This window comes from Arachis hypogaea, chromosome 13 (genome assembly GCF_003086295.3).
Source record: "Arachis hypogaea cultivar Tifrunner chromosome 13, arahy.Tifrunner.gnm2.J5K5, whole genome shotgun sequence".
Classification (NCBI taxonomy): Eukaryota; Viridiplantae; Streptophyta; class Magnoliopsida; order Fabales; family Fabaceae; genus Arachis; species Arachis hypogaea.
Genome location: NC_092048.1, coordinates 23,290,698 through 23,351,645, shown reverse-complemented (window position 1 = coordinate 23,351,645; position 60,948 = coordinate 23,290,698). Strand labels below are relative to the sequence as shown.

Genomic DNA, 60,948 nt, shown 5'->3' with positions numbered 1-60,948 from the left:
GACCCTCATTCAGCCTTGTTCTATCACCAAAAGGTTGTTGCTCCTCATTCCCCCCAACCTCAAGATGCTCCTGACACCCCATAGAAGACATGACATTGGGCCTAAATGCACAACTACCTTCACCTATCTCTTGGAGCTTGTCATAACCTTTCCTGATGTCAGTTCTAGTGTTTGCAAACTTGTTCCCATTTCTCAGAGCTTCCCCTGCTTCACCATGCATCCTAAATCTGTGGCTTTCCTTTCCCAACGTCGTCTGATGAACAGAATTTGCATCAAGAGTTCGCAGAGGCTCTGTTTGTAATCCCCTGCCTGTACAACTCTCTTCAGTCAAATGCTCCTTCATATGCTCCATTTTGGCGCACTCCCCCTTACAGACTTGTTTAGCCTCAGTCCATTCCCTGTTCATCTCCTTCTCATCCTGCTCTTTCCCCTTGGCTGAGATGGCCCTGGCACGATTAACTCCCAAACCCAGCCCATACCTAGGTTGCATATGGTCCCAGCTAGCCACTGCCATTGGGCTACTACATTTCTTCTTGGTATGACCTAGGACTCCACAATTCAGACAATAACTATCCTGTATCCTCTCATACTTGAAATCCACCCAAAGAGTTTGATGATTCTGTGTTGCTAGCCAAAAACCCGTTGGCAAAGGCCTGGTGATGTTCATAGTTACCCTCACCCTCAAAAACGTTCTCTGTAGTGTATCATTTAATCTGGGATTTTCTGTTTCCATCACAGTTCCTAATTTCTTACCAATAATCTCTGCTGTTTTCCTTGTTATATAGTTGAGTGGAAGTCCATGTATTTGTACCCATAATTCCATATACATGTGATCCACATCATAGAGTGACTCACGTCCGTTCCATATCTGCAGATTAAGAAGATGTCCACGGATGCTCCAGGGCCCTCCGTTCCTTATTTGGATCCCTTTCCGCACATCCTTAAAGCTGATAAGTAATTTGTTTCTACCAACATCAGAAATGGCAACTCTTTCCGGATGGCCGCAGATACCCAGAAGAGCTGCTCTACAGGTATTGAAACTAACTTCTCTGTCTGATAGAATCTTTCCTACCAAGTTAAGATTTTCTGCAGCAAAACTGTCATCCTCAACAGGGTTAATGGAAACAACTTTGCCTTCGATAGATTGCTCCTCTTGGCAGGCCATATGTACTATTGTGCAAAAGAAGAAGAAGCTAAAAAGAAAAATATGCACAAAGAGGTGAGAAGTATGCGCAAAGAGGTGAATAACAAACAGGTAAGCACGAAGCTGTTAATCCAAGAAAACACTCCATATGAGAGAGGCGTTCTCCATGAGAGAGAGAAGGCGGTTCTTTTTGAAAAAGCTTAGTTTTTCCAAGCAGGATTTCATTTGTCTAAAAAAATGTGAAAGAACTCGACTTCGTTTTCTTCTAACGTTAGGTCTCTACTTTTTGTCAAAAAAATAATGAACCAGCCTTTCATTTTATCATTATTGGACATGCTCTTATGATTTGACAGAGGCGAATTTAGAGGGGGATTGGTAGGGTCATAGTCCCTTCTCAAAAAATTTTAAAACTTTTATATATTATATGATGATGTATTTAATTTTAAAATTGAGTTGTTAGTCTAGTAGTTAATTAAAATATTTTTTTTTACGTACTCCGTACTCAGAGAGAATGAGAGAAGGAGAGAGTGGGAACAAGTGTTTGAGGGTGAAACACAGTGAGGATGGCGGTCATGCTGTCGGAAGAGATAAGGGGGAGAGTGTGGGTGGGGTGCATCCGGTGCCAAGGAGGGTTTTTCACGAGAGGATTTTTCAAATCCTACAAAGATCTCCTTTAGAGATAAAGTCATTGGTCCAGAGAAATCGAAGGCATTTGCACTTGCAGGATCTCTATCTGGGGATAGTATAGCCACGGTGGTGGGCAAGCAGGGCGATTCCCAACCTCCATGTGTAAACTTCACTGAAGAAGTCAAGCTTTGTTTGGCAGAGCCTTATCGAGAAGCTTTAGTGATCAAGGTTCTTGATAAAAATTATAGTTACACAGCTCTTTCACACAAGCTTCGGATGGTTTGGCGCATCAAAGGTGGCTTTGATATGCTTGATGTGGGGTTTGGGTACTTCATGGTAAAATTCGATGCATGTGAAGATCGTGAGAAGGTCATGCTTGGTGGCCCGTGGTTGATTGATGGGCACTATGTTGCTGTAAAACCGTGGGATATAGATTTTTGGCCATGTGAGCAATCCTTCGGGTCTATGCTTGTATGGGTTCGAATTTCGGGGCTCCCAATCTGGTGCTATCAGGAACAGGCCATGATGCGTATTGCTTCTGCAATAGGAGTTCCCATCAAAGTGGACTTAGCCACTAAGTTGGCTGAGAGAGGACGATATGCCCGAGTATGTGTTCAAATAAATTTAGGACTGCCAGTGATCAAGCATATCATTGTGGAAGGCGTAACTCATGTAGTGGAGTATAAAAGTTTAAATTTAATTTGTAACTCTTGTGCACGTTATGGTCACGATATGGCACAGTGCTTGGGTAGAGACTCTAGGGAAGGAAAGAGTGCTGATTCCGATGCCACAAAGCCACGGGACGGTACAAAGGCAGTGCCACATCCTGAGACCAAAATTTACAATTCAAATAAAGTAGAACCTAATGTGGTAGGTGGCGTTACTGGCGAGAATCCTGCATCGAATTTGCAAGAGGATTTGGAGGCTAATAATTTGGAAGGAAATAATGTTGAGGAGGCTTGCATGCATGATGAACCAGGCTGGGAGCAAGTTGTGAGAAATGGTAAAACCAAGCTGGGTCAGAAGCAATCTAACAAGGTCCAAAAAGGCATTCAATCCAGAACCGATTCGGGTAGAGTAATCAGGCCCACCATTCACTTCTCTCACACGAATGGATCTAGTTCCTATCGCGCTAGGGTCAGGTCACGAGTCAAGGTCGGACACAACGCTTCCCGTGTTGGTGAGACGTCGATCTCCTCAACCCGACACACCCCAGTACTTTGCGGGTCCTCTCTCCGGAAACGACCAAGGCCGGAGTCCCTACAGAGCTCGCCAGTTGAGAAGAATGGAGGCACGGTGGTGGAAGCATCATCATGTCTTCCTGCAACCGTGAAGGAGGATGTTACCGTGGCGGTTCCATTGGAGAAGGAAGGCGCATTGCCGGCTATTACTGCGTCGGTAGGCGGGATTAAGGAGATATTCCATGGAGATCCGGCAAACCTGAAGGTCACGGGAGTCACTTCCGCTGGGCAAGCCTCGGTTTGAGGTTGGTGAAGCAATTTGATTTCCTTGTTTTATATTTTTATATTTTATATTATGGATAGTTTAAATATAATAGCTTGGAATATTAGGGGTGCTTCTAATAAGTTAGCCCGGGTGAATTGTAAAGAGCTGGTTAGGAAATTTAAACCTGTAATTTTTATTGTGGTTGAAACTCACTGTCCTTTTCAATACTTGAAACTGTTCTGGGAAAGACTTGGTTATCACCCTATTAGTATAGTGGAGGCGTCAGGACATAAGGGGGTATCTGGTTCCTTTCTGCAATACAGGGTGTTCACTGCAAATGGGTTGATGCTTTCGATCAGTGTGTTACAGTTGAGGTTCAGGTAAATAATGTGATTTGGAGGTGCAGTGGTATCTATGGTAGTCCTCAATTTAATATCAGAGTTCTGCTATGGGATTATCTTGTTACTCAGTCTTCGTCTTTCTGCGGGCTATGGATTGTTCTTGGTGATTTTAATGAAGTACTATTCTCTCATGAATCTAAGAGTTGCCTCTTCTCGAGTCGTCATGCAGATCGGCTTGCTGCCTCTCTAGGGGATAGTAATCTGTTTGACTTGAAGACTATTGGAAGACATTTTTCTTGGTACAGAAGGGTTAAAAATGGTGTTGAGGTGGCGAAAAAACTTGACCGGGTTTGTATCAATAGTGGCTGGCTATCTCTCTTTCCAGAGGCTTACGCAGAAATTTTAAATAGGCTTCAGTCTGATCATTGTCCTATCCTAGTACGCTGTACAGGTCGTCCCCAACCGAAAAAGAATAGACCTTTTCGGTTTATTGCAGCTTGGGCAACTTATCCGGGGTACAGAGATATTGTGAACCAGTCATGGCAGGCTGGCTACAGAGAGATGCATGGCAAGCTTTCAGAAGTGCAGAAGAACTCTTTGGAGTTTAATTCTAAAGTGTTCGGCAACATTTTCGTTAGGAAATGCAAATTGGAGAGACAGATTAATTTCCTTCAGAAGCGACTTGAAGTAATGGAAGATTTGTCTATGCGGCAAAAAGAAAAACAGCTGATTGATAAATTTAATAACACGCTTGTGCAGGAGGAACTTCTATGGTTTCAAAAATCCAGAGAGCAGTGGGTAAAATTTGGAGATAGAAATACCAAGTTCTTTCATGTCCATACTCTTGTGCGGAGAAAGCATAATAAGATTCATGGTCTCTTTCTTTAAGATGGGGTGTGGGAACGGACCCGGATGTCCTTAGAAGGGAAGCTGAATCCTTCTATAAACGCCTATTATGCCAGTCGGAGGATGTAGACTTAGGTTGTCTTGGTGATGTGCCGCTGCCTTCCCTAAATGATGAAGCCTGTTGTAGCCTCACAGCGCCAGTTACTCTGGAAGAAGTTAAGTCGGCTGTTTTCAGTATGCATTCTTTTAAGGCACCGGGCCCTGATGGGTTTCAGGCTTTCTTCTTTAAAGAATACTGGAAGATTGTTGGTTTTGATGTTTGGACTATGGTTCGTCATGCGTTCTCTGGTTTGGATATGGATCCAAGGATGATGGAAACTCTTGTGGTTCTTATTCCGAAGGTAGAAAACCCCGTTTCCATGAAGGATTTCCGACCAATTAGTCTCTGTAATGTGGTTTACAAAGTTATAACGAAAGTCCTGGTCAATAGACTTCGTCCCCATCTCAAAGAGATTATTGGGCCCCTTCAAGGAGGGTTTATCCCGGGGAGAGGAACCCCAGACATCATCATTGTAGCACAAGAGGTTCTCCATTTCATGAAGAAGACAAACTCAAAGAAAGGTACCCTGGCCTTTAAGATTGATTTAGAGAAAGCGTACGATAGAGTGGATTGGGGATTTCTGAAACAAACCCTGGTGAGTTTTGGCTTTCCTCCTCCGACAGTTAATCTGATTATGCGTTGTGTCACTGCTTCCTCACTGTCTATCCTCTGGAATGGGGATAGATTAAATAGCTTTACTCCAAGCAGGGGTCTTAGGCAAGGAGATCCTATATCACCGTATCTGTTTGTGTTGTGTATGGAGAGATTGTCCTGTTCTATTAATCAGCAAGTTGATAAGGGCTTGTGGAAGCCGGTTGCGGTTTCTAGAGGGGGTCCAAGAATTTCTCATTTGATGTTTGCCGATGATTTGCTTCTTTTCTGTAAAGATGAAAAACAGCAAGTTCAAACTGTAATGGTAGCTTTGGAAAATTTCTGCAGAGCCTCTGGGATGAAGGTTAATATGGAAAAATCTAAAGCGCTATGCTCCAGGAATGTTTCAGCGACAAGAAAAGAGATTTTCACTAGAGTCTCCTCCATCAGATTCGTCCAGAACATGGGCAAGTATTTAGGGGTGAACCTTAATCACTCTCGGGTGACACGCACAACTTTCAACGATATTTTGGACAAGATTCGGGGAAGGCTAGCCAGCTGGAAAGGGAGATTGCTTAATAAGACAGGCAGACTCTGTTTGCTCAACTCGGTAGTGACTGCGATTCCTACTTATCGCATGCAAGTATCTATCTTCCCTAAAGGGCTAACTAATAAGATAGAATCCATGATGCGAAACTTTCTATGGAAGGGTCAAGCTGATGGTAGAGGCCTGAATCTAGTTAATTGGAAAGTGTTGGTCACTCCTAAGAAGTTTAGAGGTCTGGGAATTAGAGATCCTTTTTGTGTCAATATTGCTCTTCTTGGAAAACTAGTTTGGCAACTTTTTCACCATCCCGACAAGCTATGGGTTCAACTGTTGACGGAGAAATACCATTCTTCTAAGGATGATTGTTTTAGTCAGTCTCGAGGAAGGGGATCTTATGTTTGGAAGAGTATATGTCGAGCTTGGGATATCCTGAAGGAAGGTTTTAGTTGGTGTATTGGGGATCTGGAACAGAACTTTTGGTTTTCTAAATGGAGAAGAGAGGGGCGACTGTGTCAGGAGATGGATTATGTTCACATTTCTGATTCGGATCTCAGGATCTTGGACCTTTGGTCATCTGGACAGTGGAACCTTGAGAATATCTATTTTCCTCTGAATCAGTCTCTGCAGAGCAACATTAACTCTTACAACCCAGATGTTCAAGCTGGTTCAGAGGTCGGTTGGTGTTGGACTGGTGCGGCCTCAAAGTTTTATGATGCTCATAGTGGTTATTTATGGCTCAGTAAGAAGATGTTTAGTTGGGAGGATAGGGGTAATTGGCTTTGGCTTTGGCGTCAACATGTTCTGAAAAAGCACAAATTTTTGGCCTGGCTATGTCTTCGGGAGGCTCTTCCTACTGCTGCATTTCATTTTAGGAGGGACATTTCGCACATGGATAGCTGCCCACGATGTTTCTCAGGTCAGGAATCGGTTTTACGTTGTATTCGGGATTGTCCAAAAGCCCAACTTTTTTGGCAAGCTTTAGGGATCTCCGATCAACCAGTGGATTTGATGAGTTGGTTCTTACATAATAGCAAATAGTGCCCCTTTAGATTCTTTTCTGGTCTCTGGTGGATTTGGTGTTCGAGAAATAACGAGATCTTTCATCCTCACGAGCATTGGACCACAGACAAGGTGATTGGTATGGCTTTGTCCTTAGAAAAGGAGCTCCGAAATATTTTTGAGTTGCAACGACTATCTATCCCCTCAACCATTAGTGGCTCTTGGATTCCCCCTCAGTGGGTACCTTTAAGATTGATTGTGATGCTAGCTATCCTGGCAGTGGTGCTCGAGTTAGTTTTGCTTGTGTTAGCAGAGATTGGAAGGGAAGGTGGCAACGAGACTATCTGGGAACAATTGAGAGTCGTAGCATTTTACAAGGAGAGTTGTTTGCTATTTGGAGAGGCTTTCTTTTAGCATGGGACTCGGGACAAAGAGACATTATATGTGAGACAGACTGTGTGGAGGCTTTTACTATTATCAATAATTTACAAGATTGCTCTGGGTTTATTGATCCTTTGGTGTTAAAAATTCGAGATATCATGTATTGGAAATGGCGTGCTGATCTTCAGTTGATCTTGAGAGATGCAAATACAGTAGCTGACATCATGGCAAAGACTGTAATGAGGACTATTTCTCCCCAAGTGAAGCTTCCATTGCCTTGGAAGGAGTTTGAGAGTAGTATTCAGCGGGACTGCCTTTCTTAAGCAGTTTCTTGTTTTTTTTTTCTTAGTTTTTGTTTATTTTCTTTTAAGTCACAAAAAAAAATTAAAATATTTTTTATTCTATGACCTGAGTTTAAAGTTTAATTGTTATATTATAAACATTAAAATATATTATATTTTTTAGGCCAACCATTTTGATCAATAAATTTTTATTAATTGTTCCTTCTATTTTTTATTTTAATTTTTTTATTAACTATCTATTTTGGTGAATTCTTTTTTTTATTATTTTATATCTTTTTAATTTTTTTAATTTTTAAATTTATTATCATATAAAAAATATTTTAATTTTTATAACAAATTTTAATTAAATAATAAAAAATATATAAAAATTAAATTATTTAAACATTTATTTATTTTTTCATAATAATAACATATTAAAGAAATTATATATTAGTATGAATATTTTACATATTTTATTTACTAATTTACTTTAAATAAATATATATAATATTAAAACAGTTAATCTATATTTTTCATGTTAAATTCTTTATAATAATAAAGAATAAAAATTAAAGTTTTAAAAATTAAAGTTTTAATTATTATGAATAAAAGATTTTTGAATCCCTATTATGGAAATGCATTCATGGGTTATTGAAACTTCATCATCTTTTCATTTTTTTTTCTTTTTGCATGTAAATCGTTTCATGGTCCCACAATTTATGTCTTTTTTTTTCTGTATGTAAGTTGCTTCACGCTCTAACAATTTATGTATTATTTTTGTAATTCGCTAAAACTTCTAACGAATTATATAAAAATAAAATAGGAGCAAAATATAATATTTCATAAAAAAGTATAAAATAAATAATATTTGATTTCATTTAATTTATTTACGTAATTTGTCCAAAAACATATAATAGTGAGTATTGAAATTTTTGCAATGCGAATGTGGAATGCATTAAGACCCATTTGATATGGAGTGAGAGTACGTACTCTTTAAAAATGTTCTGCTAGGGTTTTTTGTGCTTTGGTAGGGTTCTGTGATTCTGGTAGAGTTTTTTGTGATTCTTAAATTTTTCTTCAATCAATAAGTCATAAGTACAAATCATTGTGAGGATCTTCTTTCCTTTGACTCTTCTATCTTCTTCTACACAAATTCTACATGGCAGCAAGAGAGGTACGTGGAACTCAAAATCCTAATTCTCCAAGAGAAGAAGTGGAAGAGATCGTGAACCTTGAAGTGGAAGATGTGAGGGAAGGGATTGAAACTTGTGCAAAAAATTTGATAGGGAGATTAATGGCGGATAAGGAATTTAGTAGTGGTACAATGGAGGGTGCTTTTACTGTAATTTGGAATTATCCAGAGGGATTTCAAGTTAAATCACACGGAGAGAATATTTTTCAATTTTTCTTTAATAAAGAAGCTGATGTTATCCGGGTGGAAAGGGGGTCTCCATGGTTGTTCAGACAATTTATGATACATTTAAAACGGTGGAGTCCTAATATGAAGGTGGAAGAAGAGGACTATACAAGAATTCCAGTATGGATTCAAATGTGGGGAATGCCAGAATTTTGCAAAACCAGAACAGCAGCGATGAGGATAGGACAGAGATTGGGGGAGGTAGTGGAGGTGGATTCCTTCTTGATGAGAGGGAAGGAGGATAGGATTATGAAAGTGAGAGTCAACTTAGATGCAACCAGAACTCTTCGATAGTCAATTAAGGTATCAAGCCCTGACAAAATTATGTTTGAAATCATGCTGAAGTACGAGAAAATTGGGATTTACCGTGGCTTCTGTGGACACATTGGACATGAAACTAGAAACTGTGCTAATTATTTGGAGATCTCAGAAATAAACTAGGAAGTGGAAGAAAGATGGAATAAGGAGTTAAGGGCAGATCAACTTGGCTGGAGAATTGATGAAACTAAGGAGAATGCCTACCCTAATCATAGAAGAATGGAAGTCAGGTCAATTCACCCAGATAGTAAGCCTACACCAGTGAGCCTATTGAAGAGTTTTTCTCAACTATCACTATCCAACCCAAAATATACTCCTTTCTCTCACAATAACATAGCCCCAAAAGAACACACAAATCCACCACCTATACACAATTCCTATAATACCACAAAGCAAAATCATAACATGGAAAACCTACCACTGCTATCTGGTACTGAAGCTAACCAGAGCCTAGGAAGAATTGGGGGAGAGCTGAATATAGGAGGAATAGGAGGCTTTCAACTGGGAACCAGTGATGAAAGTTCAGAAAGGTGCAAGAAGAAACAGAAAATCAAATAGCTAGCAAGAAGGACGGAGGTGAGAGATTCTATTGAACCAATCATTGGAGTAAAAAGGAGCTCTGAGCAAAGAGAAAAGGAGACAGACCATGAAGGAACTGGTTATGCAATTGAGGTTTCTGAAGGGCTACAGGGTGCCATCCCAAAAGCGGCACCCCAAGGGCCATGAAAATGCTCATGTGGAATTATCGGGGTTTGGAAAAACCCCTGACAGTTCACAACATCAAAGGGATTAAGAATTTTCATTCTCCAGAGGTGTTGTTTTTGTGTAAAACTAAACAACAACCCTCTTATGTTGAAAGGCAGTTGAGAAATTGTGGTTATCAGGAAATCTTCACTGTGAATCCTAATGGAACGGCTGGTGGACTAGCGCTTGCATAGAAAGAGAGTGTAAAGGTGGAAGTGATAAAAGCTGAGGAGTTTTTCATCCTTTTTTCCATAGAGGATCAAGAAAGACAGCTGATTTGGGAAGTCTTTGCAGTACATTTACATAGCTCTGATCACATTCGCAATAACCAATATGAGGTGATGCTAAATCTTATGGAGAATAGGGGAGAACGACACTTAATAATTGGTGATTTCAATGCAATTTTGTCTAATCAAGAAAAATAGGGAGGAAGGGAAAAATCAACTCAATCAATCCAATCTTTCCAAGACTTTATCAACAGAGGATAATTGATAGATATGTGTTTTAATGGTGATAAGTTTACCTGGTAGAACCGAAGTTGCCAAGATAGTGATATTCGAGAAAGACTAGACCGAGGATTCATATCTCCTAAACTAAGAGAGGAGTATCCTTGGGCCAATGTTACTCACTTAGAAGACACAGGATCAGACCACAGACCGCTCTTGATGTGCACTAACCAGACAACACATAAGGGCAAGAGGCACTTCAGATTTCAAGAGAGATGGTGTGAAATGGCAGAGGTTGATAAAATTGTATCTGAGGCATGACTGACTTCTTTTTCAGGTTCATCAATGTACCAACTGTTTCAGAAATTAAAGAAGTGCAGACATGAACTGGTTAAATGGCAATCAGCTGGAACAAGTAACTCTAAAAAGAAGATAGATGAGCTGAAAGCACTATTATCAATGGCCAAGGTAGACCCAACAACAGCAGACAAAGAACAGATTCTATTATTAGAAGATGAACTAGCTGCCGCCCACATTAGTGAGGAACGCTACTGGAAAGAAAAATCAAGAGTGAGCTGGCTAAAATGGGGAGATCAAAATACCAAGTTTTTTTATGCAAAAAACCAGTCCAGAAACAGAAGAAAGAAGATATGGAAATTAGAGGATGAAGAGGGGAATTGGTGCACCCACCCGAGGCAATTGGCGACAGGGCACAGAGGTTTTTTGTTGATCTATTTGAAAGCAATAATCCAGAAGATCCCTCTCAAATTTTCACCGAACTTAGAGTCAAAGTTTCTTCTGAAATGAATAGGAGTCTAACTAAACCAGACTCAGATGATGAAATTAAAAGGGCTGCATTTTCCATTAATGCAGAAGCCGCCCCAGGAGACGACGGATTCACCGCAAAATTTTATCAGTTCTATTGGGGCAGGATTAGAGGGGATGTATGCAAGGCTGTGAGAAGTTTTTTTAGTGGCAGCAGTATTCTAAAGGGATTTAACCACACCCAAATTTGTTTGATACCTAAAGTGACTCAAGCTACTTCTATGAATCAAATTCGACCAATCAGTCTCTGCACAGTCTTCTACAAAATTATCTCGAAAGTTCTAGTTCATCGACTTCAACCTTTTATGAGTATATTAATAAGCGACAATTAGAGTGCTTTTATTCGGGGAAGACTCATTAGCGACAACATTCGTGTGGCTCATGAATGCATGCATTTTCTAAAGAATAAAACCCATGGAAAAACAACATGGCGATAAAGGTTGATATGAGTAAGGCATATGATAGGGTGGAATGGAGTTTTGTGTGGTTTATTATGAAGAAGTTGGGTTTTTGCTCAAAGTGGATTGAATGGATGAAGGCTTGTGTCTCTACTATATCCTATTCTGTTATTATGGATGGTACACCAACTGGTTTTTTCAAACCAAGTAGGGATCTCAGACAAGGAGACCCCCTCTCACCATATCTATTTCTTTTCTGCGCAGAGGGTCTATCCTATCTGCTCCACAAAGGAGAACAGAATAACCTCTTTCAAGGACTGCGATTGAACAGTAGATGTCTGACTATTCATCATCTCCTATTTGCCGATGATTCACTCTTATTTTGTAAAGCTACCCAATACAACTGCTCTAATCTATCCCAAATTCTCCAACTATATGGCAGACTAAGTGGACAACAAATTAATTTCTCCAAGTCTGCTGTGTTTTTCAGCAAAAACACCCCTTTACCCATCAGAACTGAACTAGCGGCATCTTTGGATGTCCCAAATATTAGGACGCAGGATAAATATTTGGGGCTACCCTCCATAGTACACAGATCCAAAAAAGAAACATTTGCTTTTATAAAAGAGAAGGTGGCGAAGAAGCTCCCGCATTGGAAGAAATCATTTATATCTGCTAGTGGAAGGGAGGTGTTGATCAAAGCAGTGGTTTCAGCTATACCAATTTATACTCTGGGCTGTTTCAAACTCCCAGATACCCTCTTGGATGAACTGCACCAAATAATGATGCAATTTTGGTGGGGAAAGAAACAGAATGAAAAGAAGATGCAATGGATCAGTTGGAACACTATGACCAGAGAAAAGAATTTCGGGGGTATGGAGTTTAAGGACCTAAAGGTATTCAATTTAGCCATGTTAGCTAAACAAGGATGGAGGCTGATGACTAAACCACATTCTCTTTTCTACAAAATCTTCAAGAATAAGTACTTCAGATACAGATCCTATCCAGAAGCCAAACCAGGAAATCGACCATCCTGGGCTTGGCAGAGTCTTTTGGAAGGAAGGAAAATTTTGGAGAAAGGAGTTAAGTGCAAAGTTTCAAATCAGGGACCTGTTAGAATCAGATAAGACCCATGGTTTGGGGACCAACCACCATTTTGCATTGTAGTTAATGAATGCAGAGATGAATCGCTTACCTGGGTTAGACAGCTAATCACAGCCGAGGGAGAATGGAATCAACAACTCCTTATGGAAGCCTTCCCACTAGACATAGCTCAGCAAATTCAACAAATTCCTATCACAGAAGAGGAAGACTCGATTATATGGTGCAATAACAACTCAGGAGAGTACTCGGTAAAATATGGGTATAGTATAGCATACCAATTTTTTCACTCTCCAGTGAATTCACTCCATCCCCGATATGCAGACTCAGAAATATGGAAGACCTTATGGAAAATGAGAGTAACACCAAAGGTCAAATTATTTGCTTGGAGATTAGCCCATGAAAGCATTGCAGTTAAAACAAAATTGAATGAGAAATTACCATATGTTAGCAACCTTTGTCCCCGCTGTCAATCGGCAGCGCCGGAGACACCGATGCATGTCATTGTCTTCTGCCCAGAAGTTCTTCAAATTTTGAACAGCTTCCCAGTAGCTAGCACTGTTCCCCGCGACCCTAACCTAAAAGCTTGGGATTGGTGGAGTCAATTCATGGAAGCTGAGAAATCCAAACCCAATTTCAGAATCAAAAGTGCTCAGGTGGCTTACCTTCTATGGCAGATTTAGTTAGCGCGGAACGCTTTAATCTTCGAGGACCAACGCCAGGAACTGGGAAAATTCTGTCTCAGGCGATATTGTTGGAGGAGGAATACCGGCGACATCATTTTCTCATACCACCTTCTCTATGAACAGTAGTAATTAGCACTTTGGAACTTCTTTCTTTCTTAATTGTTTTCTTTCTCTCCTTTACCCATTAGATAATTTTTATTTAACATCTCGATTGGAAAATTCTTTTGTCTTGACATAATGTACTACAGGTATAAAGTTCTTTTATGCAATAAAAAATATATCTTTGAAAAAAAATTGTGGAATGCATTTTTATTACAGGGCAAACCAGTGGTGGAATTTGAAACAAAATTTTGGGAGGGCCATATTTAACATAAAAATTTAATAATAATATTATATCAAAATAAAATTTATAAATATAATTATTCTTTAAATTTGTTATTAATAAGATAATAAATAAATAATTCTATAGATAAAAATATAAAATAGTTTATAATGATATTTTTCGAGTCTTTAGTGACTTGAATAGAGAGTTGCGAATAGAGAAGTAAAATAACATATTTTTTTAAAGAAGGTGCTTTAAGTCACTACAACAATATAGATTATTTTTGAAGGTTATATGTGTAAAAAAAGAATTAAAATTCGTCAAAAAAATAAATTTTGACACTATTGTAACTATGAAAATATGTTAATAAAAGTTTTGTCAAAAATAGTATTTTTAACATATAAGTAATTGTGAAAAAAGCTTGAATCTTATTTTGATAAATATTGGCTATCAAAAATAATTTGTTAGAAAAATTTGAGAATATATTTTCTATGATACTTATTAACCGTCAAAAATACTATTTATTTTGACACTTATTGACCATAAAAAATTTTTAACAAAAATTTTTAACAAAGAATGAGATGAGATCTTGAAACTGAAGAATAAACTGAGATTTTGAAGATAAAGGATGAGTAGTATGATCTCAGACTGAGAGCAGTGTGATGCCAAAATCGACGGAGCCCAGTGAAAAAGAGGAATAGTGGAATAAATTGAAAACAAATGAGTGTCAAAATTGAGGAGTAATTTTCTACGGTCAAATTATTCATCAAGAAAACATAGAGAATTTGACATTTGTGATATTTGTCAAAAATATATATTAATTTTTACGTTTAATTATGGCTGTTAAAAAAACTCATGTTAAAATAGTTCTGTTTTTTTTGTAGTGAGTTATAATAAAGTATTTGAGTCAACTAAACTATTCTTTATTTTTTAAAAAATTACTACTAATTTTTTTATAAAAAAATTTGGAGGGATCATGCCCATTGTCTCAATTAATAAACTCCGCCACTGTGAACCATAATTTAAAACCATGCATGATTTAAATATTAAGGTATCTATTCTAAAGATATTTTTATGTAAAAATAATAATACGAAGATATTAATATATAATTAAACAGTTTAATTAAATATATTAAATTAATTGACGATTATTAACTATTATTTTTATATAAAAATATTTTTATGTGAGTATTTATCAAAATTAATGTAATATATTGTTTGATTAGTTTAATTTATATTTAATGAAATAATTTAACTATACAATAATGTTATAATTAAGTTTAACTAAATTAGTTCAATATCTTATTAGCACAATAAAAATTAATTAAAAAAATAATTGAACTTAATTATAAATTAAGTTATTCACCTAACATTTCTTTCATATATATGTGGGAGAAAATTACATTGGCCATACCTAGCAAATAATTACATTGCCTAATGGTTCATCATTCAAAAAAGTTAACTGATAATAACCTTGTAGCTAGCTAGCTAAGCTAGTACTTCTAAAGCTTAAACTTTCTTTAATAGTTCCACCAAAAAATTATATAATAATTTGAAAATTGGAAACATTGTTCTGGATCATTGATAGATGATGTTTTTGTTTTAGGTAAAGACTATGGTATGGACATCAAAAAACATCTAGACGTATAGATGCTATGTGTATGTCTCCATCGTATCACATGGATACAGAATTTTCTTGAGACAAGTAGAAAAGAAAAGTGCTTTTTAGATGTAGGCCACTAATATTGTAGAGGATTAATTGTTAATGTGTAATTGTTAATGGAAGGATGTGGTTAAATAATTTTTGGAGAACACACTTGGTGGGCTAGTTGGATTTTTCGGTAGTGTTGGGCGTTATTTTTTATTGAAGAATTGTTTTGTATTGACATTTTTTTAAATGAGACTGTAATCAAAGTGAACTTTATTCACGCCGACCCAATAACGAAGAAGAAGTAAACATAAGTGAAAATAGCAAATCGGGTCAAAGACAGTAGGATCTTAAATTTAGATTATCGTTGTAAATTAAGAAAATGAATAAAAGACAACATATTCATCAAGCACAGTTAAAGACTTAAAGGGAAGGAAACGTGGGAACACTGGTCGTGATACTCGGATGGTGCAATAGCTGAATGTGGATATCCTCGTCCTTGAAGGATATAGGATACTGGGGGTTTTTTTCAGCTGGCCAGTACCAGAGGGCATCTCATATACGATTGGAGTCTAGCACGATTGGTATGTTCTGGTACCTCTATCTATAGGAAGTTGTAGGGTAGAATTTAGCGGCTAGTGATTATTATTCCATTCTTAGTGGTTTCTCGCTGATGTTTATAAATCCCTTATTCGTCTTAAAGTGGGTTTTGAATTGTGGTCTGTATGTTCTGAGTTATGGATTTTGATGAATATTAAATATCTAGAAATGTTAGTCCGGTTCTCGCCGGCAGTGGGTATGTTAGTATGTGCTTGTGCAGATATAGATTAGGTCAGTGTTAAAATTGTGTGGGTTTTAACTTAGGAAATGTAGTTTCATTGAATATAGTGCTACGCCCAGTGGATGGAAACTGAAGTGTGTTAGGTTACATATTCAGCTATGCAAGAGTTTAACGATACCTATGAATAATATACATAAGAGAATATCTATACGACTTGCTTTTGGTGTGTTATGATTGGTTGTGTCACGAGTTATGCAGGTGACTTTGTAGATAGAAACAGTCAACTTGAAAGATGTGTTGTACACACGGAGTGACGACGGTGTTGATTACGGAGATGTTGCTTCTCTGACCAATGACGACATATTAAGAAAGATATTTCCAACGAAAGAATATGCATATGATTTTTATCAAAAGTTGGGTAGATTTCATGGTTTTAGAAGTCGGAAGGGGGATATGTTTAAGGATGGAGGAGGGAACCTAATTAGGCAAAGATTTTTTTTGCAATAGAGAAGGGCTCAGACATAGGAAACATTACAATCGAGTGGATAGGAGGAGGCCTCAGAAGCTGGAGACAAGGACAAACTGTGAGGCGAGGATGTGCATATACCTTGACCGGAGCAATAACATCTGGAGGGTGAAGAAGGTTATCACGAAGCACAACCATGCGCTGACAAATCATGGCACGGTCCACCTAATTTCATATTTTTGGTCCACGACAGAAGCAGCAAAAGCCCAAATAAATGGGATGCAAGGGTGTGAAATTTTAACGTCGAAGACGATACAGTACCTGGCTGGCATGGCCGGAGGGTTTTCTCTAGTTGGTTTCCTGAAGAAGAATGCTTATAACTACGTTGACAGTAAGAGGCATGCTAGAATAGTCGACGGGGATGCGAACTCGGCTATAGTGTACATGGAGGAAAAAGTTGATGCCGATCCAATGTCTATGGCTCGCTATAATTTTACTGTGGATGACATGCTTGCTAATTTATTCTGGGCAGACGGTGCAAGTAGGCTTGACTATTAGTACTTTGGCGATGTCCTTGCATTCGACTCAATATATAAGAAGAATAAATATAACAGGCTGCAACAATCACAAGCAAACTTGTATATTTGGCTTTGGGTTGGTGTTAGATGAGAGCATCACATCATATACATGGCTGCTGGAAAATTTTTTGGAGGTCATGTGCAATAAGGTGCCATCGGTTGTTGTTACTAATGGAGATGATTCAATCCGAGAGGCTGTTCGAAAAGTTTTTACAAAAGCAACCATCGATTTTGTGCATGGCACATTGAGAAGAATGTTACATCTAACGTCAAGGATGTGGCTTTACGCCATCTATTCAACAGGTGACTGTATGCAGACATGGTGGTCGATGACTTTGAGACCGTGTGGGCCGAAGCAGCGGCTGAGTATGGATTGAATGGTACCTTGTAGGGGAACCAGGTGTATGGGAATAGGGATATGTGAGCCAACACATACTTGGGTGATAAGTTTTGTGCTGGGTTCCGGACAACATTGCGGTGTGAGGACATTAACAGCGTTGTGAAGAAGTTTCTTCAATCTAAACACACAATGCTTGAACTTGTCCAAAACCTTGAGCTTCTTCTTCGGGAGTTTAGAAATAACGAGCTACTATCTCAGTTCAGGTCCATCTATGGTGACCCGGTCTCGATGACAACGTTGGACTCCCTCGAAGGGTTTGCTGCTAGAGTATATACCCAAACTATTTTCAACGATGTGAAGAAGGAAATCGAAGCCGTTGCATCTGTTAACTTTATTGGGGGGGGGGGTTCGGCGGTTACTTACCACCAAAGTGTACACAGTAGAAGAATACGGGCACCCAGGCCGGCATATTGTGATCTTATGTGACAAGAATATGGGAAGGTTGCAGTGTGACTGTTACTTCTAGGACATGCGCAGGTACCCATATAAGCATATGTTCTTTGTCATGAAGCATGAGCATGTGATGGAGGTCCCGAAGTGGTTGGTGTTGAAGCGATGGACGAAAGATGCAAAACATGATGGGGAGTATGTGGAGAAAAAATATGACGATGGTGATCGAGAATTTTTGGTTTGCCACGGGGCACTGCATTCCGCGTCTCATTGGTTATTCTTTCTTGGGGCACAACAATTCGATCTATTTACGGAGGCGATGAAGGAGATACAGGAGCTACGTGCCAAACTGGAATATATGTTTTCCAAAAAGGCAAGTGGCAAGGTTGATGTAACAGCTACAAAACTGCGTGATCCTAATGTTGTGCGAACTAAGGGTGCACCTAGGGTGCCAAGACAAAAAGCGTTATGGAGGAAGTGTGTGGCATGTAAGGTGCCGGGTCATACCAAATGAACATGTCTTATCCGCAACATGAGAAATAAGGCAAAAAGGGCCCGAACCATGGGGATGGATGCTGGCGATGCTCACATTGGTGCCACAAGTACCGATGGGCTGACCACAAAGGTTAAACTAAGATTAATGAGATTTGTGTTTGTTATGGTTACTACTTACACAATGCTTATTGTATGTGTGGAAGGTTTAGGGTAGTTAATAGATTTCTAGAGATCGATGGGTTGTTCTGAAAAGGAATGTTGTTATTTAATGCAGATTACTGAATTTGATGTTACTAGGTCAAACGATGAGAAGGGACATCCAAGTCCTATAAGTCATCTTCATGAGGTGCACGATTTCAACTTAGGGACAATGAATATGTCTAGATTGGACAACGTTGCTCCCGGTTCAGACGGTAATGCTTTAAGGGAGGGCACTTTCGGCGGACTTGAAATAGAGGAGGCCAAGACAAGCAAGGTATGCCTTATTTGTTCTATTTCTGACACCGCAAATGATAGTTGTGTAAAACTTTGTGGTTCTTTTCTGATTTTTCTTCCTTTTGTGATACATGCCACAGCTGATGGAGATGGTGGTCTCTCTCGCAAAAGCATTATGAATGGAGAAATTAATGTGCGTTGCTCTTAATGTGTACCCTGCCCTTTCTATGAGGTATTATTGGTTCGATTGTTAAATAAACAATTACTTTCTCTAGAATGTTTGACTTATTTCTTCGCTGCGTCTACTCAGTGAATATTAATTGTAGTTATTGAGTGACTTGCACCTCAACATAAGTGTCGTGCCTAATTATCTAAGTATTGTCTCTGATTATTTCACAGGTCGAGATAGATTTGGTACCAATATGATATGCCCATAATTATTTTATTTTATTTTGTTTGATTTTATCTGCCCTAAGTTAAACTGCAATATAAAAGCAACATTCAGCCCAGCCCAACACATTGATGTCATATGGAGTGAGCCCGAGCTCGCGTTATAAACTGGGTCCATCTGCATGTTGAATAGGGAAAAGAAGTGGGCTTACATGACATGAGTCATATTTAACATAGTTATGGTTAACCAATGAAATAGGGTTCATCTATGCTGGAGCTCTAGAGGTGGGGCTTTGGCATAACAAAAAATTGGGTATCCTAAGTAGGTAGTCAACTTTTTTCCTTTGTGAAAGAGAAGAACAAAAAAAATGATAAACGCATCCCGGCTGCATCCATGGAGGGTGAAGAATTGATGAAGATGAAGTCCCCAACAACGAATTTAGTTAGCTTGCAGGGAGATGGATATCGACGCTGTCGTGTTGCTGCGGCTGAGTTCAACAAGTTAAGCTCCACTAAGTGCTCATCAACCATAGGAAACAAGACTTGAATCGATAACGCCCATGTATTTCTTTTCAGCGTGATATTCAACTGAGGCTGACGATTTTGTATTCGTTTTTGAATTTTGAATTTGGGAGCCAGAAAATAAACTATGTCTACACCCATAAGTGCATTATCACGTTTTGTTTTTTCGCAACTGCCAGAACCCGTGGTAAAAGAAGGAAACATAACTAGTTTGAGTGAATAAACAAGATGGCGAAATCAGAAAGAATGTTAGAAATTAACACTCACACCTGCTAACTAACACGAGAAGCAAAGAGGGGAACTAGGAAACCGGCAACCTTGACATAACAATTTAAACAGTCTACCGAAATAGCCACAACTGTAAAATCGGATCAGGATCAGTTACATTCTATCAAACAGAAAATACTGAATAAATGCAATTTCACTAGCCCATAAAACTCGAACAAAAACCACATGAAGTGCAGACCATGATTGTCGGGAAGGGATACAATAAGGACAAGTGAAGCAACAAGTGATGATCGATTTAGTTACTTGCATAAACCCTACGGGAGTGCAACCATAACCAATCCAATAGTTTCAACTATCACAACAAAATTTACATTTAACAATTTTGCAGATTCTTGCTTTCTTCCCCTTCTCCTCATCCTCCTCCTCATGAATTGGGTTAACAAACTATAAACATACTTTTCTTTTTCTTTCTGTGTAAAATTGTATTAAATAATTCTTTGAAAAGAACAATGTAATCACTCAAATCCATTTAAATGTTTCTCATTCCTACTCGTCCTTAACCCGACAAATCTTATGTTGAGAAATTATTAACTAATACTTGTTGAGATCGTTCTTCTCTGTCGCTTGTTAATATTTAATTTAGTGCTTGTTGTCGACTTCAATCTTTTCCACCAATTTTTTAAACAAATACTGGAAATGACTATCAAAGCTAATATCGGCGGAGGTTCCAGTCAAGGATGGAATAAAAAAGTAAGACGGAGCAAAGAAGAAGATGATAGTGTTTGGTTGAATGCAGTTTGGTACACAGTTGTGGAGCTCTTGGGATTAAAGCATGAGTATTTTGTGATTTTTAAGTATAATGGTGAATCTAAATTTAAATTCATGGTGATTTGCATCGAGTGCTTCATAGATTGATTATTCAAGTTTGAGAAGTTTCTATAATGGTCAGTCCCATATGACTCGGAAACTTATTTCCCACATGGTGGTGACGGTCATGAAAATTTAGATTCACCATTATACTCAAAAACAACAAAATACTCAAGTTTTAACCCCAATACCGTTACAACTCTGTACCAACCTTCATTCAATCAAACACTACCACCTTCTTTCTTGCTCCATTTTACGTTAAATCCATCCCCGGATGGTACCTCCACCGATATCAGTTTCGAAATTCCTTTCCAAAATTTTTGAATAAAAGTACTTGTAGCTACCTATTGTATCTGGCAACACGAACTCAGTTAACTACTAACAAACTACAGCAAAAGCACAAAAAAAAAACATACACTATTATTTTGTGATCTCTCGACTTAATTTTCACGTTTTATTTTTAACAAGAATGAATCACATTTAACTAGATTTTGAGTGATTATTATGTTTTTTGTCAACAAACTTTTAAATGAAATTTCATACGGAAAAATTAATAATGTTGACAATAACTGTATACAATACAGTTATTATATTAAAACGAACCGATTCACAAGGAAGAGTGGGAGGAGGGAAGAAGGAGCTACCTCAACAAATTTGGAGATGGCCCTCTCTGTTAACTTGCTCCTTGCGTGATTCCCCAACGGCAGAGACATTCCTCAGCAATGTGGATGGACCGGAAAGACAATCAACAACACAACAGCCAATTATAAAAGACAACCAATAAGACAATACCCGACAAACATAAAGACAAAAACCAACAACACATTGATTCATCATTCATACTTACCTCTTCAATAGAAAAATTTCCCCAACACAAAAGCTTATTTTCTTATTCCATTTCATCACCTAAGTCTATCCTTGATAAGTTACTTGGCTACTTGAGTTTCCTATCATCATCATCTAAGTCGTCACAATCGTATATATAATCGAGCTTGAGCCTTTGATTTTTATTGTGTGTTCTTCTACTGGTCATTAATTGTTATTCAGATATGGTTGATTAAGAGGCAAACGGATCCAAGAGGATAATACCTATAGTTAAATATGGATGGATATTATGGAAAAAAGAAGGTAAAACATAATTAAAGCATGAATTCGAAAAAACAGTAACAATTTTCATAACCCGAATTAAAATAACATTCGGTACAAATTTTGGTGATTAAACTTACTTTTTCTCCAGTATGAATGTATGCCAGCGCAAATAGTCTCTCTACATTCCACACCCGAATGTTATGCGTCGTCATCAACGGTCACGATTTCTTCTACCATATACGAATGATGTGTTAGGTTCGTCGGAGGCCATATCTCGCAGCCACCGTCAACCTGAGTTCAGAATCAATCCAACAATAAATCTCAACAAGACACGATGAGTTTCGGCTCGATAATGCACAAAGACGCAGCATCTGAATTCGATTGGGTATGGCCGAGGGCTTACCATGCACACCTGAACATTTGATGAAGATGAAGGGGTCGACAATTCTAAATCTGATTGTGTTGAAGTAGGGTTAGAGTTTTTATTCTTTTCTTTAGTGGCTGCAACTTTCGTGACCCACTTTCTTCATTTTATGGGTCTTGGGCTAGGCCCAAATAAATCTACCCGAACCAAAAGTCCCAGCCCACCTGATCATCCTATCGGAAGAGAGGCGCCGAAAAAGGCTGCTTGTTTGCATGGCTGCCGCTGTTTTTCCTCTCTGCTTTGGCCAACGATCTCCCCCGATTAGCATCCATCCTAAAATTTCCCTTACCTGCTACTCCTGCTTCAACAATGTTGTGAACTCCAACCTCTGAATTCACCATATACTAAGCCATAAACCAAATATATTGTTTGGCTACCTGAAAATTTGGTTTAAGTTAGTAAACCACGCAGTTTTCACATGATAAAATTAGTGAACTTACTCGCATATAAAATTATTACCTTAGTTTTAATAATAAAAATTAAATTTTAAAAAATAACAGGTTCTTTTATACAAAAAACATACTTTTTTATAATTAAAGATATTTTTAATTGGCGTAACTACGTTTTGTTTTTAAAAAACAAAATGATATAAAATCCATAATATGTTACACGATAATCATTAGAGAAGTTCTATTGTGTTTACCGTAAAAACAAATATGATATACTGATCTTACGTGTTAGTTACTGAAGATTAAAGGCAATTTTTTTAAATAAAGAATAATAAAAAATTAAATTAAAGAAAAATATTTTAAATAAACCAGTAAAACATACATCATGTCAATTTGTAAAATTTTTAATCTAAGACCAAAACGAAAAAATATTAAATTATAACAAGAAAATCTCAAATTCTAAAATATTAAATATGTCTCAAAAAGAAATGAACTATCACGTCTATATGCAGGAATTTTTCAATAAAAAAATAATTATTTATCACATTATTTTAATAATTTTATCATATTAATATAATTTTTAATAAATTTTATTTTTTAATTAAAATAATAGTGTGTTGTAATAATACAAATTCTGGGAACACTTTTTTAAATAAGTAAATTAAATATTTTATTTATTAAAATATATTATTTAGGAGAGATTTATTAATTTATGTAATATTAATTATTTTTTTATAATTTTTTTGTGTCAAAAATATAAAAATTAATATAATATTTTTTTTTAAAAAAATATGTGTTTAAAGATCTAATTAGGTTTTTAACTGTGGATGTTTTTAACTTGTAAAAAGACATTTTGTTAATTCTAATATTTTTATATTAAAAAAAATTAATTACAAAATTAAAATAATATAAAAATTTAATTAAAAAATTATAATAATTAATTATAAATTTAATAAAATTATAAAATTAAAAAAATAGTTAAAATTTTTAATAAATATTAAATTAATGTATATTTTTATGAGTGAAATTGTTTTAATTTTAGTCTTACTCAAATATAACTAATAATTTATCCCATTTTTTATTCTATAATGGTGCCATAGATGCATCAATTTCAAGAGGATTGAAAATTTTAAAGATTGATATGATGTATGTCTCATTGACTTATTTAGAATATATTTCTTTAATTTTTTTTATTTTAAAAAAATTGCCTTCAATCCTGAGTGAGTGACACGTAAGGTTAGTATATCGTGTTTAGAGCATCTCCAACGGGTAAATATTTAGAGCCCTTCTACTCTGTTGTCAGAGAAAAAAGAGAGATGGAGCGTTGGAGAGGAACTCACTTGAGTTCCTTTACGCAATTCAAAATGAGGGAGTCTCTCTGAATGGGGACTCCCATTAACCAATATACAATTGTCAAATGGGAAGTAAAATAAAAAATAAATAATTATATAAAATATTGATTAATTAATTAAATAATTATATTATATAATTAAATAATAATTAATTTAATAATAATTATAATGACTAATTATATTAAATATTGATATTTTTATTTAATTAATAATTTATATTAATTATTTATATCATAATTAATATTAAATATTATTTATATTTATATTGTTATATTAATTTAGCCGTTGCAAAACTAGTCGTTGTAAAAATAGCCGTTACTATGTTACCGTTGAAAATGGCTTATCACAAGGAGAAGAAGATTTTGCACCATACCATCAATTTCTCCAAATAAATGCCCAACTTCGAAATAGGCAGTAGTATAGACAATTGAAAGAGGACTTGATTGAACACATATAGCAATTTCACAATGCTTGTCGTCAACTATAGAGTTTAATTATGTTTTTTTTTTTTGTATTAAGTAATTTTACAAATTAGTGTAGTTCCGAATTATATATTGTGTATTATTGTTATATATAAATTTATTTAATATTAATATCTTTTAATAGTGAATTATTTTTAAATTTAAATTTTTAAATTACATTATTAAAAAAAATTAATTACATTAATTTCAAGTATTTTAATTAATTAATTAAGTGGACCACAACAGGGACTAAAGTTGGTTCCTCATAATGGAGAAGATAGAGATACTTTGAATTCCTATTTACTGTTTATGATGCAAAAGCTGATGTGGAGTTACTTTTTATGACAGGTGGGCCATAAACAGGAACTGGAATGAGTTCCCTACTGGAGATGGTCTTATTTTTGCATGTATCTCGGGTACTCAGTACCCATTTAATTCTTCTGACACAGGATTTCAGTACCCGAGATGTGTTTAATTTTTGAAACTCTTCACCAATCAAGATCTAACTAATTGTGTATTTATGTAATTAAGCTGTATTTATGTATTTTCGTAAATTTTGTATTTATTTAATTTAAATAAAAAAATATGTGACAGTCAAGGAAAGATTTAAATAAAAAGTTGGATTTATAGAGAGAAGTTCTAGAAGTATATAGTCTCTGCGCATAAGCCGTAGAAAACGGAATATGGAATGTAAGTTCGGTTTGCGAAGGAAAAACCCGAATATAGAGGTGAAGATTGGAGAAAATATCCTATGAAAAGTTAAGAGTTTTAAGTATCTTGGGTGCATTATATAGGATAATGCAGAGATTGAACAGGATGTAAATCAAAAGATCCAAGCATGTTGGTCAAAATGTCGGAGTGCGTCTAGTTTTATATGTGACAAAAAAGTGTCTTTAAAACTTAAAAGTAAATTCTATCGCACAGCTATCAGACCGGCTATACTTTTATGGTACAGAGTGTTGAGCGGTCAAAGGGGAGTACGAACATAAACTAAGTGTAGTAGAGATGAAGATGTTGAGATTGATAAGTGGTCATATGTGATTGGATAGAATAAGGAATGAAGATATAAGAGAAAGAGAATTGAAGTAGCACCTATTGTGGAAAAGATGGTAAAATCGCGTCTCAGGTGGTTTGGACATATGAGAAGAAGACCGACAGAACACCCAGTCAGGAAGATAGATGAGATGGAAGATGGACAAGTGGTGAAAGATAGAGCGAGGGAGATCTAAAAAGATTATCCATAAGGTAGTCAAACGCGATCTACATATAAACAGCCTCTCTATAGATATAATACATAGAGTTTAATGTCATTATTAGTGGGACAAAATTTTATTGTTATTGGTGTAAATAAAAAAAAATCATAAATATCACATATATGCATATTAGATCTAATCTATAAATATCAATATGATACAAGAAATATGTTGAAATTAAATTATAAAAAGATAAGCCAACGTTTTATATTGATATAAAATTTACCTCATTAGACATTAGAACTTAAATTTCGTGCCAGACTCTGCATATAATGATGACAAGTGGAAATACAACCACATAATCAATAGGGAAAGGAGAATGTAGTTCTATGACATAAGATGTACAAACAAAAAATTGGTTAAAAATCACAAACATAATGCACAAACAGAAATCTTATGTACAAATTACTAATGCCCAAGTAGAAGCACAACCATTAAAACAATTTATGAATGATCAACAATTACAAATATCAAGTATAATTACACTCAATGTTACAATTGCCAAGCATAAACAGAACTATCATTTCACAATTTAGTAAATTTTTTTTGACGGACAATTGAGTAATTCTTACGTAGATCTAAATGTTTTACAGGCTCCCACAATAATTATATTACAAAGATGGAAGATATAAACTGTTAGAAACAAGAGACTAAATTGGAGGAAAGATTTGTGTATTATTGAGTGTAATCAAGTTGTCTGAAATGATACAATATAAAAGGATATTTTAGGTGCTAAGAGAATCGTAATAATAAAGACGTAATAATTTATAATAAATATTAAGATATACTAATTAATTTTAATTGATCTTAATTATATTCTAACATCCTCCCTCAAACTCAAGTGACAATTTGAGTTTGAAACATATTTAAAACAACGAAATAAGAAATGCATAAACTAATAGAACGGATGCAGACGGAACTGTTGGAAGAAAGCGTAGACAGAACTGCTGCTATCGGAAGGAAGCGCAGATGGAACTATCGCGGGTGCAAATAGAACTGCCGGAAGGAAACGCAGATGGAACTGCCGCTGTCTGAAGGAATCGCAGATGGAACTGCCTCTGTCTGAAGGAAGCGCATATGGAACTGTCGCTGTCTGAAGGAAGTGCATATGGAACTGACGTCGTCTGAAGGAAGTGTATATGGAACTGCCGAAAAGAAGCGCAGATGAAACTGTCAGAAGGAAACGCAAACGAAAGTGCCGAATGGGAAAGCAGACGGAACTGCAAGAGGGGAAAGCAGATGGAACTGCCGGACGGGAAAGCAGACGGAACTGCCAGATGGAAACGCAAACAGAACTACCGCAAGAGTGGCCGAAAAACTGCTGAAAAGATATCGAACTGCCGGAAAAAAGCATTGACAAAAGAGAAGGAAAAAAATGGTACAGAAGAAAAATATGGTGATTTCACTAGAAGAAAAACAACGTATCCTCCTCAAGGAGGATACCATGACTCTGATACCATGTTAGAAACAAGAGACTAAACTGGAGAAATGATTTGTGTATTATTGAGTGTAATCAAATTGTCTATTCGTATTGTCTAGAATGATACAATATAGAAGGGTATTTATAGGGACTAAGAGAATCGTAATAATAAAGATGTAATATTCTATAATAAATATTCAGATATACTAAATAATTCTAATTTATCCTAATTATATTCTAACATCCCCCCTTAAACTCAAGTGACAACTTGAGTTTGAAACTTATTAAAAATAACAAAATAAAGAGAAAAAAGAAAAAAGAAAAAAAATGCATAAACTCTCTAAAATGGGTGCAGACGGAACTGCCGCTAGTCTGAAGGAAGCGCAGACGGAACTGCCGCTTGTCTAAAGGAAGTGCAGACGGAACTGCCAGAAAAAATGCAGACGGAACTGCCACAAGAAAACACAGACGAAACGCAGATGGAACTGCCACGAGAAAACACAGACAGAACTGCCATGAGAGAACGCAGACGGAACTGCCACGAGAGAACGCAGACGGAACTGTCGAAAGAGAGCAAAAACTATATGATTTCTTCATGAGAATAGGAAAACAAGGGATGACATTGATGTTTGATCATTCGACTCGAAAAGACACAAGACGGAGAGAATAGGCTAGTCGGTGAGATGAAAAAGTATCAAAGGAGTGACAAAAGGTAAAGAAAAATGGCATAGAAAAAAATGCAAAAACTACGGTGATTTCACCACAAGAAAAATAACATATCCTCTTCAAGGAGGATACCATGTCTCTGATACCATGTTAGAAACAAAAGACTAAATTGGAGGAAAAATTTGTGTATTATTGAGTGTAATCAAGTTGTCTGGAATGATACAATATAAAAATGTATTTATAGGCAGGGACGGATTCAGAAATATTATTCTGGAGGGGCAATAACATATATAATTTTAAAAAATTATACAAAATTATATGATGTAAAATGTATTACAAAAATATATCAATAGAGAATATATTTTAAAGTACAAAAAATATGTATGTACTTTTTATTAACGAAGTAGTTGATTCTTCGTATCATAAAATTTATCGATAATAGAATTTGTGTTAAAATTTTCAGCAATTTTCTTTTCAATATAATTAAAAGACAATTAGCAAGAAATTAACCTTTCATTTTGTTTATGAGTTATTCTTCAGAATATTCATCGCTGAAAAAGATCTCTCAGTTGTAATAGTTGAAACAGAGAGAATTAATACCAAATGAATCAAGAAGGACGCTCACAAGAAGAAAAAAATCCACTTTATGGGATTTAAAAAATTTTATTTAATTAAAAAATATTAATAATAATAATAATATCTTTTCAATTTTTTTAATATTGTTACTTATTTTTTTAGATATTAGAAATCATTAATATTTAGGTTAGGCTGGACTTTTATTTATATTAGACTAAATACTAAATAAATTAAAAAAAATTAAATCATACTTAATAATTTATTACTATAAATCATTAATATTTAGATTAGGCTGGACTTTTATTTATATTAGACTAAATACTAAATAAATTACAAAAATTTAAATCATACTTAATAATTTATTACTATTAATCTTTTTTTTAAAAGTTGGGGGGGAGTCGAGGCCTCCACTCGCCTCCCATATGTCCGTCCCTGTTTATAAATATTAAAAAAATTGTAATAATAAATATTAAAATATACTAATTAATTTTAATTGATCCTAATTATATTTTAAGATAAACAAATGTGGCAATATATTGGGAAAAAAAGTTGTAAGAAACCATAAAAAAACTGACAGGCGGTTATATATGTATATTAAAATTTTTGGGCTTGGATTTCATTGAATATTTTTTTCCCAATTTAACCTACACATACACAAACACACCCATGTGTTTCATATAGCTAGTTGTATATGTTTAGTTATTTAGATGCATATGACACTTACATCATTAAAGATAAAAAAATATAAAATTATCTTTAACAGATAAAATATAAATATAAATATTATGTATTGAAATATAAAAATAACATAAAAATATTAGTAAGAGATATAATTTAATTTTTAATTTTTTATTATTTTATTAATTTTATAATTATATTTTTTATTATGATATTTTTTTATTAAATTTTATCTGAGAAAGAAAATAATAATAAATTAAACATAAAAATTATCTGAAAAAGAAAATAATAATAAATTAAATTTTTAATAATTTATTTTAGATTATATTTAATTTATTATCAAATAAAATACAAAAATATTAATTTTTGTATTTCTAACTTATTTTTTTTTTGGTGACTGTATTTCTAACTTATATATTATATTCTAAGTATCCTTTCTTATTCTATTCTAAAAAACTAATATAGTCTATATCAAGAATATTTAAATTTAAATTAATCCAAACAAAACTGCTTATCCAATTCAATTTAAATAAAAACAGATCAAAATCGTAATAATTTGACTTAAATCGGATTCTATTTTCAGCAAAATGTATGGATAAGATTAAATTTTGAATCTACTTCTTAAAATCGAATAAATCAAATCCAAATTGTAAAATGTGATATAATATTATTATTTTATTATTAAATATATAATATGTTAATTTTGTTACATATTTTTATCTTATTTACGTATTATTATTATTTAGTAAGAATTTTATAAATATAAAATAATATTTATTTATATATTTATTTTACCAATTTAAAATTATTTTTATTTTTAATAAATATTAAAATTTTAATTTTTTAAAAATCGAATAAAAAGAACTAATCCAAACAGCAATAGTTTGGATTGGATTGGATTAGATTTAAAAAAAAAAATCAAACTGATGCAATCAAAATCACAACAAATTATAATTTGGATTGGATTAATTTTCCTTTTAAAATCAATCCTCGATATTTTTAGGTAACGTTTGTTTTGAGGTATTGAGATGTAAATTAGAAATTGGGACTTAGTATTATGTTATTCTAAAAACTGGTACTAAATTATTTTGAAAATTTTAGTACTTTCAAAAAATGAGGACACAGGAGACTGAAATTTTTGAGAATGGAGACTGAAATTTTAACAACATTTTATACACCCCATTTCAATTAATTAATTCTAACCTTATTCTTTGTGCAAATTAATTTAGTGTTTCATTCTTATTTCAGTATCTGTCTCTTACTTTACACTAAACATAATACTAAAATTTGTTTCAGTCTGTCTTTCAATTTCTGTCTCTGAGTCTTGGTCTCTCTTCCAAACGCTACCTTAGTCTGTATCTACTTCCGAGGACATAACTAACATTTGAACTCTTGTACACTTTAGTTAGGAGTATTCGAATTCAAACGGATCCAAATTAAATTGTTCATCCAATTCAATCTAAACCGATTAAAACTGCATTAATTTGAATTTGATGGAATTTTTTTTGGCAAACCACATGTGGATAAATGTGGATTAGATTGGATTTCAGATTTGTTTTTCAAAATCGATCCAATCCAAAACAAACCGTACATGTAATACAATATTATTATATTTGAAATTATATTTATAATATGTTTATTTTGTTATACATTTTTATTTTATTCATGTATTATTATTATTTAATGAATATTTTATGAATTAAAAAATGACATTTATTTATTTATATTAACCAACTTATAATTTTATTTTAATTATTATGTTATCATTGGTTTTTTAAAATACTATTAAGACTTGTTATGTCATTATTAATTATTTAAGATTTAGTGTTAAAATTGATTATATATTATTTTTTAATTTATAAAACTACAAATTCAATCCAATCCAAATCGCTTGAAATTAGATTAGATGGGATTGTATTGTCTAAAAAAAATTATCTAATCCAACTCATATTGTAAGTAAAATTAATATTTGAATGGTATAAATTTTTTACACAAAATTGATCCAAACTGCACTGTTAATAGTGGCAAACATTTCAACCATTTTATCATTTTCTTGGGTCATTACCTCATACCTTTCTATTTCTTTTATCTTTTCTGATTCCTTTTGGGTCTTACTGATGACGAAGTCCAGGTTCTTGATGGGCCATGAAAATGGGCCTAGGTGTTCTAAGATAACGGGCCTATGGACCACTAAAGAAATCCTCCTGAGCAAGAAAACCATAATGCTTCTGCTATATGCTTTCACTCTTCACTCCAAAGTTCCAAAGCTTCAGAAGATCGACTTGTCTTGTGCCGTGTGCACTTTCTTTTGTTCTTTCTTTTTCTATCAACAGCACTTCCAAAATTTTCCTTCCCACTTTTTCCGTTGCAGCATAATCCTTCTATTCCCTTCTCAGTAACTCCCAGTTCGGGGTTTTTTTTTTTCATTTTATCAGCTCCTCCTCTAATGGCGCCCGATCCTAATCGCACCGCCGCAGGAGGTGGCAGTGGCAGCGGCACCAGCACCGCCAACGACGAGGTCGTGAACAAGAAGAAAGTCGAGAACGAAGATCTGGTGAGTCTAAAACCCTGGCCTCTAGTTTTAGTTTATGTTGTTACTCGAATTCTAGGGTTCAGGATTTTCTATTTAACTTATGGAGAGAAAAATTTGATTTTTCTGGGGAAATTTGTGCAGTCCGATGAGGATTTGGCGTTGAAGCAGCAGCTAGAATTGTACGTGGAGAGGGTTCAGGATTCCGACCCAGCTTTGCAAAAGGTTGCTCTTGAGAGCATGAGGTAAACCTAGTTTGTACTTGAGAATTCAGTGATGAAAGTTAACTCTATGATTTGAATGATTAGCTTAGCATTTTGTTGAAAGCGGATTGAATCTGGAACGTTTGGTTGTGTTACAGACAAGAAATTCGTACTTCAACAAGCTCCATGACTTCGGTTCCCAAGCCGTTGAAGTTTCTTCGTCCACATTATGGAACCTTGAAGGCGTATTATGAGACAATGGCAGAGTCTGATTTGAAGGTAAGGTTATTTTTGTGGTTTTGGTGCTGGCTTTATGAGACAATGATGGTAGTATTTTGGTGATTAACTGAATTGTCTTTTGCCAATGCAGAAGTACTTAGCTGACATATTATCAGTTCTGGCCCTTACTATGTCTGCTGAAGGGGAGAGAGTAAGTATTAATTGATATTTAAAAATAAATTGAAATCATATGGTTACTTTGGTGAAATGAACTTTCCATTATTTGACTACTGTGTGGTTTATAACTCTATCAGGAAAGCCTCAAGTACAGGTTACTGGGTTCAGAAGGTGATATTGGTTCTTGGGGCCACGAGTATGTTAGGTGAGAATTTCTTTTCTTGTTCAGGTCTGTTTTCATTTTTGGAAGATGGATTGCTGTTTTGTAAGCGAACAACTTAAAAGATTTGAAACTAAAATTCTGGTCGATGAAGTCTGAATGAAATGGAGTATCATACTTCTGCTGATTGCTAGTATCCTTTGTTAGGAATCTGGCTGGAGAGATCGCCCAAGAGTATGCAAAACGACAGGTTGGGTTTCTAGCTTTCTCAGATGATTACTATTTTATAGCTTTAGCTTAAATGTGCTTTAGTATGCATGTATTGCCACATTCGTTGATATCAATACTATAGCATCAGACATAGTATCCCCCCCCCCCCCCCCCCACCAACAAAAAAAAAAACAAAAGCAGAAGAAAAGTAGGACTTAATTGCAGCAGAAGAAAAGTAGGACTTAATTGCATTAAACTTATTTTCCAACACCGTACAGTGTGCATCATTTGGTGTCCCATTATTTTAGCTTCAGGTACATTCGTAGTCCTTGTGCTAGGGTGTAGTTAGTGTTTAGTTAGGAATTCAATATGGCAATACCTATGTGCCCACCCATTCACCAGGCCTGTTACCTCTACTTATAGATCTTAATAACCATAAGTTTAATATGTATTGTAGTGATAAGTGTCTAATATAATATTGTCTCTTAAATATCAGAAGGTCTTTGTGCTAAGGATTTGATTTGAGTTGTGCTTTACTATGTAGTGTAGTTTACCCATATCAGATTGTCAAGTTCCTTTACAATCTAAGTTTTCATGCGTTAATTCTCTCTCCACAGAGTGAAGAGGCTCCTATAGATGATCTTATGGAACTCGTACAACAAATAGTTGCTTTTCACATGAAGGTATGATATATTCCCATTGTCTTTGCTTTCGAAAAATGATCAGGGCACTACAAAATGTTAGAGTATATTTTCAACAATTTGACTAATTTCAATCGTGCTGCAGCATAATGCAGAACCTGAGGCTGTTGATCTTTTGATGGAGGTAATATGCTAGATCGCATTTTATGATGTGTCTTAGCTACCATATATTGCGAGTTACATCTGTTACTTTTTTAATATATAGGTGGAAGACCTGGATATGTTGGTTGATCATGTTGACAAGACGAGTTTTAAGAGGACCTGCTTATATCTCACAAGTTCAGCCAAGTAAGTGAAAATGAGGATTCTTTTATTTATTGTCCAAGAGAATTCAATTAAATTCAGGACAGATACGAAGAAAGGTTGAAAAACAGAAGTTTATCATTAGATAATTGTACATGAACTTCATATCTCCTGTTTTTAATGAATTTATTGTTTGTCTGGCAATCTGTTACTCTTTTTGTTGGTTTCCTACATGTTTGGTATCTCTAGTATTTATTTCTGATCCATTATGTTATTTAACAATAAGAGTTATCCTTATACTTCTGTGAAGTAAAGTGATGTGATGTTCTGATTTGAACTGTGGTTAGCTTGTACTGTTGTTGGGGTTGTGGAAGACAATGGTGTGGTATGGGTGTTATTTGTTTACTTGTGATGATAGATTGAATTGTTATGTTATACTGTCATAATTATGGATTTAGCTTGTTGATTTGATTTTGGAAATTTTAAGAATGGTATTTTACAATGTACTGGTGTTTTAGGAGTTTGACTTTCACTGTGAGGGAACAGTTTGAAGGGTTGATCATGAGATAGTTATTGTGTTCATAATTATTATCATTTTTCATCGATATTTATATGCTATTTTTCTTGGATCAACTGTTCTTTAGGGGTATTCGACTTTGGACACTGTCATAGATGCATTAACAATATTATTATTTACTTATTATATTTTACTTCTTCAGATACCTTCCTGGACCAGATGACATGCTAGTGTTGGACATTGCATATATGACCTATCAAAAATTTGAGGAATATCCGAATGCACTCCAAATTGCATTGTTCCTGGATAACCTGCAGGTGTGACCCTGGATTTCTGGGTCTCAATTCTTTTCTGATTGTGATTTATGAACATTTTTTTCTCGTGTGTTTTTGTATAGAGAATTCACAAGATCATCTGCTAAATTTTGTACTTGTATTCCCAATACTTGTGAAGAAATAATTTATGTGTTCCTTAAATTATTATTGCTGTTTATAACTAACACTATTTTGACAGTATGTGAGACAGGTGTTTACCTCTTGCAAGGATCCGCAGCGAAGGAAGCAATTTTGTTACATACTTGCACGTCATGTAAGTCCTGGAATTTTTGCTTAGCAGAAATGATGGTAATTTACCCATGTCAAGAGCTAACCTGGATCAGTAAATAGTATTCATTTGAGAGTTTGTGGATACTGCTAGATGTTGACAAATAAGCTAGAGGCAGAGAGAGACAAATATTTCACATTTTGTTTGAGATTTTTCATTTAGCTGGTTTTTCTTTTTTGTTAACTATCTGTCGTGTTTGTTTACTTGTAGGGAATTACTTTTGAGCTTGATGACGAGTTAGTTCCGGAGGAGGATGAGAAAGAAATATTGCAGGAGATAATAAACAATACTAAGTTAAGTGAGGGATATCTGACTCTTGCTCGTGATATTGAAGTCATGGAGCCGAAGTCCCCTGAGGATATATACAAGGTGTGGCTTACTTGATAATTGCTGGGACCTTATTCTTAACTAATGCTGTATCTAGTTACTTCCAGTGCCTTTAGATGTTGGGATAAGACAGTATTTTATAAAACTGAATTTTATTGCAGGTTTAGTATTAGATATTTAGATATGATACAGGAATTGGTGCCTTACAGCACAATAGCCTGGATTAACAGAGAATTTTTATACACATGCATACTGCTGCAAGGAGTCTCTGCTGAGCTTTCTAGAGTTTCTTTTATTAAAAGAATTTGTCTTCTGAGTTTTGATGTGTTCATGGCCTATATATATTAGAAGCTTTTTCTTTTTAATTTTTTTAATTTGCTCGGAATCTAATGTTTGAAGTTGTTTGGTCTTTTGTAGGCACACTTGCTTGATGGCCGGGCTAGTGCTGGTGCAAGTGTTGATTCTGCTAGACAGAACCTTGCTGCTACTTTTGTAAATGCATTTGTAAATGCTGGTTTTGGTCAGGTACAATGTACCTTGTAATTCAGGATTTTGTATCTTCGTATTTATTGTGCTTTTACATTATTGATGTTTTCTATTTTCCTAATTTCTCCCTTTCTTTCTGTCATTATTGCAGGATAAGCTAATGACTGTCCCATCTGACTCTTCAAGTAGTGGTTCTTCTGGAAATTGGCTTTTTAAAAATAAGGAACACGGGAAGACTAGTGCCGCAGCTAGTTTGGTATAAATTTATTAATTGAACCTTCATTTTTATTATTGATAAATGAGGAATGCCACTTCCATTATTTCTAACATTGTATTATTACAGGGTATGATTTTACTCTGGGATGTTGACTCTGGACTTGCACAAATTGACAAGTACTTCCATAGCAATGATAACCACGTCATTGCTGGTGCATTATTGGGAGTTGGAATTGTCAATTGCGGTATCAAGAATGACTGTGATCCTGTGGGTTCAAATTCTTCTCCTTGCTTCCATATGTTGCATATTTTTGTTTCCATGTTGATTCTTACTTTACTACTTTCAGGCTATGGCACTTCTAGGTGACTACACAGATAAAGAAGACTCATCAATTAGAATTGGTGCAATTATGGGATTAGGAATTGCTTATGCAGGCTCCCAGAATGAGCAGGTCAGCTGTTACTCTAATTTTTTCTTGGAATTTTGTTTTAGTAAAGCTGAAGAGAGGTATGCCTGTTTTTATTTTCAAATGCAAAAAGTTTTGATTTATGCTTTGCATTTTTCAGTTACGTTGCAAATTGGCACCTATATTGAATGATGCTAAAGCTTCACTTGATGTGATTGCTTTCACTGCTATTTCATTGGGCTTGATCTATGTGGGTTCTTGCAATGAGGAAGTCGCTCAAGCAATTATATTTGCACTGATGGATCGGAGCGAGTCTGAGTTAGGAGAGCCTCTTACAAGACTTTTACCTCTTGGCCTTGGTCTTCTATATCTTGGAAAGCAGGTAGTTATTGTGTGTCTAGTTATCTTTTGTTTATATGCCTTTTGGTTCTTCAATTGTTCTGTTTTTTTACTTATTTAATATTATATAGTTAGGAGAAGTTCTATTATGAAATGCGGTCATGGTCACCAATGATTGTTGTTCTTTGCTTCTAATTGTGTTTTGTGACAACAGGAAAGTGTGGAGGCGACTGCTGAAGTGTCAAAGACTTTTAATGAAAAAATTAGAAAGTATTGTGACATGACACTCCTATCATGTGCCTACGCTGGAACTGGGAATGTTCTCAAGGTACAATGCTCACGATAATTCAATCACAGATTTTCTAGAAATAAATCTATGCTGCAGCTGTGTGTGCACAGTTTTCTTACACTTCTTCCTACCATATAGGTTCAAAATCTCTTGGGTCATTGTTCACAACATCTTGATAAAGGTGAAACGCATCAGGGTCCTGCGGTGCTTGGAATAGCTATGGTAGCAATGGCTGAAGAATTAGGACTAGAGATGGCTATTCGATCATTAGAGCATCTTCTACAGTATGGGGAGCAAAATATCCGCCGAGCCGTTCCTCTGGCACTTGGTCTACTGTGTATATCGAATCCAAAGGTAAAAATGGGCCTTGCTTCTCATGGCTGCAGACTTGTAGTCTTTATAGATGCATTCTCTTCTCAGAAAAGATTATCGAATTGAATGTCTGTAATCATAATTATTGGGCCAAGATGTCGCATCTGATTTTCTTGAGATGACCCTTTACTGGATTGTGCCAGGTCAATGTTATGGATACCTTGAGCAGACTTAGCCATGATACTGATCTAGAAGTGGCAATGGTAAAGATATTAGAACCTAGTTCTCAGTATGTTCTATATAACTCACTATTTGTAGCTAAAATTATATTTACTCTGTTACAGGCGGCAGTTATCTCCTTGGGTCTGATTGGTGCTGGAACAAACAATGCCCGAATTGCTGGCATGCTTCGCAATCTTTCAAGCTACTACTACAAGGATACCAGCCTTCTATTTTGTGTATGCTTCATCCAAGTTACCTTATTTTTTTCAATTCTCAATGTTGTTATGGTCACTAAATTTCATTCACTACATCTTCAGGTGCGGATTGCACAAGGTCTTGTGCATCTGGGAAAGGGCTTACTGACACTTAATCCATATCATTCTGATCGTTTCTTATTATCACCGTGAGTAAAACCTTTTTTGCTAATCAGATTTTAATCGTCAATTAATTTTGATGTCGGTGGCTATCTTCTCCCCTGATTTATGTTTTTAATCAAAGTTGTTCTATTCCATTTTTACAGGACAGCACTTGCTGGACTAATTACCATGTTGCATGCATGCCTTGATATGAAAGCTATTGTGCTTGGAAAATATCACTATGTTCTCTACTTCCTTGTTTTGGCAATGCAGGTTTGTTTCATTATCTGAACTCTTTCCGGTTATCTAATCTTCCTGATTTTTTATGCCCTATCTGAGTTGCTTCGTTTCTCTTGCAACAGCCGAGGATGTTGTTGACAGTGGATGAGGACTTGAGGCCTCTGTCAGTCCCTGTTAGGGTCGGTCAAGCAGTAGATGTGGTCGGACAAGCAGGTCGCCCGAAAACGATCACCGGTTTCCAGACTCACTCCACGCCTGTTCTTCTGGCTGCTGGGGATAGGGCAGAATTAGCAACAGAAAAGTAATATATGACTGCCTTATATGTTTAAAACTAGGCTCTTGTTGTCTTCTAACACTTGCACTTTTTTTGCAGATATCTTCCCTTGTCGCCAATTCTCGAAGGTTTTGTTATATTGAAGGAGAATCCAGATTATAGGGAAGAATGAGGGTCACACTGATACCTTTTTGTTTGCTTTATTTATCTAGTCTCTGAACAGCATTTATATAGTTGACGTACGGATTTAACATTTTCTCAAAATGTAGAAGAAATTATTTGGTCATATTCCTTTGTTTGGATGAAAGGATGGAAACTACTGTTCAGGTGATCTAAGTTTGTATTGTTAGCTTTGTCAGTTCATTTGTCAATTTATAATTATATTCTTACACGATTACTTGATCAAGAATAATCAGATATGAATTTTCCCATCCATTAATTCCGAAGACAAACGTATTATCAAAGTGTGAAACAATTTCCATCCTAGTGTTCGATTTGGGTTACTCAGTTTAGGGGGGTATTATGCCTAATGGGGGGACTGGGTTAATTATGGCATTATGGTTTTCCTTTTTTTTGAGTAATTGCCCATAATAATTACCCAAATTAATCTCTTTTAAAAGTGGATACTTTAGGGTGTGTTTGGCAAACACGTTAGAAGGGGAAAAGTATGTTACAACTTTTTTAAAGCTTCAATTTTTTATTTGGCTAATTTTTCTCTTTATAAATACAGAAGTTTCACAAAACGTTTACAAGAAGCAACAATTTTTAACTTTTGCGTTGCACTAACGAGCTTTTAACAATTGACATTCATTTATATTTTTACCAACTTTATCTTTTATACATATTATATTTTTTATAAAATTTTTATTTTTTTTATATATGCTTTTTTTCTATTATTTGTTATTTATATTTCTTAATTTTTTACTTCACATTATATATTTTTATAATTGTAATTTTTGTACATTATATTTATTTTTATTTTTTTATAATATAATTTATTGATCTCATGGGATAAAATAAATTAAACAAAAAATTAACCATAAATAATAATAATAGTAAAAAATTATAGCGTATTAAAAGAGTATTAAGAGTATTAAAAATATACTATATAAAAACATATAAGAAAAAAGTATAAAAAAAATTAAACATGTATAAAAGAATAACATTATAATTTAATGTCATGTCTTTTTTAGTAATTATCTATCTAAAAGTGATTTTAACTAATATTATCCAAACAATATTTATTTTATCAAAATTAATTTTAGTACAGAGTTACCAAACATAAATCATGTTGGCACAAATTTACTTCTATCCAAAATCAATTTTATAAAATCACTTTTATTCAAACTCCAGTTTGACAAACAAAGCACAATAAAAACACACACTTAGTTTTCAAAGGATTTTAATACACAATTCTATTTCTAATGTTTATTTTTGTTAGTCGATATAGTTGTGGGTTAATTTTAATTTTCTCCATAAGACAACGTCAAATACTGAAGTTGAACGTTAACTTGTACATATAGCTATTAAGTGTTTGATAGCAAAAAAGAGTTAAATTTTATAAAGTAATTTCTGAAGTTAATAATTACTCAAATTCATCCCTAAAACAGTCTTCCAAAACTCAGTAATTCTTAAAATAATTTCCGTCCATCTTTGTCATTAGAGAGGATTGAAACGATGTTTTGTACTTAAAAAAACCATTTTGAGTCCTCTCTCCCCATCCTTACTCTCTCACACTCAATACTACTCTCTCACTTACAACGGCAGAGGCAAGTTTTTCCCTCACTACTACGAGATCGAGGTGCTTTCCAAACACGCCGTCCAAATTTCACACTTTCCCACTGTTTTCAAGCGCTCTGGCAACCTTTTCCACCCCTTCGTCGCCAACAGCTCCACAATAATAGCAACTTTTTTTTTTGTATAAATACAAAACGACGTTGTTTCAGTCCAATTCAGCTCTCCAATGGTAAGGATGGATGAAAATTATTTTGGAGACTACTACGAGGCTCGGAGGAAAATTTCAGAGACAAATTTAAATAATTATTAATTTTAGGGATCACTTTAAGGCTCGAATGCAAGTTCATAGACTACTTTAAAATTTAACTCCAAATAAAAGACAAGGACCTGCCCCTAATAAATTGGGATCCGGGAGGAGATTAAGGTATATATTGATTAAATTTAGTTTGAATTGTTACATTTGGTTAAATTATATTAGATTTTACTATAGTTGAATTGATACATTTGATTGAATTGTATTAAATTTTATTATAGTTGTGTTATATTTGTAAGGGTTAACTATCAATTCGGTATTCAAAAGATTCAATCGTTGACAAAAAACTCTTTAAAATATGTTATCGACAAAACAACTCTCGAATGATTTCAAAATACCACGAAAAGAACCAATAATTTTTGTAAGTAACAAAACAAATTTTCATATTTAACTGTTCTAAATTTTTGTGGCAATATTTAAATATTTAGAAATGTGGTCATTCATAATAATTTTTTTAAAAAAATTCAGTTGATAAAAAATTTAACAAATTTTAAGAATGAAAATATCTTATTTTTCTAATAATGATTGCAAGAATTTGTATTAAAATTTGATATCGAAAAACATTTTTTAGATATATATTTAATATTTAATTTTTTTATCGTATTTTAAAATCTTTTAGGATTTATTTATTGTTAACGTCTTTTAGAATTTATTTTTGATTTTTTGTCAAGAATGCGAACTTTTGGAATTGAATTCTCTAAATTTTAAATTTTATTTTAAAGGGTAAAATGTGATTTTTTATTATTTTATAAGTGAGATAAAAAAAATATGAGAGAGAAACTACTTAAAGATAAAAAATCACATTTTATTCTCTAAAATAAAAACTCAAGGATGTAAATTCGAATTTTTGAATACTAATAATTTATTCTATTTTTAAAATACTTGATATTCATGAATACTTCCGGTTATTGAACTATTCGCCTCCTCCACAGGGGAAATAAAAAGGGATAGATCGGAAATGGATGTCATTGCAGTCCTCGTAGAAACTCTTGCCAATACCTAGTCTCTATAGCTAGTGGCTATATCAATCCCTATGGTAATGACAGATTAGTCCCTGTAGCAGTGTAGCTAGCCTCTCTCTCTCTCCCTCCCTCTCTATCTCTATCTCTGAGTGGGTGAAGTTTACCTACATATAGTCGTCGGCTAAAGAGATTCAGCGATCGCAAACTACGTGTCTTCTGAAATGTTAGTTGAGTTCTTTGCTTCGAAAACCAATTGGATCGAAGAAGAGAGTGTAATCACATGGAGTTTTCATCAATTCAGGTTTTGCAAGAGACATAAACACAACTAATTTACCATTCCACCAGCTTGCATTCTCCTATTCCTCTCTCTTTAGCGGCGTAGTTGCCAAAAACGTTCTCTTCTGTGTTGCTTTCATGGCAATCTCGTTTCAATTTGTTACCTTTGGTTGCGAAACAAGATGAAGGAGCAAGCAGTAGAGATCGAAGATTGGAAATTGGAGCACTGGCACCACAAATTCTCTTACGATGAACTCAGCCACACAACAGTAGAATACCTTCTAGGCTCTGGCAGGTTCAGAAGAGTATACAAATGAACTATTCAGAACAAAATAGACGTGGTCATGAAGGCTAGGTTTGGGAAAGTTTTTTAGAGATGTACTTGTATATAAAAAGTACAAATTTTTTATTTTGTATTTGTTAAATAAAAAAAAAATCATGTGTTTGTACTTTCGGATTTTAAAAGATTGTTGTACTTTTGAAAGTAATTAAGGTGGAGCTTTTTAAAGTTAGACTGTGCTTTTCAAATTTTAAAAGTATAATATAATCTCATATATTAACTAATTTTTAAATTTAACGCTTAAATTTATATCTTTTATGGTATTTTTAAATTTTAAAAGCTATTTTACCAAACGTAATTATTGTTAATTGTGTTATTAAAAGCATAGTTATCAAAACCGAACTCGTAATCAATCCGGTCATATGACAGGATTACTGGGTTACTGGTTCAATCGGTGAGTCACTGATTCACCCGGTTAACCTGGTCATAATTAAAAAAAATATAAAATTATATAAATAAAATTAAAATAATGTCTTAAAACTTAAAATGTAAGTCTTTACAAACATTAATAATCTAATATCAAGTCTTAAATATAACTAATAATCTAAAAAAATCGATAATAAACTAGTCTCTAATACAAAATATGTTCTCAATTTAAATCAACAAGAGCAAGTGAAAGATAACACAATTCATTGGACAAATTAGGAGCTTGATCAACATTTTTCTTATTTTGAGTTGCATCCATATCTTCCATAACATTGTTATTCGGTCCATCATTATCTTGATCTATCTTCCAAATTTAATTGATCTACATTTGTGTATTTTTTACAAATTAATATCAAGAATAATTCGTAATAGCAACTGACAATTAAAATATTCAAACAATTGAACAATTTACCAAGATCATCTAAAGTTGGTTGAATGGACATATTTGCCAAATCATTTCGTAGAGCATCAACTTCTTCAGGAGTTAAAAACAGCGGTGAATCTTCCAATATCCAATTTGAATGGTCATCAAATGCATCAAAACAAATTGGATCATAGCTTTGCTTTCTCGTTAGATTCCTCTGTTATCAAGTTATTAATTACTAAACTAAAGATTAAATTTTAATGAACAATACTTTTTAAAATTAGATAAATAATTATAGAAGATATCTTTGTTGGAGCCTCAAGTTATAATGAATGAAAACAAGATCATTAAGCTTTTGATGTTCTAACCGATTCCTCTTCTTTGTGTGGATGTGTTAAAAAATACTCCAATTTTGCTCAAAACCCGAAGAACTACAAATTTGACTTAAAACACGAATGGCTAACTTTTGTAAATTTGGTGCTCCAATTCCATAAGATTCCCACCATTGGTCTTAAAATCAAAAGAGGTAATGTATTACAATTAGCTTTTTTAAATAAATAAACTAATAAAGAAAGATAAAAATAAATAAAATATTTACCTGGCATCACTGTGCTTCGTTCACGCAGTGCAGATTGTTTTCCAAAATCATCTTCAGCATTCTTATATATTCTCATCTTACTTGTCAACTTAGAATTCAATTCTGGATCACCAAAGGCATATTTCTCAATTACATCTAGTAGGCCAGAAGTAGTTTGCTTATGTTTTTCAAATTCATCAACATTGAATTGAAAAGCAGGATTTAACCAATAGCCAGCAACATGAATATTTTTTTTTTAAGTTCTGAATCCCAACGAGTATCCAGAATCTTTAAGTAAGGCTCCTGATTGAAGATTTTTCGTCAGTTAGGAATTTCACACAAATAATCTCGTCGAAATATAGTTTTCAACCAACACACAGTCCTCAATCAAAGTTTAATTTTGGTTGTCACAAGTTCAACCTAATAAAAATAACCAAGAGTATTAGTCCCGGGTCGTTCTCCCTAAAAATCACAATCGAGTGCTCAATTATTGGTTATGAGTTTTAAGGGGTTGGGTTGATAAAACAAGAAATTAAAAAGGCAAGAAATGTAAAATCAAACAACTAAATATAACAACTAATAAAAAGAGGCATTTATGGCAAGGATTGAGAATCTAAGCTTTCTATCCTAGCCATCAATTATCATACAATAGTTAACAAGAACTAATCCTATTAAGTCATCTCCAACATAGGAAGAAGGTAAAATGTTATCTTCACATGAGAGAAAATCAAATAAGACTAGTTAATCTCAATCCAAAAGTCCTAATCAACTCACTAATTGAATTAGCAAGAGATTAGAGTCAATAGAAACAATATTAACTAACAACTCTAGATCACCAACCTAAGTTGGGTATTAATGACTCAAGATTGTCTAATTTCTCTTTCCAAGTCAAGAATGCTCCAAAACTACTCTAACATCCAACCAAGCATTTTGTCAAATACTTGAAAGGCAAAAAAGGAAGGCATAAAAGGAAAGTATCATAAATTTGCAAGAATAATAAATCTATAACTACCTAATGCAAGAAATTAACAATAACAACTAAGAAAAGCACAATAAACATAAAATACCTCAAAATTGTATTAAAGAGAATGAAAATTAACAAGAGTGGATGAACATGAAAGTAACTAAAATGAGAAATTAACAATAGGAAATAAGAAAATCAAGACAATAGAACAAGAAATTGTAAAGAAAACAAGATGAAAACAAGAATTACACCTAAATCTAAAGGAGATCTAACCTAATTCTACCCTAATTTCTAAAGAGAAGAGGGAGCTTCTCTCTCTAGAACTAACCTAAAGCATGGTTCTAAGCTAATCTAATTGCTCCTCCCTTTGTCCAATCTTGAATTCTGCATCAAATAGCCTCAGAAATGAGTTGGACTTGGGCTTGGAAGGCTCAAAAATCGCCCCCAGCGTATTCACTTTAATGAGGTCACGTGATCAACGTCACGCGTGTGCGTGGTCGACGCGTGCGCGTCGCTGGTAAATTTTCTCCTCATGCATACACGTGGGTGACGCGTGCGCATGGCCATGAATGTCCTTCTCACGCGTACGCGTGGATGATGTGTGCGTGTGGCCTTGAATTCTCCAAGTGCTCATTTCTTCATGAATTCTCCACTTTGCATGCTTTTCTCTTCACTTCTTCCATCAAATACTTGCCTTATGAATCTGAAATCACTCAACAAACATATCAAGGCATCAAATGGAATTAAAGTGACTTAAAATTAGCAATTTAAAGGTCTAAAAAGTATGTTTTCACTCTTAAGCACAAATTAGGAGAAATTCACAAAACTATACTATTTCATTGAATAAATGTGAGATAAGTTGATAAAATCCCCTAAATTAAGCACAAGATAAGCCACAAAATTGGGGTTTATCAAACCTCCCCACACTTAAACTAAGCATGTCCTCATGCTAAACTCAAGAAAGAGACAAATGGTATCAACATTTATTCAATGCAAACTATCTATATGCAACCTATCTATGTGCAATCGATCTATATGCATGCAATTACTTGGTCAAAATAAATCAATTTCCAAGAATACATATATGAAAATAAGAGCTAAAGGTATTAACAACCAAGTCAAATTCGCAATTGAATTGAGTTATTAAAATGAAGTTTACAAACTTGCAAGAAAGGAGATGATCATAGGTGAAAACATGTAATTGGGCAATCGAAGCCTCACCGGATGTGTATCCACTCTAGTCGCTCAAGTGTATAGGGTTGATTCACTCAATTCTCCTCCAATCATGCTTTCCAAGATTTATTTTTCATCTAATAATCAACAATTATTTCATGCATGCATACAAATATCATGAGGACTTTCTTCAAGGTTGTAATGGGGCTAGTGTCAAGGTAAGATTGTATTTGGTCAAGTGGACTAGAATTTGAATCTTTGATTAACCTAAGCTTCCCACCTAACCTATGACAACCTATACTGTTTAAAGCAAACCTAACTACCCATTCTTCACTTTTTCACACACTCATGCATTCTCTTTTTTTTTTTTTTATCACAATCCATATGCATTGATTATTATTGAACTTTACTTTGAGGCATTTTTGTCCCCTTTTTATTGCTTTTCTATTTCTTTCATTTTTTTCTTTTTTTTTCACACTTTTTTTCTTTTATTTTTCTCTTTTTCTTTTTGATGAATTATATACAAAAGTACCAATGCATATGGTTTAAACATTTAATGCACGAGTATGTACCCAATTCCCAATATTTTTAATAAACTCTCAAAACACACTTTTATCTCTACCCAATGTTCCCAAACTTTCCAAACTTGAATGATAAACACTCTCACTAGCCTAAGCTAATCAAAGATTCAAATTAAGGACATTTATTGTTTTTCACTTAGGGGTAGTGATGTGCTAAAATTAAGAACAAAAGGAGTTTAGCATAGGCTCAAAATTGGCTAATAATGGAAGATAAAAGGTAGGCTATTTGGGTAAGTGATTTATTTGAAACGATGATCTCAATCATATAAGTGCATTCATACACAAAATAATGGACATAAAGAATCAAACAAATCAAAGATTGCAATTATAGAAAGAGAATAATACACACAAGAATGAAAATAGTGGTTATATGATGTAACCACACAATTAGGCTCAAAACTCACATGCTTATGTGTTCTTAGCTCAAAACATATGTTCCAAAATATATAATTCAAGCAAGTTCCAAATTTTTTTTTGCTCAAATCGATTGGGTGCCCTATAGATAAAATCCTTGAAAAATTTCATTATTTTGACTAAGTTTATTATATATATATATATATATATATATATATATATATATATATATATATATATATATATATATATATATATGCAGACCAACAAAATGCAACTAAAAATCCTAAAAGACCTAAAAATGAAATGCGAAAGTGTTGGAATTAGAAATTTGTCACCCAAAAAATACCGATTGGTCGGACAACCTCCCCACACTTAAAAGTTTGCATCGTCCTCGGTGCATTCAGAGATGAGCAAGGGGGTACGGCGACTACACGGATTGCCACCTTCAGCTGGTGGATCAACCGGCTGCTGCGTGTTCTTTCTTTCTGCTTCTGTTTTTTTGCTTATGATAACTCATCCATGAAAAATAGAAAATAGCACACTAAGATGAGAAAATACAAAAACAAAGAAGTGTAAATTGTTGAATTGAGGTAAGAACCACTAGAATGAAGTGAGTGACTCAATTTGTGACTTTAAGGAGAATAATGTGTGAGTTCTAAGTTGCATGTGGTTTAGAACACATACACTAGCATGAAAATTATTGTCACAATTACACAAAAAGAAGCATGCACTTCAGTCATTCTAGTGTGCTTGAAATACTTCAAAGTAATTTGTAAGTTAAGATAACCAAACAAGCAATAAAGAAGCATAAAAGCATTCAAGCAATTGTGAAATGGATGAAGGATGGATATTGATTGGTGTGTAAGTAAACTTAGTGAATCAAATCAAATATAGAACTCACACGTCAAACAATGACACATATTGAAGTTTGTTTGCAATACCTAATTGACATAGAAGTGGGAGACATTGGTAATATGGAACTTAGGAAAAGAGGTAGAAATTAAAATTAATCACATAGCAAGAATGGTCCACAAAGCTTGAAAAGCGAAAAAATATGCAATTAGGGAAGCTTATGGCACAAAAAACTTGATGGAAGATTTTTCGTTGGTTAGGAATTTCACACAAATAATCTCGTCGAAGTATAGTTTTCAACCAACACACAGTCCTCAATCAAAGTTTAATTTTGGTTGTCACAAGTCCAACCCAATAAAAATAACCAAGAGTATTAGTCCCGGGTCGTGCTCACTAGAAATCACAATCGAGTGCTCAATTATTGGTTATGAGTTTCAAGAGGGTTGGGTTGATAAAACAAGAAATTAAAAAGGCAAGAAATGTAAAATCAAACAACTAAATATAACAACTAATAAAAAGAGGCATTTATGGCAAGGATTGAGAATTTAAGCTTTCTATCCTAGCCATCTATTATCATACAATAGTTAACAAGAGCTAATCATATTAAGTCATCTCCAACATAGGAAGAAGGTACAATGTTATCTTCACATGAGAGAAAGTCAAATAAGACTAGTTAATCTCAATCTAAATGTCCTAATCAGCTCACTAATTGAATTAGCAAGAGATTAGAGTCAATGAAAATAATATTAACTAACAACTCTAGATCACCAACCTAAGTTGGGTATTAATGACTCAAGATTGCCTAATTTCTCTTTCCAAGCCAAGAATGCTCAAAAACTACTCTAACATCCAACCAAGAATTTTGTCAAACACTTGGAAGACATAAATTTAAAGCATCATAAATGTGCAAGAATAATAAATCTACAACTATCCAATGCAAGAAATTAACAATAACAACTAAGGAAAGCACATTAAACATAAAATACCTCAAAATTGCATTAAAGAGAATGAAAATTAACAAGAGTGCATGAGCATAAAAGTAACCAAAATGAGAAATTAACAAGAGAAAATAGGAAAATCAAGACAATAGAATAAGAAATTGTAAAGAAAACAAGATGAAAACAAGAATTACACCTAAATCTAAAGGAGATCTAACCTAATTCTATCCTAATTTCTAGAGAGAAGATGGAGCTTCTCTCTCTAGAACTAACCTAAAGCATGGTCCTAAGCTAATCTAATTGCTCCCCCCTTTGTCCAATCTTGAATTCTGCATTAAATAGTCTCAGAAATGAGTTGGACTTGGGCTTGGAAGGCTCAGAAATCGCCCCTAGCGTATTCACTTTAATGAGGTCACGTGATCAACATCACGCGTGCACGTGGTCGACGCGTGCGCGTCGATGGCAAATTTCCTCCTCATGCGTACGCGTGGATGATGTGTGTGCGTGGCCTTGAATTCTCCAAGTGCTCATTTCTTCATGAATTCTCCACTTTGCATGCTTTTCTCTTCACTTCCTCCATCCAATACTTGCCTTATGAATCTGAAATCACTCAACAAACATATCAAGGCATCGAATGGAATTAAAGTGAATTAAAATTAGCAATTTAAAGGTCTAAAAAGCATGTTTTCACTCTTAAGCACAAATTAGGAGAAATCCAAAAACCATGCTATTTCATTGAATAAATGTGAGATAAGTTGATAAAATCCCCTAAATTAAGCACAAGATAAACAACAAAATTAGGGTTTATCAAACCTCCCCACACTTAAACTAAGCATGTCCTCATGCTAAACTCAAGAAAGAGACAAATGGTATCAACATTTATTCAATGCAAACTATCTATATGCAACCTATCTACATGCAATCGATCTATATGCATGCAATTACTTGGTCAAAATAAATCAATTTTCAAGAATACATATATGAACATAAGGGCAAAAGGTATTAACAACCAAGTCAAATCCGCAATTGAATTGAGTTATTAAAATGAAATTTACAAACTTGCAAGAAAGGAGATGATTATTGGTGAAAACATGTAATTGGGCAATCGAACCCTCACCGGATGTGTATCCACTCTAGTCGCTCAAGTGTATAGGGTTGATTCACTCAATTCTCCTCTAATCATGCTTTCCAAGATTTGTTTTCATCTAACAATCAACAATTATTTCATGCACGCATACAAATATCATGAGGACTTTCTACAAGGTTGTAATGGGGCTAGGGTCAAGTAAGATTATATTTGGTCAAGTGGACTAGAATTTGAATCTTTGATTAACCTAAGCTTCCCACCTAACCTATGACAACCTATACTATTTAAAGCAAACCTAACTACCCATTCTTCACATTTTTCATACACTCATGCATTCTCTTTTTGATCACAACCCATATGCATTGATTATTATTGAACTTTACTTTGGCGCATTTTTGTCCCCTTTTTATTGCTTTTCTATTTCTTTCATTTTTTTCTTTTTTTTTTCCAAATTTTTTTCTTTTATTTTTCTCTTTTTATTTTTGATGAATTATATACAAAGGTACCAATGCATATGGTTTAAACATTTAATGCATGAGTATGTACCCAATTCCCAATATTTTCAATGAACTCTCAAAACACACTTTTATCTCTATCCAATGTTTCCAAACTTTCTAAACTTGAATGATAAACACTCTCACTAGCCTAAGCTAATCAAAGATCTAAATTTAGAACATTTATTGTTTTTCACTTAGGGGTAGTGATGTACTAAAATTAAGAACAAAAGGGGTTTAGCATAGGCTCAAAATTGGCTAACAATGGAAGATAAAAGGTAGGCTATTTGGGTTAGTGAGCTATTTGAAACGATAGCCTCAATCATATAAGTGCATTCATACACAAAATAATGGACATAAAGAATCAAACAAATCAAAGATTACAATAAGAGAAAGAGAATAATACACACAAGAATAAAAATAGTGGTTATATGATGTAACCACACAATGAGGCTCAAAACTCACATGCTTATGTGTTCTTAGCTCAAAAAACATGTTCCACAATATATAATTCAAGCAAGTTCTAAATTTTTTTTTGCTCAAATCGATTGGGTGCCCTATAGATAAAATCTTTGAAAAATTTTATTATTTTGACTAAGCTTATTATATATATATATATATATATATATATATATATATATATATATATATATATATATATATATGCAGACCAACAAAATGCAACTAAAAATCCTAAAAGACCTAAAAATGAAATGCGAAAGTGTTGGAATTAGAAATTTGCCACCCAAAAAATGCCGTTTGGTCGAACGACCTCCCCACACTTAAAAGTTTGCACCGTCCTCGGTGCATTCAGAAATGAGCAAGGGGGTACGGCGACTACACGGGTTGCCACCTTCAGCTGGTGGATCAACCGGCTGCTGCATGTTTGGTGCACGAAATTATGATCTCAACTGTGCCAACAACTTGGTACGCATGATCGTAATCTCAACTCTTTTTCACAACTCTGCACAACTAACCAGCAAGTGCACTGGGTCATCCAAGTAATACCTTACGTGAGTAAGGGTCGATCCCACGGAGATTGTCGGCTTGAAGCAAGCTATGGTCATCCTTGTAAATCTCAGTCAGGAAGATTCAAATGGTTATGAGATTTTGATAATTATAATATAAATAAAATATAAAATAGGATAGAGATACTTATGTAATTCATTGGTGGGAATTTCAGATAAGCGTCTGGAGATGCTTTGTTACTTCAGAACCTCTGCTTTCCTATTGCCTCCTTCCAACCATTCGTTACCTCCTTCCATGGCAAGCTGTATGATCCTCTCGGATGAAAACAAATCCATATGCACTGTCACCACACGGCTAATCATCTATCGGTTCTCGCTAGCGTCGGAATAGGACCATTGTCCTTTTGCACACTGTCACTTGTGCCCCACATTCGCAGGTTTGAAGCTCGTCACAGTCATCCCTTCCCAGATCTTACTCAGAATACCACAGACAAGGTTTAGACTTTACGGATCCCGGATCCTACTCGGAATACCACTGACAAGGTTTAGACTTTCCGGATCCCAGGAATGGCTGCCAATAATTCTAGCCTATACCACGAAGGTTCTAATCTTAGATTAGAAACCCAAGAGAGTATACTCCAGCTGTTGTCCAATGACTACGTTGAACATCATGTAGATTGCTTTGTGGTTGTCAGGAACGTGACCTTGGCTAAGTGAGTAACGAAGATTGGGTGATTGTCACGGGTCACCCCTTCATTCTGACTTAACTGAATTAAGAATGAGAGTATATCTTGGAGAAGAAGTAGGCGTGAATTGAATAGAAAAACAGTAGTAATTGCATTAATTCATGAAGAACAGCAGAGCTCCACACCTTAATCTATGACGTGTAGAAACTCCACCGTAGAAAATACATAAGTGAAAATAAGGTACACATGGCCGTGTGGCCAGCCTCCCATGGAGGTCTCAAAGTGTAAAAGTTACATCATATGGTCCAAGATGAACAAAAGAGACATAAAATAAATCTCTAAAAGTAGTTTTTATACTAGACTAGTAACCTAGGGTTACAGAAAATGAGTAACTAAGTGCAGATAGTGCAGAAATCCACTTCCGGGGTCCACTTGGTGTGTGCCTGGACTGAGCTTTCAAGCTTTCACGTTCATATGCCCAAAGTTGGTGTTAAACGCCACCCCAGGTGCCAGAATGAGCGTTTAACGCCGAAATCGGTGCCAGTTCTGGCGTTTTACGCCAGACAGTTTTAGGCTGACTTTGGACGCTGGTTTGGGCCATCAAATCTCAGGCAAAGTATGAACTATTATATATTGCTGGAAAGCTCAGGATGTATACTTTCCAACGCAATTGAGAGCGCACCAATTGGGCTTTTTTAGCTCCAAAAAATTCAGTTCGAGTGCAGGGAGGTCAGAATCCAACAGCATCTGCAGTCCTTTTTCAGCCTCTGAATTAGATTTTTGCTCAGGTCCCTCAATTTTAGCCAGAAAATACCTGAAATCACAGAAAAACACAAAAACTCATAGTAAAGTCCAGAAATGTGATTTTTGAATAAAAACTAATAAAAATATAATAAAAAGTAATTAAAACATACTAAAAATTATGTAAAAAACAATGCAAAAAAGGGTATAAATTATCCGCTCATCACAACACCAAACTTAAATTGTTGCTTGTTCCCAAGCAACTGAAAAAAAAAATAGGATAAAAAGAAGAGAATATACAATGAATTCCAAACTTATCAATGAACTTAGTTATAATTAGATGAGTGGGACTTGTAGCCTTTTTGCTTCTGAACAGTTTTGGCATCTCACTTTATCCTTTGATGTTCAGAATGATTGGCATCCATAGAAACTCAGAATTCAGATAGTGTTATTGATTCTCTTAGTTTAGTATGTTGATTCTTGAACACAGCTACTTTATGAGTCTTGGCCGTGACCCTAAGCATTTTATTTTCCAGTATTACCACCGGATACATAAATGCCACAGACACATAACTGGGTGAACCTTTTCAGATTGTGACTCAGCTTTGCTAAAGTCCCCAATTAGAGGTGTCCAGAGCTCTTAAGCACACTCTTTTTTTGCTTTGGACCACGACTTTAACTGCTCAGTCTCAAGCTTTTCACTTGACACCTTCACGCCACAAGCACATGGTTAGGGACAGCTTGGTTTAGCCGCTTAGGCCAGAATTTTATTCCTGTGCGCCCTCCTATCCATTAATGCTCAAAGCCTTGGATCCTTTTTATTTTACCCTTGCCTTTTGGTTTAAAGGGTTATTGGCTTTTTCTGCTTGCTTTTTCTTTTTCTTTCTCTTTCTTTTCTTTAATTTTTTTCGGCAAGCTTTATATTCACTGCTTTTTCTTGCTTTAAGAATCAATTTTATGATTTTTCAGATTATCAATAACATTTCTCCTTTTTCATTATTCTTTCAAGAGCTAACAATTTTAACATTCATAAACAACAAATTCAAAAATATGCACTGTTCAAGCATTCATTCAGAAAACAAAAGGTATTGTCACCACATCAAAATAATTAAACTAATTTCAAGATAGAATTCAAAATCATGTACTTCTTGTTCTTTTGCAATTAAAACATTTTTCATTTAAGAAAAGTGAATGATTCATAGGACATTCATAGCTTTAAGACATAGACATTAGACACTCATGATCATGTAATAAAGACATAAACATAGACAAACATAAGGCATAGGAAACAAAAAAAAAAAAAAGAAAATAAAGAACAAGAAAATTAAAGAACGGGTCCACCTTAGTGATGGCGACTAGTTCTTCCTCTTGAAGATCTTATGGAGTGCTTTAGCTCCTCTATGTCTCTTCCTTTCCTTTGTTGCTCCTCCCTCATGGCTCTTTGGTCTTCTCTAATTTCATGGAGGAGGATGGAATGCTCTTGGTGCTCCACCCTTAGTTGTCCCATGTTGGAACTTAATTGTCCTAGGGAGGTGTTGATTTGCTCCCAATAGTTTTGTGGAGGAAAATGCATCCCTTGAGGTATCTCAGGGATTTCATGATGAGGAACTTCCTCATGCTCTTGTTGAGGTCCATGAGTGGGCTCTCTTGTTTGCTCCATCCTTTTCTTAGTGATGGGCTTGTCCTCTTCAATGAGGGTGTCTTCCTCTATGACAATTCCGGTTGAATTGCATAGGTGACAAATGAGATGAGAGAAGGCTAACCTTGCCAAAGTAGAGGGTTTGTCCGCCACCTTGTAGAGTTCTAGGGATATGATCTCATGAACTTCTACTTCCTCTCCATTCATGATGCTATGAATCATGATAGCCCGGTCTATAGTAACTTTAGACCGGTTGCTAGTATGAATGATTGAGCATTGGATAAACTCCAATCATCCCCTAGCCACGGGTTTGAGGTCAAGCCTTCTTAGTTGAACCGGCTTGCCTCTTGTGTCTCCCTTCCATTGAGCGCCTTCCACACAAATGTCCATAAGGACTTGGTCCAACCTTTGATCAAAGTTGACCCTTCTAGTGAAAGGGTGAGGGTCTCCTTGCATCATTGGCAAGTTGAATGCTAACCTCACATTTTTCGGACTAAAATCTAAGTAATTCCCCCGAACCATTATGAGCCAATTCTTTGGGTTCGGGTTCACACTTTGGTCATGGTTCTTAGTGATCCATGCATTGGCATAGAACTCTTGAACCATTAAGATCCCGACTTGTTGAATGGGGTTGGTGAGGATTTCCCAACCTCTTCTTCAAACTTCATGTCGGATCTCTGGATATTCACTCTTTTTGAGCTTAAAGGGGACCTCGGGGATCACCTTTTTCTTGGCCACTACTTCATAGAAGTGGTCTTGATGGACTTTTGAGATGAATCTCTCCATCTCCCATGACTCAGAGGTGGAAGCAATTGCCTTTCCTTTCCTCTTTCTAGAGGTTTCTCCGACCTTAGGTGCCATTAGTGGTTATGGAAAAACAAAAAGCTTAAGCTTTTCCCACAATAAACTTAGAAGATTTGCTCGTCCTCGAGCAAAAGAAGAAAGAAAGGAGTAGAAGAAGAAGAAATGGAGGAGATGGAGGTGAAGAGAAGGTTCGGCCAAGGGGGGTAGTATTGTGTATGTTGTGTGAAAATGAATGTGGTAAAGAGGGGTATTTATAGGGTAAGGGAGAGAGGGTATTCGGCCATGTGTGGGTGGGTTTGGGAGGGAAATGATTTGAATTTGAATGGTGAGGTAGGTGGGGTTTTATGATAGATGGATGTGAGTGGTGAAGAGGTTGTGGGGAAGAGGATAGGATTTGATAGGTGAGGGATGTTTGGAGAAGAGGTATTGAGGTGATTGGTCAATGGTGTTTGGGGAAGAGTGTTATGGAAAGGTGTGAAGAGGAGAGAAGAAGATGTGGGGTAAGTGGGGATCCTGTAGGGTCTATAGATCTTGAGGTGTCAAGGAATTTGAGTCCCTGCACCATTCTGGCGTTTAAACGCCCATTGTGTGCCAAATCTGGCATTTAACGCCAACTCTGCTACCTTTCCTGGCATTAAACGCCACTCTGCTACCCATTTCTGGCATTAAACGCTAGCCAGATGCCCATTTCTGGCATTAAACGCCAGCCAGATGCCCATTTCTGGCATTTAACGCCAGCCAGTGCCAGACAGCCCTTTCTGGCGTTAAACGCCCAGAGTGCTATCCATTCTGGCGTTTAACGCCCAGAATGCTGCCAGGCTGGGCATTAAACGCCCATTCTGCTATCCTTAAACGCCAGTAAGCCTGTCCTCCAGGGTGTGCTATTTTTAATGTTGTTTTTCATTCTGTTTTTGATTTTTCAGTTATTTTTGTGACTTCACATGATCATCAACCTAAAGAAAACATAAAATAGCAATGAAAAATAAATAAATATAATTAATTAACATTGGGTTGCCTCCCAACAAGCGCTTCTTTAATGTCAATAGCTTGATAGTGAGCTCTTAGAGAGCCTCACAGAGACTCAGAGCTTGATGATGGCCTCCCAACACCAAACTTAGAAGTTGAGTGTGGGGGCTCTGTTTGACTCTGTATTGAGAGAAGCTTTTCATGCTTCCTCTCCATGGTTACAGAAGAAGCTCCTTGAGCCTTAAACACAAGGTAGTCCTTATTTAATTGAAGGACTAGCTCTCCTCTGTCCACATCAATCACAGCTCTTGCTGTGGCTAGGAAGGGTCTTCCAAGGATGATGGATTCATCCTTTTCCTTCCCAGTGTCTAGGATTATGAGATCAGCAGGGATGTACAGGCCTTTAACCTTCACTAAGACATCCTCTACAAGTCCATAAGCCTGTTTCCTTGAATTGTCTGCCATCTCTAGTGAGATTTTAGCAGCTTGTACCTCAAAGATCCCTAGTTTCTCCATTACAGAGAAGGGCATGAGGTTTATACTTGATCCCAGGTCACACAGAGCCTTCTCAAAGGTCATGGTACCTATGGTACAAGGTATTAAGAACTTTCCAGGATCCTGTTTCTTCTGAGGTAATTTCAGTTGAACCAGATCACTCAGTTCATTGATGAGCAATGGGGGTTCATTCTCCCAAGTCTCATTACCAAATAGCTTGGCATTCAGCTTCATGATTGCTCCTAGATATTGAGCAAGTTACTCTTCAATAATATCTTCATCCTCTTCAGAGAAAGAATACTCATCAGAGCTCATGAATGGCAATATTAAGTTCAATGGAATCTCTATGGTCTCTATATGAGTCTCAGATTCCTTTGGTTCCTCATTAGGAAACTCCTTGGAGGCTAGTGGAGACCTCAATGGAAATCACTACCTTTTCTTCCTCACTAGGTTCGGCTATGTTGGTTATAATTATGGCCTTGCACTCTCTTTTTGGATTCTCTTCTGTATTACTTGGGAGAGTACTAGGAGGGATTTCAGTAACTTTCTTACTCAGCTGACCCACTTGTGCCTCCAAATTTCTAATGGAGGACCTTGCTTCAGTCATGAAGCTGAGAGTGGTCTTAGATAGATCAGAGACTACAGTTGCTAAGTCAGAGTGGCTCTGCTTAGAATTCTCTGTCTGTTGCTGAGAAGATGATGGAAAAGATTTGCTATTGCCAAACCTATTTCTTCCACCATTATTATTATTGAAGCCTTGATTAGGCTTCTGTTGATCCTTCCATGAGAGATTAGGATGATTCCTCCATGAAGGATTATAGGTGTTTCCATAGGATTCTCCTGTGTAATTCACCTTTTCCATTGCAGGATTCTCAGGGTCATAAGCTTCTTCTTCAGAGGAAGCTTCCTTAGTACTGCCGGATGCAGCTTGCAGTCCAGATAGACTCTGAAAAATCATATTGACTTGCTGAGTCAATATTTTGCTCTGAGCCAGTATGGCATTCAGAGTATCAATCTCAAGAACTCCTTTCTTCTGAGTTGTCCCATTATTCACAGGATTTCTTTCAGAAGTATACATGAATTGGTTATTTACAACTATTTCAATGAGTTCTTGGGCTTCTGCAGGCATCTTCTTCAGATGAAGAGATCCTCTAGCAGAGTGGTCCAATGACATCTTGGACAATTCAGATAGACCATCATAGAATATACATATGATGCTCCATTCTGAAAACATGTCAGAAGGACACCTTCTGATCAATTGCTTGTATCTTTCCCAAGCTTCATAGAGGGATTCACATTCCTTCTGTCTGAAGGTTTGGATTTCCACTCTAAGCTTGCTCAATTGAGGTGGAAAAAATTTGGCCAAGAAAGCATTGACTAACTTTTCCCAAGAGTTCAGGCTATCATTAGGTTGTGAGTCCAACCATATCCAAGCTCTGTCTCTTACAGCAAAGGGAAAAGCATAAGTTTGTAGACCTCAGGATTAACTCCATTGGTTTTAACAGTGTCACAGATTTGCAAGAATTCAGCTAAAAACTGATAAGGATCTTCCAATGGAAGTCCATGAAACTTGCAATTCTGCTGCATTAGAGAAACTAATTGAGGCTTAAGCTCAAAGTTGTTTGCTCCAATTGCAGAAATTGAGATGCTCCTTCCGCAGAAGTAAGAAGAGGGTGCAATAAAGTCACCAAGCATCTTCCTTGCATCTCCACCATTGTTATTGGGTTCGGCCATGTCTTCTTCTTTTTCGAAAAATTCTGTTAGGTCCTCTTCAGAGTGTTGTGCCTTAGCTTCTCTTAGCTTCCTCTTTAGAGTCCTTTCAGGTTCCGGATCAGTTTCAACAAGTATGTTCTTATCCTTGCTCCTGCTCATATGAAAAAGAAGAGAACAAAAAAGAATAGAAATCCTCTATGTCACAGTATAGAGATTCCTTTATGTGAGTAGAAGAATAGAAGAGTAGAATGAAGAAGAAAGAAGATGAAGAATTCGAACACAGAAGGAGAGAGGGTTCGAATTTTTAAGAAGAAGAGAAGTGTTAGTAAATAAATAATTAAATAGAAAGAGATAAGAGAGAGAGAAAATTCGAATTTTAAATTAAAATAAAAAGGAAATATTTTTGTTTTTATTTTAATTATTGGTTATTATTCAAAATTTAAGAGAAGAAATAAAATAAAAATTGAAAACTAATTAAATTAATTAATTAAAAAGATTTTTGAAAAAAGTGTTAGTGATTTTCGAAAATTGGAGAGAGAAAAGTAGTTAGGTGGTTTTGAAAAAGATATGATTGAAATAGAAAACTTTTAAAATCAAACAAAAAGTCAAGTAGTTAATTGAAAAAGATTTGAAAATCATTTTTAAAAAGATAAGAAGTTAGAAAAAGATTTCGAAATTAAATTTTGAAAAAGATATGATTGAAATTTATTTTGAAAAAGATTTGAAAAAGGAAATTAAAAAGATTTGATTTTTGAAATTGAAGCTGATTACTTGACTAACAAGAAGCTAAAATATATGATTCTAGAATTTAAAGATTGATCCTTTCTTAATAGGCAAGTAACAACTTGAAAAAATTTTTAAATCAAAATATTAAATGTTGGCATTGAATTCGAAAACATGAGATAAAAATAAGAGAAAGATTTTGAAAATTAAATTTGAAATTTTCGAAAATTTTGAGAAGAAAATTCAAAAAGATTTGATTTTTGAAAAAGTTTTGAGAAAGATAGAGTTTTTTATTTTTGAATTTTAATGAGGAAAGAGAAAAACATCTAAGTGACACATAAAATAAAAATTATGAATCAAAACAAGGAAAACATGCAAGAACACTTTGAATGTCAAGATGAACACCAAGAACACTTTGAAGATCATGATGAACATCAAGAACATGTTTTTTGAAATTTTTTAAGAAAAGAAAAATATGCAAGACACCAAACTTAAAAATTTTTATTCTATAGACACTAATAATTCAAAAATGCATATGAAAAATAAGAAAAGACACAAAATACGAAAAATCAAAGATCAAACAAAGAGAATCATCAAGAACAACTTGAAGATCAATGAAGAACACCATGCATGAATTTTCGAAAATAAGAAAAATGCAATTGACACCAAACTTAAAATTTGACACTAGACTCAAACAAGAAACACAAAATTTTTTGTTTTTATGAATTTTTTTTGTATTTTTTGAAAATTATTTTGAAAAAGAAAATAAATAAATTCAAAATTTTTAATACGAATTCCAGGAATCATGCAATGTTAGTCTAAAGCTTCAGCAGGACATTACATACAACAGCCAAATTGATGGGAATCAATTAGCTCCTGTGATGATAAAAGCATCATCTGAAACTCTAGAATTCATTCTTAAAAATTCTGAAGAACAAATATAAATTATATATCATTTTTTTGAATTTTTTTTTGAATTTTTTTTTCAAAAATAAAAAGAATAAAAACAAAAAGCTTAAAATTAAAATAAAATTACCTAATCTGAGCAACAAGATGAACCGTCAGTTGTCCAAACTCGAACAATCCCCGGCAACGGCGCCAAAAACTTGGTGCACGAAATTGTGATCTCAACTGCGCCAACAACTTGGTACGCACGATCGTAATCTCAACTCTTTTTCACAACTAACCAGCAAGTGCACTGGGTCATCCAAGTAATACCTTACGTGAGTAAGGGTCGATCCCACGGAGATTGTCGGCTTGAAGCAAGCTATGGTCATCCTTGTAAATCTCAGTCAGGCAGATTCAAATAGTTATGAGGTTTTGATAATTAAAATATAAATAAAATATAAAATATGATAGAGATACTTATGTAATTCATTGGTGAGAATTTCAGATAAGCGTCTGGAGATGCTTTGTTACTTCAGAACCTCTGCTTTCCTATTGCCTCCTTCCAACCATGCGTTACCTCCTTCCATGACAAGCTGTATGATCCTCTCGGATGAAAACAAATCCATATGCGCTGTCACCGCACGGCTAATCATCTGTCGGTTCCCGCTAGCGTCGGAATAGGACCATTGTCCTTTTGCACACTGTCACTTGTGCCCCACATTCGCAGGTTTGAAGCTCGTCACAGTCATCCCTTCCCAGATCCTACTCAGAATACCACAGACAAGGTTTAGACTATCCGGATCCCGGATCCTACTCGGAATACCACAGACAAGGTTTAGACTTTCCGGATCCCAAGAATGGCTGCTAATAATTCTAGCCTATACCACGAAGGTTCTAATCTTAGATTAGAAACCTAAGAGAGTATACTCCAGCTGTCGTCCAATGACTACGTTGAACATCATGTAGATCGCTTTGCGGTTGTCAGGCACGCGACCTTGGCTAAGCGAGTAACGAAGATTGGGTGATTATCACGGGTCACCCCTTCATTCTAACTTAACTGAATTAAGAACGAGAGTATATCTTGGAAAAGAAGTAGGCGTGAATTGAATAGAAAAATAGTAGTAATTGCATTAATTCATGAAGAACAGCAGAGCTCCATACCTTAATCTATGGGGTGTAGAAACTCCACCGTAGAAAATACATAAGTGAAAATAGGGTAAGTATGGCCGTGTGGCCAGCCTCCTATGGAGGTCTCAAAGTGTAAAAGTTACATCATATGGTCCAAGACGAACAAAAGAGACATAAAATAAATCTCTAAAAGTAGTTTTTATACTAGACTAGTAACCTAAGGTTACAGAAAATGAGTAACTAAGTGCAGATAGTGCAGAAATCTACTTCTGGGGCCCACTTGTTGTGTGCTTGGGCTGAGCTTTCAAGCTCTCACATTCATATGCCCAAAGTTGGCGTTAAACGCCACCCCAGGTGCCAGAATGGGCGTTTAACGCCGAAAAAGGTGACAGTTCTGGCGTTTTACGCCAGACAGTTTTAGGCTGACTTTGGACGCTGGTTTGGGCCATCAAATCTCAGGCAAAGTATGGACTATTATATATTGTTGGAAAGCCCAGAATGTTTATTTTCTAAAGCAATTGAGAGCGCACCAATTGGGCTTCTGTAGCTCCAAAAAATCCAGTTCGAGTTCAGGGAGGTCAGAATCCAACAGCATCTGCAGTCCTTTTTCAGCCTCTGAACCAGATTTTTGCTCAGGTCCCTCAATTTCAGCCAGAA

The 60,948-nt window shown here is 35.1% G+C and overlaps 4 protein-coding genes, 1 long non-coding RNA gene and 1 other non-coding gene across 6 annotated transcripts; 5 read left to right on the top strand and 1 right to left on the bottom strand.

Moving 5' to 3' along the window:
* Nucleotides 1–1,655: 1,655 nt before the first annotated feature.
* LOC114924967 (uncharacterized) lies at nucleotides 1,656–4,446 on the top strand. Its single transcript, XM_072210610.1, has 3 exons — nucleotides 1,656–1,749; nucleotides 1,869–3,250; nucleotides 3,541–4,446. Exons 1-3 carry the CDS (start codon nucleotides 1,656–1,658, stop codon nucleotides 4,444–4,446), a joined length of 2,382 nt encoding a protein of 793 aa, XP_072066711.1.
* A 4,016-nt stretch (nucleotides 4,447–8,462) lies between these two features.
* LOC112733018 (uncharacterized protein At4g02000-like) lies at nucleotides 8,463–9,014 on the top strand. The gene has a single exon (XM_025781862.1). The coding sequence runs from the start codon at nucleotides 8,463–8,465 to the stop codon at nucleotides 9,012–9,014; it is 552 nt and encodes a 183-aa protein (XP_025637647.1).
* A 9,255-nt stretch (nucleotides 9,015–18,269) lies between these two features.
* Nucleotides 18,270–19,157, top strand: LOC140177889 (uncharacterized). Its single transcript, XM_072211471.1, has 3 exons — nucleotides 18,270–18,448; nucleotides 18,593–18,793; nucleotides 18,894–19,157. Exons 1-3 carry the CDS (start codon nucleotides 18,356–18,358, stop codon nucleotides 18,930–18,932), a joined length of 333 nt encoding a protein of 110 aa, XP_072067572.1. The 5' UTR covers nucleotides 18,270–18,355; the 3' UTR covers nucleotides 18,933–19,157.
* A 911-nt stretch (nucleotides 19,158–20,068) lies between these two features.
* LOC112737712 (uncharacterized) lies at nucleotides 20,069–22,613 on the bottom strand. Its single transcript, XR_003169064.3, has 3 exons — nucleotides 22,253–22,613; nucleotides 21,987–22,140; nucleotides 20,069–21,849 (listed from the first exon to the last, which is right to left on the bottom strand). It is a non-coding gene; the product is annotated as an uncharacterized lncRNA (long non-coding RNA).
* Nucleotides 22,614–31,272: 8,659 nt separating this feature from the next.
* Nucleotides 31,273–38,532, top strand: LOC112737711 (26S proteasome non-ATPase regulatory subunit 2 homolog A). The gene is made up of 25 exons (XM_025787755.3): nucleotides 31,273–31,622; nucleotides 31,743–31,843; nucleotides 31,960–32,080; nucleotides 32,172–32,231; nucleotides 32,335–32,402; nucleotides 32,565–32,607; nucleotides 33,185–33,250; nucleotides 33,354–33,392; nucleotides 33,474–33,556; nucleotides 34,231–34,345; nucleotides 34,542–34,616; nucleotides 34,842–35,000; nucleotides 35,376–35,483; nucleotides 35,596–35,700; nucleotides 35,788–35,928; nucleotides 36,008–36,112; nucleotides 36,228–36,449; nucleotides 36,621–36,734; nucleotides 36,834–37,049; nucleotides 37,211–37,270; nucleotides 37,352–37,465; nucleotides 37,547–37,632; nucleotides 37,750–37,858; nucleotides 37,948–38,126; nucleotides 38,199–38,532. Exons 1-25 carry the CDS (start codon nucleotides 31,515–31,517, stop codon nucleotides 38,269–38,271), a joined length of 2,670 nt encoding a protein of 889 aa, XP_025643540.1. The 5' UTR covers nucleotides 31,273–31,514; the 3' UTR covers nucleotides 38,272–38,532.
* Nucleotides 38,533–57,071: 18,539 nt separating this feature from the next.
* LOC112739432 (small nucleolar RNA R71) lies at nucleotides 57,072–57,175 on the top strand. Its single transcript, XR_003170368.1, has one exon. It is a non-coding gene; the product is annotated as a small nucleolar RNA R71 (small nucleolar RNA).
* The last annotated feature ends 3,773 nt before the right edge of the window (nucleotides 57,176–60,948 follow it).

What these genes read in the sequence shown, in the direction of transcription:
- LOC114924967 (XM_072210610.1), top strand. Translation starts at nt 1,656, where the DNA reads ATGAGAGAAGGAGAGAGTGGGAACAAGTGTTTGAGGGTGAAACACAGT. An exon ending in AGATAAGGGGGAGAGTGTGG is followed by an intron (nt 1,750 to 1,868) that starts GTGGGGTGCATC and finishes TTGCACTTGCAG; the next exon opens with GATCTCTATCTGGGGATAGT. An exon ending in CTTCCGCTGGGCAAGCCTCG is followed by an intron (nt 3,251 to 3,540) that starts GTTTGAGGTTGG and finishes TCTGCAATACAG; the next exon opens with GGTGTTCACTGCAAATGGGT.
- LOC112733018 (XM_025781862.1), top strand. Translation starts at nt 8,463, where the DNA reads ATGGCAGCAAGAGAGGTACGTGGAACTCAAAATCCTAATTCTCCAAGA.
- LOC140177889 (XM_072211471.1), top strand. Translation starts at nt 18,356, where the DNA reads ATGAGAAATAAGGCAAAAAGGGCCCGAACCATGGGGATGGATGCTGGC. An exon ending in CCGATGGGCTGACCACAAAG is followed by an intron (nt 18,449 to 18,592) that starts GTTAAACTAAGA and finishes TATTTAATGCAG; the next exon opens with ATTACTGAATTTGATGTTAC. An exon ending in AGGAGGCCAAGACAAGCAAG is followed by an intron (nt 18,794 to 18,893) that starts GTATGCCTTATT and finishes TACATGCCACAG; the next exon opens with CTGATGGAGATGGTGGTCTC.
- LOC112737711 (XM_025787755.3), top strand. Translation starts at nt 31,515, where the DNA reads ATGGCGCCCGATCCTAATCGCACCGCCGCAGGAGGTGGCAGTGGCAGC. An exon ending in AAGTCGAGAACGAAGATCTG is followed by an intron (nt 31,623 to 31,742) that starts GTGAGTCTAAAA and finishes AAATTTGTGCAG; the next exon opens with TCCGATGAGGATTTGGCGTT. An exon ending in TCAAGAATGACTGTGATCCT is followed by an intron (nt 35,929 to 36,007) that starts GTGGGTTCAAAT and finishes TACTACTTTCAG; the next exon opens with GCTATGGCACTTCTAGGTGA.